Below are 72,089 nucleotides of genomic sequence, written 5' to 3'. Positions count from 1 at the left end.
AGGGATGCTGGAGCCTTTCTCAGCTGCATTCGGGCGGTAGGCGGGGTACGCCCTGGACAACTCGTATTAGTCTATTATGTTATGTTTTAAGCTGTAAGCCTTGACTTCCTGTGCACTTTTCCCAACGGCACTGTCTCCTTTTGTATTTTTTTCCTTATTTGAGGAATAAAAAACTCTTACCTGCACGCTGCTTCTGACGCTTCCTGGCTTTCCGTGTCCTGGGCACACGACCGTCGCTGTTATGCGACCCGAACGCAACATGGGGAGCACAAGTATCAGAACAATGCAGTTACCTTTCTGCCTACCTGCAATAGTTTTGACAGCAGTTTTTGACAAAAAATATATTTTAGTTTTAGTCCAATTTTTGTCATCTAAATTGATTTGGTTTTATAGTCCAGTTTTAGTCAACAAAATTACAGTTATTTTGGTCGACTAATATATGAGGTATAACATAAGGCCTCTTCTAAAGTTTGTTTGAAAGCATCCTTTTTTAGACTACCAGCAAAGCATTTGTTTAACACAAAAGTCTTATGGAAGGAATGATGTACAGGTCAATGCCAATATACACTGTGCATTTTCAGGCACTTTGTCAATTTTTTTAAGCTACGTCTCTGTCAAAGCAGATATGTACAGTATGTGTGTTGTGAAACAGAGTTACGATGCATGTCTTTGTCAATTTTTTAATGAGCCCTGGGGAACCGGAAGCAGCAAATACACAGCTTTAACTTACAGTTGAGTAGACCTTGATATCAATCAAAATAATTGAAATCAATCAATCGAATGAAATGTGTTCTCTTCACTTTCTCCCAGGTGTACACATATTACGATGCGAAACATGTTAGATGTTTACATTTTTGTTTTGGCGGTGAGTAATCAAACTTCAAACAAGAAAAAACATCCGATTGGCTCTCCTTCCTGAGTAAACCCCACCCTTCTGTTAAAGGGCTGAGATTGGATGTATTCCAAACCTGTCTCTTTCATCGACTAGACCAGTGTTTTTCAACCTTTTTTGAGCCAAGGCACATTTTTTGCGTTGAAAAAAATCCGGAGGCACACCACCAGCAGAAATCATTAAAAAATGAAACTCAGTTGACAGTAAAAAGTCGTTGTCGCAATTGTTGGATATGACTTTAAACCATAACCAAGCATGCATCAATATAGCTCTTGTCTCAAAGTAGGTGTACTGTCACGACCTGTCACATCACAAGTTTTTTGCTGTTTTCCTGTGTGTAGTGTTTTAGTTTTGGTCTTGCGCTCCTATTTTGGTGGCTTGTTCTCTTTTTTTGGTATTTTCCTGTAGCAGTTTCATGTCTTCCTTTGAGCGATATTTCCCGCATCTACTTTGTTTTAACAATCAAGAATATCTCAGTTGTTTTTATCCTCCTTTGTGGGGACATTGTTGATTGTCATGTCATGTTCGGATGTACATTGTGGACGCCGCCTTTGCTCCACAGTAAGTCTTTGCTGTCGTCCAGCATTCTGTTTTTGTTTACTGTGTAGCCAGTTCAGTGTTAGTTTCCTTCTGCATTTCCTTCTCTAAGCTTCAATGCCTTTTCTTAGGGGCACTAACCTTTTGGTTATTTTTGGTTTAAGCATTAGACACCTTTTTACCTGCACACTGCCTCCCACTGTTTCCGACATCTACAAAGCAATTAGCTACCGGCTGCCACCTGATTGAGACTTTTATTAGTAGGTTGCACAGTGAAGTACATATTCCATACAATTGACCACTAAATGGTAACGCCCGAATAAGTTTTTCAACTTGTTTAAGAGGTCCACTTAAATTGATTCATGATACAGATATATACTATCAGATATATACTATCATCATAATACAGTCATCACACAAGATAATCACATTGAATTATTTACATTATTTACAATCCGGGGCGTGGAGGGGGGGGGGGGGGGGGGGTTAGGTTTGGTTGTTCTCATCAGTCATCAACAATTGAGAACAGAGAAATGGATATTGGAACAGTGTAGGTCTGACTTGGTAGGATATGGACAGCAAGTAGTGGACATAGAGAGAGAGAGAGAGAGAGAGAGAGAGAGAGAGAGAGAGAGAGAGAGAGAGAGAGAGAGAGAGAGAGATCAGAAGGCATACGAAAAAGTATCTGCATTTGATTGTTTACATTTGATTATTAGCAATCCGGAGAGGGTGTTAGTTTAGGGTTGTAGCTGCCAGGAGGTGAACTTTTATTGAAGTTTTGAAGGAGGATAGAGATGCTCTTTCTTTTATACCTGTTGGGAGCGCATTCCACATTGATGTGGCATAGAAAGAGAATGAGATAAGACCTTTGTTAGTTCGGAATCTGGGTTTAACGTGGTTAGTGGAGCTCCCCCTGGTGTTGTGGTTATGGCGGTCATTTACGTTAAGGAAGTAGTTTGACATGTACTTCGGTATCAGGGAGGTGTAGCAGATTTTATAGACTAGGCTCAGTGCAAGTTGTTTTACTCTGTCCTCCACCCTGAGCCAGCCCACTTTGGAGAAGTGGGTAGGAGTGAGGTGGGATCTGGGGTGGAGGTCTAGAAGTAATCTGACTAGCTTGTTCTGGGATGTTTGGAGTTTAGATTTGAGGGTTTTGGAGGTGCTAGGGTACCAGGAGGTGCATGCGTAATTGAAAAAGGGTTGAATGAGAGTTCCCGCCAGAATCCTCATGGTGCTTTTGATGACCAGAGAGGAGATTCTATAGAGAAATCTCGTTCGTTGGTTGACCTTTTTGATTACTTTGGTTGCCATTTTATCACAGGAAAGATTAGCCTCTAGAATGGAACCTAGGTAGGTGACCTCATATTTCCTGGTGATAACAATGTCACCCACTTTTATAGTGAAGTCATTGACTTTCTTAAGGTTGATGTGGGACCCAAATAGGATGGATTCCGTTTTACCCAAGTGTATGGATAGCTTGTTGTCAGCGAGCCAGGTGCAAGTTCTACAGAGCTCAGCACTGAGGATTTTCTCCACCTGTGACCGAGTCATCCGCAAACAAGAACAATTCACAGTCGCATGCCGATGACAAGTCATTTATGTATATTAGGAACAGTAAAGGCCCCAATATACTGCCTTGAGGGACTCCACAGCTCACTGAGAGGGGGGGGGGCACGGTGCCGTTCACCTCTACCACCTGTTCCCTCCCCTCCAAGTAAGATTGCATTCAGCTCCATGAGGTTTTGTTAAATCCGATTGCTCTGAGCTTATCCAACAGTATAGCGTGGTTAACAGTGTCAAAGGCCTCCTGAAGGTCCAGCATGACCATGCCGCAGTATTTGCCCGCGTCCACCTCATGTTTGATGTGGTCGGTCAGATAGAAAAGGCATGTATGGAAGAGTATTACACGGTTACTCTGCCGAGCTCCAGACAGCACCGACACTCAACAACAACACATAATTTGCAGACTATAATTACTGGTTTGCTAAAAATATTTTAACCCAAATAGGTGAAATTAGCTAATCTCCCACGGCACACTAGACTGTATCTCACGGCACACTAGTGTGCACAGTGGTTGAAAAACACTGGAATAGACTAAATTAAATATGATTGGATTTGATTTCGTATCTGTCAACATTACTGTCACTTTTTTTACTTGTCAACTAAAAAGTCAGTTAATTGTGTCATTTTTTAAGTCAACTTGCCTTGTTTTGATTAGTTATGGTCTTATTTTTACCAAAAAACAAATAAGATAAACAGCTTCCAGCTCAGGGCGGGCACAGCTGACTATGTGGTATGCACCAACCAAAAACATGAACACAACTTGGGTTTTTGTCCCATTTTTCATGTTTTTTAATTAATGTCAGAACAGAATTACGTATCTTTGAATTAGTTATGACATACATGCACATACAGCACTTCAGTCTGATGGAAACTGTACAAAAATTGTAGAGGCTATAAATTAATTCAAGAGTTTCATCGTAATGTATTTGATTTTGGAGGTGAGTCACGGCATTATATAAGCCACCACACCTTCAAAACTAGGGTTTTCATGTGAAAACAAAATAAAGTAATATAATGTATACTTGTATATATTATAATATAATGTATACTTGTTTACTTGCGCTAAGTCCCGCAAGACAAACACAGAAATCATCAAATATAACAGTTTCGTTAAGCAAACGAAAGCACCAGGATGAGCGAGGCGAAAAGGCAGCACTAAATAGCTCTCTGATTAGTGCCCAGCAGCAGGTGAGTGTGCCGAACACTAATCAGAGGCAGGTGGAAACAATCAGCACCCATGATAACCAAAACACACAAACTCAAAGGGTGCTGAAAACAGAACTGAAACCACAAGTGAATCACAACCTAAATAAACGTAAACAAACTATGATCCGGGCAACGGATCATAACACTACAGTCTCCAATAATACCCAAAATAGATGCCAGATTAGTTTGTGGCCATTCTTAATAAATAAAGGAGTGACTAAAAGGATTGAAAAAACCTGTGGAAAAAAAAAATCTCAACAAAGTACATTGTACAATAGAGAAGTTAGAATTTTTCCCGAAAGTGCATGCCTGAATCCATTTTAAAGGGCGAGTGTCACCGTTCAAGATAACGCTACCTGTAATGTTTGCGAACTAGTCAGTGGAAAATAACATTGCAGCGGCTGTGATACGATGGGGAAATACTGTGAGTCATTATATAAGAAGTCCCTTTGTCGTTATAAGGAGAAAACAGCTGTAATTGGATGTGTTGTGTTTGCTCTGTTCTCGTATTATTTTTTAACCAGCCCAATGTACAGCACTTTGGCTACCCCTGTGGTAAATTTTAAATGTGCTTTATAAATAAAGTTGATTTAATTTAATATGATAAGGATTTGTACCAGATCGACAAGTCTGAGTGGAGCAGAGACCATGTGCACAACATATTCCCCGATGTCTCATATCTGGACTTTGTGGACAACCTAATTTTTCAACCCAGTCCATTTTACACCTTAAAAAATGGATACGAGTCTAGAAAGGAATGACCGTTTTGTTTGTGGATGGGTTCGTGACGTTTATGTTTATTTCTCTAAACCCAGTAAACATCATGTCATCAAGCCACTCCAGAGTAATGCACTCTCAGAAATGATCCGACCCAAGTTTGACACCCTGGATAACCAATCTAATGTCATGTCAGCACAGTGTGACTGTAAGGCAGGATTGGGAGAGTGTTGTTCTCATGTCACTTCACTTTTGTTCTTTCTGGAGGCTACAGCCAGCATAAGAGAAGAAAGTACTATTTTTATCGATACAAATAGTATCAAAGTTCTTCGATCAAACACATTAAGTTAATACAAAGTGGGGCTGTTATTTAGTTTAGATTTAGTTTTACTTACAAAATGTTCTTAATTACCTGAAATGACCTGAACAAACACAAAGTGGTCAACATGTCACATCTCGGTTGATGATTGTAGCAAAATCCATGCTCGCCTTTTTAGTCGTTTCTCCCTGTCCAGAAATAACCTTAGGAATTTGATAGAAGCGAGTTGTATTCCTTCCACCTCGATTGTGACAGTTGACAATAGCACACGTCTCACATTATGAACATTACTGATTAAGTAAACGGCGCCCTTAGTCAAGTCACTTTTGGAATGTAACTTCCGCCCTTCAATATGAATATGGGCAATGCATTGTGGGAAGTGTAAAAAAAAAAATCCGAACTCCTATATAAGCAGCAATGATTGTAAAATAGAGCAAAACAATATTATGGAAGAAAACGTACACGTTAATACTACAATTAATAATAACAGATTTGTTTTAAACGTTTGTCGGACTTTACATGTTTTTGCCTTTTTAAAGAAAATATTTGCATCATAGCAAATAATGTGATGACATTATATTGACCACACCCCCACCATCACAGGTATCTTGGCATTCTAGGAAAAACCCGGAATTCAATATTGCAAGTATACGGAAGTGGGTACCTTTCACATCTGAACTGATATGGTGCCAATTCCTGGTACCTGGCAATACATACAGATACTCAATAATACTAATTTTAGGCACTTTTGTGTGTCTTTTAATAATAAAATATTTGTATTTTCATTTGAGAGTGACCTGAAACTGTAGCGTACTGTCCAGTTGTCAATCTTCTTTTCTTACACTTCCAAGTCTCATTTGCAGGTACTATATATTATATTAAGTTATAATATAATATTATATAGTACACTTTGTGTCGAACTTATTTCACACCAGTTGTTTGATTATAACGTTCATCCTAGTTGTAATTGTCATTAACAGGTGTTGAAATCGCCATGTAAAATCGCTAACGCTAAAAAGTAGCATGTCTATAGCAAATCCATTTTAAATTAGCATCAAGCTAGCGCATTTTGAAAAGTGAAGCCTTACTGTATATTTTAGTGTTATCCATCAGGAATACTGTACTTACTTTGTTGGCATTGAAAATTGCAACATTACCTAGAGATAATTTGAATAAGGGCCTGATCTACTAAAGGTTTGCATGTATTAAAACACGTGCAAACTTGCAACTTGCAAAGCAGATCTAATAAGCTGGTGCACAGAGGATTGCGTCTATTAAATAAGCAGCACAGAGAGCGCAGTCCATTTGGTGAGTCTGTGTTCATGAGTATGCGGAATAGAGTATATAAACCTGCTCAGTGGCCTTGTGGTTAGAGTGTCCGCCCTGAGACTGGAAGGTTGTGAGTTCAAACCCCGAGTCATACCAAAGACTATAAAAATGGGACCCGTTGCCTCCCTGCTGGGCACTCAGCATCAAGGGTTGGAATTGGGGGTTGAATCACTAAAATGATTCCAGAGAGCGGCCACCGCTGCTGCTCACTGCTCCCCTCACCTCCCAGGGGGTGGAACATGGGGATGGGTCAAATGCAGAGGATAATTTCACCACACCTAGTGTGTGTGTGACTATCGTTGGGACTTTAACTTTATATGCTGATTGTAACAACAGTCACAATAATGGAAGAAGGAGATACAGATATAATCATTCAGCACTCATAATGTGCTTTATCAATACTGAATCCGGTGCACCTTCAACTGCTAAATATATATATTCTTGTCTAGATCCTACTTGTAAATGGCCCAGAAAAGGTGGTTCATATTAGAGCCGTGTGTTGCATGTTATACGAATACAGAAACAGCACTGGTTGGACCGTTGGAGCATAAAATGTCATGAATGTGAAAGGAAATGAGTGTCTCCATTTAAATAGGGTGGTCTGCACCACTTTTGCACTTGTTATTAATTGTACACGCAGTCTTAGTAGATCACCTGCTACACGCACGTTCATAGTACTCACAATGTTTTACTTGACTTGACTTTACTTTAGACCAGTTGATCTGCCGTATCTTTTCTCCTCTGCCCCCCTGTCCTGCGTGGAGAGGTTATTAGGTGACCACAGATGACGCGCTAGCTGTTTAAAGTCGGGACCCAGGGTGGACCACTCATCTGTGCATCAGTCGGGGACGTCTCTGCGTTGCTGACTTGTCTCCACTCAAGATGATCTCCTGCTGGCCCCACTATGGACTGGACTCTCACACCATTAACTAGATCCACTCGATGTCCATTGCACCGGTCGCCACATCTGCGGTCCCCTCCAAGGTTTCTCATTGTATCCCATTGGGTTGAGTTTTTTCTTGCCCAGATGTGAGATCTGAGCCGAGGATGTCGTTGTGGCTTGTGCAGCCCTTTGAGACACTTGTGATTAAGGGCTATATAAATAAACTTTGATTGATTTAATTGATTGATACTTGCGAACGCTCTTTAGCTGTTATTTGGATCTTAGTTGATAAAAAAATTACATTTTGTATGCGTTTGTCCTTAAAATATATTTTTCAAATAACACATCACAAAAAAAAATTGCCGGATGTATTTTATTCAGTCATCTTACATCCGGGTAAATATAAAAATACACAAGAACCACAACTCAAACATTTTGTTCGTATATGCTGCCAATGAACTGACATAGCATGGCGTGCCTTTTAAAAGGGTCAACACATTAATATGATTAGTGTCATTTTGCTTGGTTTCCTGATAATAAATCCCGAAAAGGTCATATTTACCCCCATGGGGCTGCGAGGCGATCATCTAGCATTAACCGTGAAAGGGTTAAAGCCATTTGCTTCCATTGCAGCAGGAGGTAATTAGTCTAAACGAATAAATGGAGGTGTTGGTGACATGCGCTGGATTCAAATAGCTGTAGAAATTAAAATGTTAACGCGGTGTCAGAGCTTAGAGTGACGGGAGGAAAGGCAGTGTGAGAGCGGCATTCTCGGCTACAAAATGGATTAAGAACTTGGCTTTGAACGGTTTTCCCCATGTGCTTCACACAACCATATCTTGCTTTTTAGCTTTTCCACAGCTTTCTAAGGGACTGTGTACACTCAGTTCAAAAAGAGGCAATCTCCCCCCTGACCTTCTGTTGCCCCACCGGTTTCTGTTGATTAACACACACACACACACACACACACACACACACACACACACACACACACACACACACACACACACACACACACACACACACACATGGCTACAATTCATGCAGCCATATAGCACATTGGCACCTGACTACATTGCAACAAGCTTCAGCACCTGGCTGATGGACTGTAGTGCAGTATAAAATAAATCCCGTCTCCTTGCCTTGGAATTGATTGAATATTCTTGCGTGACAAATGCTGTGCTGAAGTCGGCTTACTTCAATTGCATTGTCCTCACTCTGCCTCAGTTTAAATATCATCCATAACATCAGGACAGCTGAGCCCAAGATTGCTGTGCATGCACCACTCTCCTTTATCTGTCCTTCTTGAACAAACAGTTCTGCGAGAAACCTTATGAAGACATTATTGTAATTCAAGTGGGCAGGGCTCAGATGGCATTATGTGGTGTGAGAACGAATGAAATAAAGATAAAATCCACTTTTTGACTGGCCATCTGCAAGAGATGCAGACATGTTAAATTAGGGCTGGGCGATATGGCCTTTTATTAATATCTCAATATTTTTAGGCCATGTCACGATACACGATATATATCTCGATATTTTGCCTTAGCCTTGAATTAACACTTGATACATATAATCACACCAGTATGATGATTCTATGTGTCTACATTAAAACATTCTTGTTCATACTGCATTAATATATGCTCATTTTAAACTTTCATGCAGAGAAGGAAATCACAACTAAGTCAATTGACCAAAACTGTATTTATTAAACAGTTATTAAGCAGTGGCACAAACATTCATGTCATTTCAAAACAGAAAGTGCAAGATTGTCAGAGACATTTTAAAACAAGTTATTAGTGCACTTTTGTGCATGATGTGACTAAAATGACATATCAAAACAACACTAAATTAAAGTGCACTTTTTGTACAGAACGCCACTACAATATTTTAAAACAAATAAAGTGCACTTTTGTGCATGATGTCACACAAGATATTTCAATAACTGTCAATTAAAAATGAGCTGCATAATAGGAAATCAAATAGTGTATGTCCTTCGCTTTGTGGTAGGTCACTGAGGACGTTATCTCCTTCTGTTGTTGACTATTTTTTTCATACGGTGTTGATCTGGAAATGAAAGACGGCAGGCTCAATTGGGTCAGTGCTGGTTGCTTCGGCATTTTGTTGGTGTGGCACCGGCCGGAGATGTTGACATGCAGAGTTTCAAGCACTCTTCATTCTCTAGCGGGTGACTTTTCAAATGATGCTACAAATTAGCAGTAATGCTACTTTTTGTAGCAACGCTTTTGCCGCATACTTGACATATTACGGTTGTCCGTTCAACACATTCCCGCTTGAAGCCAAACTACCGCCAGACGATGGACCTTGTGCTGTTTTTCTTGGGAATTAATTCTTCTTCCTCCATTTGTTACCAGATTCGCACCTTCTCTCTCTCGTATTACCACTCGCACCGCTCCGCTTGCAACACCTGCCACAGCTAACCTTACCCATGCCGCTACCTCTCTGCTTGGCGAGGGCGTATGACGTTGCACACGTGACAGTATGTGACGTGTGTAACAAGGTGCGCTTGTTGTATCTCTCTGTGAGAAGGAGAGACAACAAAGAGTGAGACAAACCTGTAGCGTAATGCCTGCAGCTAACTTAGACTTAGACTTAGACTTCCTTTTTATTGTCATTCAAATTTGAACTTTACAGTACAGATAAGAACAACATTTCGTTGCATTAGCTCATGGTAGTGCATGATAAAAAATCAATAAGGTGCAGATATAAATAAATAGATTACTGTACAGATAAATATATTGCACTTTTGCATATGCATCCACGTTTATGGATGTATGTTTTATTGTCTTTATATTCCAGCGAGTTAATCAATTTTTGGGGGGAATTGAGGGGATTATTGTGATGCGTTCAAGAGTCTTACGGCCTGAGGGAAGAAGCTGTTACAGAACCTTGAGGTTCTGCGACGGAGGCTGCGGAACCTCTTTCAAGAGTCAAAAGCAACTGCGTGAGAACGTATACTCAGATACTCACGATATAGTAATTTTCTACATCTCACAGAGACAAACCCGCGATATATCGAGTATATTCGATATATCGCTCAGCCCTATGTTAATTGACATCACACTACGAGGCATATGGTCAGATTTTACAGAGACGGTGGGACTCCTGCAAGACTCAAACATCCTTGTCAACACAATCCATATTTTTTTTAAGTTTGAGCATTGTGTAAGATCCATGGGCTATGTTTGCGTTATCATACAGTTTTTAGCATCAATAGCTAGTGTGCTGTGCGTGCGCAGCGGTGTGTTGTTACAGCTCATCATTACAGCAGAGAAAAATTAACGAAAGCCCACAGAAAAGCCGAATTACATGCATAAGATGGGTAGGTGCAAGTTCAAAAATGTGTGGCTCCGGAACGATCAATTTAATGCATGCTTGAAGCTGGTGGGATGAAAACGTATTAAGTGTTTAGGACCTGGATGTGGAGCTCTGGCAGAGGGAAGCGTTTTTAAACATTGCGGTGAAAGTGGATGGGATAATAATGTAGAAGTCAAAATCTCAGATGTGTCAAAAGCTGCTAAAACGTTTCACTTGCACAACTATACAAGGTCCAACTTAACCCCACCCCCCAAACAAATGTTATGTGGGTAAAGTGGCGGCAATTGCCGAAGGAGATCAAGATGAGATGTTTACTAGTGAAATCATACTATTACATACAGTAAGCACACATTAATTTATCTGTGGTAGTAGTGTACTCACAGCAGTAAAACTACATATAGAAAAAGTAATTCTTATACTCTTTCGATTATTTATTCCAAAATGATCAGGGTTCTCATGCCTAAATTTCTCCAAGTTTACACAACAACTAACATTAAAAGCTTTAAAGGTTGTCTGTTTAGTGTTTACATTCAGTTCATGGTTGGGTGAGCAAAGCAAGGGAGAGTTGCGAATGTTTATGTTTGTTTGTTTGTGTTTATTTCGAACATGCATGCATACAACATGATACATCACAATTTCCAGTTTCTCTATTCAACATGTTCAAAAAGGAGTAGGAAGAAGCAGAGTTTATTTAATCCTACCCCTTTTCCTTTACATAGCAGTTGCTAAAACTTTTGTTCACTTCCTGTTCTCAATTGATTCAAAATATACTCCTGAGGTTATAACAATAAAAATAAATAAATAAATAATATTTAGCGAAGCAACTTACATTTCATATGGTGAGATAAATAAGATTATCTAGAAAATGAATGGATGTATAAAATGAATTCAGAATGTTCATCATGGTTCTTCTTCTTTGTACTTTAAGTTTGAAGAGTTTCTTGAAGTGGATTAAATTAGTACATTGTTTGATTTCTTTGCTTAATACATTCCATAATTTAATTCCACATGTTGATATACTGAAGGTCTTAAGTGTTGTACGTGCGTACAAATGTTTTAAATGACATTTTTTTCTAAGATTATATTTCTCCTCTTTTGTTGAGAAGAATTGTTGTATATTCTTGGGTCGCAGAATATAGTTTGCTTTGTGTATAATTTTAGCTGTTTGCAAATTCACTATGTCATCTTGTCACATTTAAATATAAAAACTAGTCTTTGTTTATTGACAATACGTTTTCAAAAAAGTCACAACACAGGTAAACATGTATTCATACATACCAGATACCAAATGAGCTGAGCTAATTTGAATGTGATCCTCATTATTCACATTCAAATTGTGTTTGAGGTTTGCAAGCCATAATCAGCAGCAGCTTTTCCATATTTTCATGTATGTCTACTGTTCAGATATCATTTTAACGTTATTGGTTGGCATTATACTCATTCTGTTTAAGTATGGTGCAGACTAGCATTGCTATGCTTGTATTGCTTTGTCAAATTGGCGACTTGCTTAGTCATGTTTTTGATGATTTCTTTCTTCAATTCATTGAATATCATCCATTTCGTCCTCTCAGAACTGTCGTTCACACTCAAAATGTTGCTGTTGTATTTGTACTTCAACTTACCAGCTTGACTGAGCTCTTGACTCAAAACACTTGTATCACAAAGCAATCCCTTTCACACTCACTGTCTTCCCTCCAATGGTTGGTAAACAAAGTTATGTTGATCTCTAGCTATAAGCTAATGTTAGCGAGTAAGACCAGATATTTTGATCGGATCTTACGGGGTTCACTGCAACATTCGCTACGCCAATTCATGGCGGGGATGCTTGTAACTCAAATTTTTGCTTGAAACTTAAAGCAAAACAATGATCAGAGAGACGACTCTTATTTTAAAACACTCTTAAGTTGAGGTATACCACGATTAGGCTTGGTCAAAATGCAAAGACATCTTTTTAAAAACACTGATTGAAACTTGTGGTGGGTTTGCAAACCCTAAGGATGGCAGAGATAGGGAAGAAGATGATAGATATGCAAATGCTTTGTTATAACTTTTAAAAGAGAGCAACGCAGACAGAGGACCTGAGGATAACGCAGACAGAGCACCTGAGGATAAATCTATAGAGAGAAAGGTTATTTGCAATGATTGAAACAAAGACTTTTAGAAGGAAAGTACAGCAATAATACTGGGTTCAAAACAATGCGATTAAGGTTTAGGGCAGTGATTTTCAACCTTTTTTGAGCCAAGGCACATTTTTTTCATTGAAAAAATCCCGAGGCACACCATTAGAAGAAAACATTAAAAAAATGAAATTTAGCAGTCGATATTGACAGAAAAAAGTTATTCTCGCAATTGTTGGATATAAATTCAAACCATAACCAACCATGCATCACTATAGCTTGTCTCAAAGTTGGTGTACTGTCACACCTGTCACATTACGCCTTGACTTATTTTGAGTTTTTTGGTGTTTTCCTGTGTGTAGTGTTTTAGTTATTGTCTTGCGCTCCTATTTTGTTGTTGATTGTCATGTAATGTACGGATGTACTTTGTGGACGCCGTCTGCTGCTCCACACACTGTAAGTCTTTGCTGTCGTCCATCATTCTGTTATTGTTTACTTTGCAGCCAGTTTCGTTTTAGTTTCGTTTTGCATTGCCATTCTTAAGCTTCAATGCCTTTCCTTGGCAGCACTCGCCTTTTGTTAATTTTTGGCTTAAGCATTAGATAGCTTTTTACCTTCACACTGCCTCCCGCTGTCGTCTGCATACTGTGATCACAACAAACCATGTTCCCGACATCCACAAAGCAATTAGCTACCTGCTGCCACCTACTGATATGGAAGAGTACTCTAGACAGCCCAGACACTCAACAACGGCACATTATTTGCGGATTATAATTACTGGTTTGCAAAAAATATTTTTAACCCAATTAGGTGAAATTACATGATCTCCCACGGCACACCAGACTATATCTTCCGGTACACTAGTGTACCGCGGCACACTGGTTGAAAAACACTAGTATAGGGTACACTTGTTGCCAAGTGAGTCTTCAATTCCCAGTAATCTATGTTATTCATTTATCTATGGACTAAAAACACCTTTTACATACAACAGCAATGGCCAGCGATTAGTGGGAAATGTTGAAAAGCATGTGGGAGTCAGCATGCAGTAGGCATGGGTTAGAAGGTCTTCTCTACACTATCTTTACTGAGTCCATTCCACACACAGGACAACACAAACATATGCACACAAAGGAATATACTGTTGGGTCACGTGGTGAAAGTGTATTATAGTCCCTATGTCATCCAAAGGAAGTTTTGGATCCCGCAGGTTTTCCTTCTAACTTTGGTAGGCAAGTGGAATTGCAACCATGCATCTTTTGACTGTGACACATGGATTGTGAGCCAGAGGAGCGACCAACAACTCTCTGGGCAGATTTTGCAAAAGGTAATAATAGTAAGAGCATGCAGTACCAATTGAAGTCATCTTCAAAAGGAAGATGTCTAAGAGAGGGCTTACTCCCGCACGTTCCTCAATGATACTTTGGAAAATTGGCAGCTGAACCAGCAATCTTTTAGTTGGTAGCTTCGAGCCCCTTGGCATGCAGCCTGCGTGATGATGGTGTTTTTGAACAAGGACAACAAGGACACTTGCACTGGTAAGGACGTTCCTCTTGCTTCTCCATTTCTGCTCATCAAGGTAAAGTGGACACTTATGCACCCACAGGGCTAATGAGTGTACTCCAGTATCTACTGTACGGTTGTAAAGGTGCAAAAACTAACAAAAGTCAACATTCCAAATGACGCGCTGCCAAAAAAAAAAAGTAAAACCAGTTAAGCTGTGGTAGCCAGTTTGTCATGATCCTAAATGACAGTTTGGACTTATGTTTATTATTTTCCTGTATTTGGTATTAATTCCTGTCCAGCGCTTTTGTTTTTGTTTCGACTTCTTGTGTGCTGCCCCTTATTTGTTCCTGGTTGTCACAGAACCAATTAACCTGGTAAGTTAAGTACTACTAGATTCTTATTTCCAATGTGTTGGTCTGGAGCCCCAGGATGCAGAGACAGTAGGCAACGTGCATGTCAGTGGTGGGCCGTCAGGGCCAGCAAGGCCTTCTCTGCTGGCCTAACATAACCAGAAATCATGATCATAATTAAAGATACAATTATTTTTAATGTACTTTCCCTAAATATCTAAAAGTATTCATATTCTCTTCATGTCATATTATGCTCGTTCCAGTGCTGATGTTTTTAGTTTTAGTTTGTATCCAATCAGAATTCAGCTAGCTTATGCGAGCAGGGACATACAGTTGATAGACAGTTGCGATAGCCAATCAGATCATGAGATGTTGTCAGTAAAACTTTCTAGATGGCCTCACGTTGAACGTGATGTTTACGCGTCATTTTATTGGATACTCATCGGGACTGTTAGCAGATGAATTTGAGATCAGCTAGAGTCCAGAGACAGTTGTGATAGCCAATCAGATCACAAGTTGTTGACATTAGCCTATCTAGGTAGCCTGATGTTAACGAGACTGTGATTGGATACTCACTTGTCACTCCAAAGTAAGTATCCATTCACAAGTTTCAATTTAGCAGGAAGCGGTAAGTGTTATGCCGTAGCCAGACAGGGATAGCAGAGAAGGAGAACAAAACGTTGATTAGGTGGCAGATATATATTTGCAAGGCCATTTTCAAGAAGGATATTTAAAGAGAAACTACATCTAGTGAGACGATGTCGGGCAACCCTGGAAGCTCGCTCAGCTGTTCTCGCGACAAAATGGGGAAATGCTCGCCATTTGTACTTGAATAAACCGACGACAATGGGTACCACTGGCTTATACGGCGTCGGATAGGTCCTATAAATTGTGAGTTCAAATATTTAATTTTTACATTTTTAGTATGTTTAAAATCATTTACATTTTGACAGTACAACATAAGATATGTTTTAATTGCTGATATGTTTTAATTGTTTTTTAAATACGCCAGAAAATAACCCGTTTTGTACACTGTTGATGTGATTCAAATGCAGTGTAGGGCGTTAATGTGTTTCTGTATAGTATTTCTCCAGCAATGGTCATGTGGTGACATCAATTATGATATTTTGAGAGGTAATCATTGAAGACGGACATCACTGAAGGCCTACACTGCAAAAACTGAAATATAAGTAAGATTGAATATCTCAAATAAGGGTGATATTTGCTTATTTTCTGTCTGATAAGATACTTCTTCTCATTAAGCAGATTTTTGTTAGAGTGTTTTACTTGTTTTAAGTGTTTTGGTCCTAAATTATCTCAGTAAGATATTTCAGCTTGTTGCTGAGATTTAATGACCTATATTCATATCAGAGTTGTCTTGCTGGACATCTGAAAACATCAGCTCTGGAGCCTCTTCAGCGGTATAATGCAGACTCATGGCTTCAGCACAGACAGAATTCGGGGCCCTGTGATCTGCAGCACCTTTATAATCTCTGGAAATCCACAGAAAAAGAGCTCTGCTACTGATGGACTGTAACAACTACAACATTGTAACATTCTGTGATGTATAAATAACTCTGTGACTTTGATTTCAACACTTTGTGACTCACGGGTCATTTTGACCCGAAGACCACCCTTGTAAATTTTTTTGTACAGCTTACATGGAAATGTGAATAAAAGCAACATTTCACTTTTTCTACTGTTGGTGCCAATCTAGGAAAAGTCATAAAATTTCAAGTAAAAAAAATATCGTTTAGGGGATTTTTTTTTTGGTTTTTAACACAGTGGCGTGTCAAAATGACCCGAGGACAACAGGAGGGTTAAGGAGACTTGCTTAGGAGGCTTTCTGATAGGCAACCAAAGACAGGTGAGGGAGCAAGCAGTGGCGTGTCCATACTTTTTTTTATATAACAGTGAGTCCACCCCAGAAGCAACTGTAGCTACTGTAGTAGTTAGTTACCACGGTTACCACCACCAAGTATGGAGTGAATCTTCTTGTAGGACAATTGCTGACATTAAACAATATTTATAGCGATCCTGTGGGTGCTCGGGCCCGAAGCAATGCCTAGAACCCACGTGGGATTCAGGGCAAATTCTTTCTCACCACCAAGCAAAAACCGCGCATGCTCAGGCCCCTTCTACACTAAGGTTATCCAGGGTAAATCCCACCTAACCCTTTCCTTGTCCACACACACACAATGGTCGTTTAAGACACCCTTCCCCCCACCGTCAGCCGGCGCAACGCGACCTAATACGCATGCACGGAAAATGAGCATGTCATAGTCACCTCCAGTGTTGCTTTGTGTGCAAGTTCATAAATTTAACTTATCCGAACAATATCCAGTGTTGTGGTATTTCTATTAACTAGAATCCAGTGTGCTGTGGGGCCCTATTGTAGTGAATCACACCTGAGCCATCATAAATGAATCAAATCTTTATTCAATCAATCTTTATTAGACACATGAAAGTAAACAATATGACAAAGATCATTTTATAACAATCAATCTAGGGATCGAGATATCTGGTCAGGACACTACTCACTCTTTTGCCTTCACCTTCATTGTCCATTTGTTTTTGGTGACTTTATATAATAATAATAATAATGGATTAGATTTTATATCGCGCTTTTCTATTATTAGATACTCAAAGCGCTCACAGAGAAGTGGGAACCCATCATTCTTTCACACAGGGTGGTGGTAAGCTACATTTATAGCCACAGCTGCCCTGGGGTAGACTGACGGAAGCGAGGCTGCCAGTTTGCGCCTACGGCCCCTCCGACCACCACCTATCATTCATTCATCATTCATTCACCAGTGTGAGCGGCACCGGGGGCAAGGGTGAAGTGTCCTGCCCAACGACACAACGGCAGCGATTTGGATGTCAAGAGGCGGGGAGCGAATCCGCAACCCTCAGGTTTCTGGCACGGCCGCTCTACCCACTACGCCATACCGCCCCGGTGGTATATACTCTGGACCTAGACGTTGAGTCCGCGACATACATGGCATTGACATACAATAACTGATTTTCCGTAGTTTTCCCTCCAAGGCCAGGTAATACAAAGCACACGCTCCCTTTTTTATCACATCCACGGGAGCCCGCATTCTTGTTGACTCTCCTTCGACAAAAGGACAAAGTTTTTCGGTAAGTATAATCACAGCTGACCTGGAAATTCAAAAGTTATCTTGCCGTCTGAGATGTGTTGTATCCAAAATAGCTGCAATCGCTTTCTCTAAAGGTATTCATGTGTGATTTCAACACGCGTCTGTACAGACGGAAGGAGAAACACGGGCATGTCTGGATGACTCGCTATGAACCGCTTTATTATGAAGCTGGCTGTGGCGTGTTCTTTCTGACGTCACTTCCTGTGTGGGGCGTGGTCTTTCTGACGTCACTTCCTCTCCGAACTCACTTTGTAAAGGATCAATGAGTCCATACAAAGCTAAGAGATTCAAGAAACACATGGCTGACTTACCCGTGTTAAAAATTGTCCTAGGAGGGGAACCTTAAACGATACTTTAGTGTGGCTGAATCAGGGCTTAGGCTAAACAATTATTCGTTTAAGGGGTTATCCGGCTTAGTGTAGACACAGCCTCAGAAAAATAGCGTCAGATTTACCGCCCGTCCGAGCACCCACTGGCAGAAATGTAGATCGGCGCCTATGAGCTACGCCGTGATCACGAGCTTGTGTGTAATTGAGTGGTCTGCTGTTTCAATGCTCCTTGGAAGTCTATTTTGAATAAAAAAATATGCTCTCATTTGGATAGAAGAAGGCTAAGGATGTATTCTGAGTTTGTACACTTTGACAGCCAATTTAGACTCGGAATGGCGAGAATGACAAAAAGACGTTTGGTTCCACCCCTATTTTTTCTTGCAAGGATTTTGAGTCATTCTTCATCTAAATAGAAACATAAAAAGATTCTAGCAGTCGGCATCCTAATGACAGCAGACCGTATACAGTAAGTGATGTTTTATTATGTTTTTTTGCTCTCATAAAGTCTGCAGTGAGTAATAATCAGTGATGAAGAAAAAATCTGAGCAAAAGTGATGCGTTTTTTAAATTAATTTGCAGTGTATGCTTAAAATGATCAAAATACGTAAATAATACATATTATAAATGTGCCCGTTACTACATTACATATATACATCATGTATATAAAACTTTGAGGCGTTTAGATGTTTTTGTAAGGGCTTTATAGGTGGAATAGAGTGATTCCTATAGGCTCCATTGTAAGTGGATGTTTGATCAAATGAACTTAATATTTAGAATGCATTAAAAAAAAAATCCCATCCGTCGTCATGCCTCTCATAATAATAATGAATGATAAGCAAAATTACAAAAAAAAATGCAGTTCCCCTTTAAAAGTATTTGCACAACAAATAAATTACTTAGACTGAGTAGAACTACAATCACGGTAGAATAACAAAAGATGATGGGACTGAGATAACGTTCAAAGCAGATGAATGCGTCTGTTCTTCTGTTGGCAGGCAAACACTTTAAACACGCTTGTGTAAAAAAAAAATATTGTAACTAAAGTGACTTTCGTTTAGTAAAGTTGAGAACCTGGCTGCTCATCATCAGTCATCAATCAAAAAAAGAATGCCCGCCACCTGGATATGTGCTCGCCGGGTAAGCTTGCCTGCCACTTCAATGTGAAGTAAAAACGATAAAACATTGAAAATTAGGAGTATGTGAACCATACTATACAGCGTGGCGAAGTTGGTAGAGTGGCCGTGCCAGCAATCGGAGGGTTGTTGGTTACTGGGGTTCAATCCCCACCTTCTACCATCCTAGTCACGTCCGTTGTGTCCTTGGGCAAGACACTTCACCCTTGCTCCTGATGGCTGCTGGTTAGCGCCTTGCATGGCAGCTCCCGCCATCAGTGTGTGAATGTGTGTGTGAATGGGTGAATGTGGAAATACTTTCAAAGCGCTTTGAGTACCTTGAAGGTAGAAAAGTGCTATACAAGTATAACCCATGTATCATTTATTTATCATTTATTCCTACCTTGTTTATTTACTGGCGACCTTAATGCATCAGAAATATTTAGCCATCTATCCATTTTTTAATCGATATCATGTCCCTCAAGCAACTCAAATGTGTCAAACATGTCAAAGTGAGGGGTGTTTTACATATTACCCTTCAGGCCAAGTTAATGGGTTAAATTTTAATTATGTATGGTAGTACTGGACATTTCATAATGTCCACATAGTTCAGTGGGAACGTTTTGTGTTTTTGTATCACATGTTTTAACTTTCTGTGTTGGTTTCTGATTAGACCATGAGTTGGAAAGGTTGTCCAGATTAGTACCTAAATAATGAGTCTGTGTGTATTGAACTTCTTCAGTGTATGTCATCAACTTTAAATGCTGTGGACCTCACCAGTTTGGCAGCACACAAAATTTCAGTTTCATCCAGCACATTGAATTAGAGACCGTCCATGGGGTGTAGTTTGGGGACCCCTGAATTAAGCAATTATTTGGCGTCCCACTAGATGTAGCCAGAGTGGTACGTGCACCACAATATGAAATACACTGCTGGAAATTGTACCGCTTCTGAGTGAGGTGGCACCTGGGGTGGCCTATCAGATTTGTTGTTGAGGTTTGGGGCGGGGAGCAACCAAAACACCCTCGGCCCCGGGGCCCGCCCATACGTTAAGGCATCCCTGGGTCCAGTAGAAGGGAAAGTGATCTTGTCAATAAGTATAATTTGAGTGCTATTTAGTGGAAAAGTGAATACAATTTTGTCATTTATGAGTAAAAATAGAACACAGAAAACGTGAGATTTTGGGCCAAAACAATAGTATACATCGATCATGTATTAGTGAGCCCCACAGTTGAATGATTTTAAATAGGTAACTCCTTATGGGAGCTCAATGTCATAACATTGTACCCCTGCAGGTACTATAATTAATGAGTGTTTTCCCAAGAGTTTTTTTTCTGCAGCCGAGGCAACATAAAGCATGGAGATGCTGGGCTCAACACAGCGCACTGCTAAATGCTGTGTTCGTGCACGTGTGTGCGTGTGTGCCAGGCCTGCATCACAGTTTATTTTCTATTTTAGCCTTTGCTCCGCCAAACCTCCCAGCAGGTGTCTCTCTGCAGACGAGCTCCTCCAGTACTTCAGTTCTTATCTGGGCTCAAACTCACACTGGCAGGCAGCCACCTCCACCACATATGAGCTTAGTTTATCAGTCCCAACTATTGGCTCTCAAATCACAAAGACTGCACATTGATTAGACTTTTACAGTGGATTACACCATTTGTTGGTTTGTTTGACTCTGTGAACATTTATTCACTGCAGAGGAGCTTGCAGGGCCAGAGAATGCAGATCTTTACATAGGAAAACTGCTAATTTCCACTGAGGTTTGTAGCAAGCAATTAAAATAAGGGGTTGTCACACATCACCAGGAGCAGAGACCAAGTTTGGTATTTTGCTGCTTTTGACACAGTTAACAATACTATCTTAATCAAGAGGTTACAAAACTGGGTGGGATTATCTGGTTATGTTCTTAACTGATTCAAGTCCTATCTCAATCACAGGACACACGTTGTTGAAGTTGGTAACTGTGTCTCTGACCAAATGGCTTTGACCTGTGGGATTCCTCAGGGCTCGATTCTGGGACCCCTATTGTTCAACTTGTACATGCTGCCACTAGGTCAGCTAATATGCAGTTTCAATGTGTCCTACCACAACAAAGCAGATACAACTCAGATATATCTATGTGTCACTGATGGCAGGTGAACGTTTTCAACCAATTTTCAATTAAATAGACTGCAAAGACAAGATACTTAACGTTCAAACTGGAAAACATTGTTATTTTTTGCAAATATTAGCTCATTTGAAATTTGATGCCTGCAACATGTTTCAAAAAATCTGGCACAAGTGGCAAAAAAGACTGAAAAAGTTGAGGAATGCTCATCAAACACTTATTTGGAACATCCCACAGGTGAACAGGCTAATTGGGAACAGGTGGGTCCCACAATTGGGTATAAAAGCAGCTTCCATGAAATGCTCAGTCATTCACAAACAAGGATGGGGTGAGGATCACCACTTTGTGAACAAATGCCTGAGCAAAATGTATAAGAACAACATTTCTCAACCAGCTATTGCAAGGAATTTAGGGATTTCACCGTCTACGGTCCGTGATATCATCAAAAGGTTCAGAGAATCTGGAGAAAATCACTGCACGTAAGCAGCAAGGCTGAAAACCAACATTGAATGCCCGTGACCTTCGATCCCTCAGGCGGTACTGCATCAAAAATCAGTGTGTAAAGGATATCACCACATGGGCTCAGGAACACTTCAGAAAACCACAGTCAGTAACTACAGTTTGTCGCTACATCTGTAAGTGCAAGTTAAAGGCCTACTGAAATGATTTTTTTTAATTTAAACAGGAATAGCAGATCCATTCTATGTGTCATACTTGATCATTTGGCGACATTGCCATATTTTTGCTGAAAGGATTTAGTAGAGAAAATCGACGATAAAGTTCACAACTTTTGCTCGCTGATAAAAAAAAAACCTTGCCCCTACCGGAAGTAGCGTGACGTCACAAGCGGTAGTGCTGCTCACAATTCCCCGTTGTTTACATGGAGCGAGAGATATTCGGACCGAGAAAGCGACGATTACCCCATTAATTTGAGCCAGGATGAAAGATTCGTGGATGAGGAACGTTAGAGTGACAGACTAGAGTGCAGTTCAAGAGATATCTTTTTTCGCTCTGACCGTAACTTAGGTACAAGCTGGCTCATTGGAATCCACACTCTCTCCTTTTTCTATTGTGGATCACGGATTTGTATTTTAAACCACCTCGGATACTATATCCTCTTGAAAATGAGAGTCGAGAAGGCGAAATGGACATTCACAGTGCCTTTTCTCTCCACGACAATACATCGACGAAGCTCTTTAGCAAGAGCTAACATGATAGCATCTGTCTCAAATGCAGATAGAAACAAAATAAATAAATCCCTGACTGGAAGGATAGACAGAAGATTAACAATACTACTATCAGGAGACACCGAACCAAACACTGGACATGTAAATACAAGGTTAATGCTGTGCCGCCTGTCGAAGCCTGGCAATGCTGTTGCTAATGACGCTAACTTACCAACGGGACCTCGTCAGAGCTATGATAAAAACATTAGCGCTCCACCTACGCCAGCCAGCCCTCATCTGCTCATCAACACCCGTGCTCACCTGCCTTCCAGCGATCGACGATGCGGTCGGCGGCCCGGAGACGTAGGAAGTCAAGGTGAGGTCGCCGGCGCTAGTGTCTGCTATCCAACAAAGTCCTCCTTGTTGTGTTGCTACAGCCAGCCGCTAATACACCGATCCCACCTACAACGTTCTTCTTTGCAGCCTCCATTGTTCATTAAACAAATTGCAAAAGATTCACCAACACAGATGTCCAGAATACTGTGGAATTTTGTCGAAGAAAACAGAGTGTCCAATAGGGTCCAAACACTTCCGTGGACCTCGCGACGTCACGCGCATACGTCATCCTCCAAAGGCGTTTTGAACCGGAAGTTCCCCGGGAAATTTAAAATTGCACTTTATAAGTTAACCCGGCCGTATTGGCATGTGTTGCAATGTTAAGATTTCATCATTGATATATAAACTATCAGACTGTGTGGTCGGTAGTAGTGGGTTTCAGTAGGCCTTTAAAACTCTACTATGCAAAGCGAAAGCCATTTATCAACCACACCCAGAAATGCCGCCGGCTTTGCTGGGCCCCAGGTCATCTAAGATGGACTGATGCAAAGTGTAAAAGTGTTCTGTGGTTTGACGAGTCCACATTTCAAAATGCTTTTAGAAACTGTGGACGTTTTTCCCTCCGGAACAAAGAGGAAAAGAAACATCCGGATTGTTATAGGCACAGTTCAAAATCCAGCATCTGTGATGGTATGGGGGTGTATTAGTGCCCAAGGCATGGGTAACTTACACATCTGTGAAAGCACCATTAATGCTGAAATGGACATACAGGTTTTGTAGCAACATATGTTACCATCCAAGCAACGTAATCATGGACGCCCCTGCTTATTTCAGCAAGACAATGCCAAGCCACGTGTTACAACAGCGTGGCTTCATACTAAAAGAGTGCGGGTACTAGACTGGCCTGCCTGTAGTCCAGACGTGTCTCTTATTGAAAATGTGTGGCGCAATATACAAATACCGCAACGGAGTTGTACAATTTAAGATGTACATCAAGCAAGAATGGGAAATAATTCTACCTGAAAAGCTTCAAAAATGGGTCTCCTCAGTTCCCAGTGTTGTTAAAAGGAAAGGCCATGTAACACAGTGGTAACAATTTCCCTGTGCCAACTTTTTTGCAATGTGTTGCTGCCATTAAATTCTAAGTTAATGATTATTTGAAAAAAAAAAAAAAGTTTCTCAGTTCCAACATTAAATATATTGTCTTTGCAGTCTATTCAATTGAATATAAGTTGAAAATGATTTGCAAATCATTGTATTATGTTTTTATTTACGAATTACACAACGTGCCAACTTCACTGGTTTTGGGTTTTGTACTAGTGGTTATACATCATACAAATGATTTTTTACAAATATCAATGCAGAGTAACTGAAATAAGCATAACTGCATATGAATGATTATGTTACTACACCGTCGTACGCCCGTTAGAAAAACTGCTACTACGTGATGACAATGTGTGAGACGAAGGTTGATGCTGTGACTACGCTATCATTAGCCCCTTTCTTACCTCCAAATGTGTGAACAACAAGATTGCACTTTCAGTTGATGAATGAGATAAAACGCGATTAAGGAAGGCAGGAAAGCATTGGAGGGACAGTGATGTCTAATCACCATCCTTTTCACCACCATGCTGTTTGTTTAACAGCGTACAAAAGGGGTGATCGCACGTTCTTTATTGTAGGTAAGTGTCATGTCAAGAAGAAAAAGAGCATGCAAAATTAATTGTGTTACTGTTGAACATTCACTTGTTCTGCAGACTAAATGTCCATCCCGCTGGAGCGTGTGGATGTGGTTACCAAGGTAACATCTCTAGTGGCCCGAATTTGGAGAGCACAGTGCCCTGTAATGTTAGTCCCGTGTTACCATAGCAAATGTCTCTGTTCTACATCAAACACTCTATAAGGGAGCTTTGTGGGCTAATGCTCCTCAGTGCAGCAAACACCGAGACACTTAATTAGGGATTATGGAAAAATCAATATTGTGGCTCAGAGAAGTAGATTTCACACACCGGCCTTGTTTGTGCAAATAAACATCAAGTCTGCTAAGTTGGTATTTTTGACACTGTAATTGCTTTTAATACTTTAAGACACAACAAATATTAGCACTATTAACTAGGAGTGTTTCGGATCTTATATTGTGTATCGGTTTGATATCATAAAAAAAAAAACATCGGATTAAATAGGCTTGCAGTCTGAACCCTCCCATATGAGCTCGGATAGAAGCAGTTCTACTTGTGCAATGTAAACAGCTAAATGTATGCAAAGTTGATATTTTCTTACAAAAAGGTAAACATTGTGGGCTATAGGCTATAAGGAGCTAGAAGCGATGTAACTCCTAAGCACACATTAGCAAACAAGCTCAACATATGCAATAACTGTCCTTAATTGAACAAGATTGCAGTTTAAAACACCACATGTGTTAATTAAAGATTAAGATTAAAGTACCAATGATTGTCACACACACACAAACAATTATCAAATACTGCACGGTAATTATAGTTGCACATTACTGACGGATACAAAGTCTCTAAGGCAGAAGCATATTAAAAAGTATCCAGTAACAAACGTATCCGCATCATTCAACTAGCATCATGAGCTTAACTTAATTATTCTGACTACTACTACTGAAGCAATTACCACTCCACTTCAACTCAAACACAGCATAAGTCCATTCCAAACAGTTAAAGATAAATAGGTTAGCCTACCATTGTTTTCTGAGTCATTTCACTCGATCAAACGTTTTGTAACATTCCACGCTACAAAAAAGTACAACTATGAATAATAATTCATGCTGATATTGTATCAGATCAATCGGTCTTAGCCAATACGCACGGCTTCGATCTCCTTGTATCTGAAGTGAAAAAGTTGTATTGGGACACCCTTACTGTTAACATTGTATTGCTATGGAATATGAAAAATTCAATACATGCATTCGGTGGTACTAAGTTTCCACCGTCCTAAACAAACATTTAAATCATCTTACCCCCCGCTGCTTTAAATAGAATCCCCACAGTGCAGCGCACCAACTGCACAAGAGGAGCAAAAGTAGAGCATGCATTATACATTGTGTAAAAGTGCATTGCATTTATGGCTCAGTCGACTCCTCTGCAGAGACGACTTCACAAGAAAAACGCTGCTCAATCCATACGTATTTGTGGTTTTAAAAATAAGGAAGTTGGATTTAAAATAAAGGATGGGGGATTAGAGCTGTACAATGTCATTTATACAAAGTTCATAATATGCATTTTTGTATTTTTAACAGATCATTTTTAGTGAGTAATGTCATTAAAAATGCTTTGGGCTATTATTTAATATATAAGTCATACATAATTGAGTTAAAGTGACTGTTTGCAACCTGCTTTGATGCATGGTGCTAACCTGTTATGGTTATGGTATTAGTTTATTTCAAACAGGTACAGTATGGTACACATGTTAGTGTTGTCCCGATACCAATATTTTGGTACCGGTACCAAAATGTATTTCGATAGTTTTCTAAATAAAGGGGACCACAAAAAATTGCATTATTGGCTTTATTTTAACAAAAAATCTTAGGGTACATTAAACATATGTTTTTTATTGCAAGTTTGTCCTTAAAAAAATAGTGAACATACAAGACAATTTTTATTTTACTAGTAAGTAAGCAAACAAAGGCTCCGGTACTTTTTAGAGGCGGTATAGTACCGAATATGATTCATTAGTATCGCGGTACTATACCAATACCGGTATACCGTACAACCCTAATTACAACATATTCGAAAAATAATTAATCCTGCCCCTTTTCTGTGTCATAATGTAGCAATTGCTAACATATTTGTTTGTACATACACTGCACCCCCACGTAACGCGCGCACACACTCATACAAATGCATTATCGTATTTTTCGGACTATAAGTCACAGTTTTTTTCATAGTTTGGCCGGGGGTGCGACTTATACTCAGGAGCGACTTATGTGTGAAATTATTAACACATTACCGTAAAATATCAAATAATATTATTTAGCTCATTCACGTAAGAGACTAGACGTATACGATTTCATGGGATTTAGCGATTAGGAGTGACAGATTGTTTGGTAAACGTATAGCATGTTCTATATGTTATAGTTATTTGAATGACTCTTACCATAATATGTTACGTTAACATACCAGGCATGTTCTCAGTTGGTTATTTATGCGTCATATAACGTACACTTATTCAGCCTGTTGTTCACTATTCTTTATTTATTTTAAATTGCCTTTCAGATGTCTATTCTTGGTGTTGGGTTTTATCAAATAAATTTCCCCCAAAAATGCGACTTATACTCCAGTGCGACTTATATATGTTTTTTTCCTTCTTTATTGTGCATTTTCGGCCGGTGCGACTTATACTCCGGAGCGACTTATACTCCGGAGCGACTTATAGTCCGAAAAATACGGTAGTTATGTTTGTCGTTGGCTAACGATAGCGTTTTGGCAAAGTTTAACTAACGTTAGCCATCATTAAATGCATCATTACAACAAAAATGTTACGAGTGGCAGATAGCCAGGCATAGGATCCAAAAGCAGAGCGGAGATGTCAATATACAAAAATTAGATATTCAATCAGGAACAGAGAGTATATGAGGCACAACAAAAAACACAGGTGACTAACAAGGTCACAAAGAAACGTGAACGCTCAAAGCAGAGTATTAGCAACAAAAAGACAAACCAGTAGGCTAAAAGGCTACTGCAAAACTGGAATAGACGCTGGGGCATGGCAAGCCAGCTAGACGCAGGCAAGGGTTGCAGAACAAGCCAGCGTCTAGCATGCTGCAGAGCTGTGCTTAAATGAGGCACTAATTGTCAACTAGTTGCAGGTGTGCCGCCCAGGAACCCCAAACAAGGACAACAGAAACAGAAAAAAAAGAAAAAACTGTTGCAGCAGCATATGACAAACCGCTTCTCTGGGACTGCCTTTGTGAATGTAGACGTGCGTACAAAATAGCAGTGAGTGTCCTGAATGCCAGACTATGTCATTGGGCCGACTAAAAACGTATATTCAAAATGATTTGTAGGGCTGTCTTCGACTAAGAATTGTCATATTGAAATCTGATTCGTTAGATGTTGCCCATCATCAGTCAAATTTATGGTATTTTTTAAGGGAATTAAACTCGTGATGATATGTAGTAGTGTATACTGACTGGTCACTAGGAGTCAGTGTTGTCTTATGGATGTGCTCTAACACATATATGTGAATATTTATATGTTAATTCAATCAATCAATCAATGTTTATTTATATAGCCCTAAATCACAAGTGTCTCAAAGGGCTGCACAAGCCACAACGACATCCTCGGTACAGAGCCCACATACGGGCAAGGAAAAACTCACCCCAGTGGGACGTCGATGTGAATGACTATGAGAAACCTTGGAGAGGACCGCATTTGTGGGTAACCCCCCCCCCCCCCCCCCCCCCAGGGGAGACCGAAAGCAATGGATGTCGAGTGGGTCTGACCTAATATTGTGAAAGTCCAGTCCACAGTGGATCCAACACATCAGCGAGAGTCCAGTCCATAGTGGGGCCAGCAGGAAACCATCCCGAGCGGAGACGGGTCAGCAGCGCAGAGATGTCCCCAACCGATGCACAGGCTAGCGGTCCACCCGGGGTCCCGACTCTAGACAGCAAGCACTTCATCCATGGCCTGTGCAACCCCCCCTCCAAGGAAGAGGGGAGCAGAGGAGAGAAGAAAAGAAACGGCAGATCAACTGGTCTAAAAAGGGGGTCTATTTAAAGGCTAGAGTATACAAATGAGTTTTAAGATGGGACTTAAATGCTTCTACTGAGGTAGCATCTCTAACTTTTACCGGGAGGGCATTCCATAGTACTGGAGCCCGAACAGAAAACGCTCTATAGCCCGCAGACTTTTTTTTGGCTCTGGGAATCACTAATAAACCGGAGTTCTTTGAACGCAGATTTCTTGTCGGGACATATGGTACAATACAATCGGCGAGATAGGCTGGAGCTAAACCGTGTACTATTTTATACGTAAGTAGTAAAACCTTAAAGTCGCATCTTAAGTGCACAGGAAGCCAGTGCAGGTGAGCCAGTATAGGCGTAATATGATCAAACTTTCTTGTTTTTGTCAAAAGTCTAGCAGCCGCATTTTGTACCAACTGTAATCTTTTAATGCTAGACATAGGGACACCCGAAAATAATACATTACAGTAATCGAGACGAGACGTAACGAATGCATGAATAATGATCTCAGTGTCGCTAGTGGACAAGATGGAACACATTTTAGCGATATTACGGAGATGAAAGAAGGCCGTTTTAGTCACACTCTTAATGTGTGACTCAAACGAGAGAGTAGGGTCGAAGATAATACCCAAATTCTTTACCGAGTAGCCTTGTGTAATTTTTTGGTTGTCAAATTTCCCCTAGAGGGGGGGTTACCCACATATGCGGTCCTCTCCAAGGTTTCTCAAAGTCATTCACATTGACGTCCCACTGGGGTGAGTTTTCCTTGCCCGTATGTGGGCTCTGTACCGAGGATGTCGTTGTGGCTTGTACAGCCCTTTGAGACACTTGTGATTTAGGGCTATATAAATAAACATTGATTGATTGATTGATTGATTTAGCTTTAGCTAAGGTAAGCATGCGTTTATAAGTTATTAAACTATCATTCCATGCTTGATGGAAAACCTCAAGTTTAGTCGCGCGCCATTTGCGTTCCAGCTTTCTACATGATAATTTATGAGCTCTAATTTCTTCTGTAAACCATGGAGTGCGCCTTTTAGGGGCCCTTTTTTGCTTTAGTTTACCATGAGGTCAGGATCGAGGTTAGGTCTTTTGAGTAGAGGATGAATAACCGCTTTTTTGAATGCTAGGGGAACAGTGCCGGAGGAAAGTGATAAGTTTATAATATTTAACACTGATGGACCTAATAATACAAACAGTTCCTTGATAAGTTTCCCAGGAAGTGAGTCAAGTAAACATGTTGTTTGTTTTATCCCACTTACACGCCGTAATAATTCCTCTAATGTTATTTCATCAAAAATAGAGAGACTATTTTGGAGGGCGGTATCCGTCATATATACAGTCGAATTTGTGTTAATAGAACCCAGTTGTAGCTGGGATGCATTGTCTTTAATCTCCTTTTTAATGAGTTCAATTTTCTTATTAAAGAAATTCATAAAGTCCTCTGCCGAGTGGGTGGAGCTACTGGGAGGAGTCCCTTGTTGGGTTAGCGATGCTACTGTACTAAACAGAAATTTAGGATCGTTTTTGTTGAGGCGGATGAGATTTGAGTAGTATTTAGTATACATATATTTATATATACACATATATACATATATATATATATATATATATATATATATATATATATATATATATATATATATATATATATATATATATATATATATATACATATATATAGTATACAGTAGTATACATCCATTGCTTTCGGTCTCCCCTAGAGGGGGGGGTTACCCACATATGCGGTCCTCTCCAAAGTTTCGGTCACTGCCAGAGGAGGTTCTCTGTCCTGAGCACGAGTTTCGGTCTCCATGCATCATCTACTGAGGTGATTATTTTGATGATGAGATTATGTTGTGTTGTAACCGGTTAAATCAATCAATCAATCAATGTTTATTTATATAGCCCTAAATCACAAGTGTCTCAAAGGGCTGTACAAGCCACAACGACATCCTCGGTACAGAGCCCACATACGGGCAAGGAAAAACTCACCCCAGTGGGACGTCGGTGAATGACTATGAGAAACCTTGGAGAGGACCGCATATGTGGGTAACCCTCTTGTTTTTGTCAAAAGCCTTGCAGCCGCATTTCGCACCAACTGTAATCTTTTAATGCTAGACATAGGGAGACCCGAAAATAATATGTTACAGTAATCGAGACGAGACGTGAGTCAACAAAAATGAGTTTTGTTGATTGCTAATAGATTTTGCTAAATCTGTTTTGATTATTTAATTCTTTACTTTGACATATTTGATTATTGACCTTTGATTATGAATGCATCTATTTTGTTATAATGGATGATTTACATTTTGATTATTTTGAATATGCTTATTTTTATTAATTATATAGGCCTATTTAACGCATGCAACTTTGAAATGTATTTAGAATATACATTTACTATATATAATATACTATACTAATATTGCCTCTGTTCATTACCATTACAGATTGTAGGTGCTTTGTTTTCCTGTCATTGTTCACCTTTTGACACTTTTTGGGATTTCAATAAATGTTTGTAAACTGTTACCAACTGCGTGCCTTGCCATCCTTGATTTGAAAGTCCGGTTTGCAAAGGTTACATTACCTTCACTCGAAGCGGGGTGTGACATATTGTGGCAGTGGTGGGATGGCAAGCCGCAGAGTTTAGAAACAAACCTGGCAGAGGGCAGGCCAGAACTGGTTTGAGATCCCAAGTGTCGAAGGTGGCAATGACAGAGGAGACTGATGAGATGGCTGGTCGAGGGGCCACGGCGATGAGGCTGGACCGGACGACTATGGCTGAGGAGCGTGAAGTTGGATGGAACACAGAGGAGTCTGAAGAAGACGTCAAAGGTTTTGAGAACTCTGGGGATAGGCGTAAGCAGCATAGGAAAGGGCCTGGGAAGGCTAGGTGGTCTGCTGAGCCACCAAGGACTGAAAGAGTGCTATGTGAACCTACCCTGGTTAACATGTTCCAAGACTTTTTGATTGGACAGCAACATAGGGAAGCTGTCCTAGTCCGTGAACTCCAGGAGTTAAAAACTGTCTGTAAAAGGCCTAGCCTAGATCACTCACTCACTAACCAAAATGCTAACCGTCCTGTTGATAGTCGTTATGAGCAGTCGCCCAAACCCAAACCTCGCCCACAGCCAACTCCTAGTCCTCAAGCGTCGCCGTCCAGAGGTTCCTTACCACCTGACCATCATCTCCGACAAGGCCCAAAGATGCTCCCTTTCCAGCAGGGTGAGGACATTGAAAACTTTTCTGTCCGCTTCGAGCGCATCGCTCGCACCTGGGGCTGGCCTCAGTCTGACTGGGCCTGCCGACTTGTTCCACTCTTGAACGGCAAAGCTCTGGATGCCTATTCTGCGATGGAGGAACATGCTTCCAACGTCTATACTGACCTTAAAGAAGCCCTCCTTGCTAAGTTTGATATCTCTCCTGAGACTTATAGGCTCCAGTTCCGGTCAACTTACATTCCCCCTGGTGAATCTCCCAAGGAGACTTACAACAGACTCAAAGGTCTCTACAGAAGATGGATCAAGCCAGAGCAGCGTTCTAAAGAAGCGATCGCAGAGATTTTCATTCTGGAGCAATTGCTCCGCATGCTGCCCAACGAAATGAAGACTTGGGTCAAGGAACATGAGCCAGAAGACTGACTTACTGCTGCTAAACTTGCAGGCCAGTACTTGAATGCTCGTAAAGGACTCTGAATGCCAAGGCAGCAGAACAACCATGTAGCAGCCCAAGGTGCAGCTGACCTGTCACACCAAAGAGGTGTGCAGAAAGCAGGTGGTTACAGCACCTCAGGGGACAACAGACTGTTCCCGAGTGTGCCCCTTGAAACAGAAGACCTGGTATGACCGGAAAGCACGTCACAGGGTGCTACAGCCAGGTCAAAAGGTCATGCTCTCGCTTCCAACCTCAAGTCATAAACTGCTGGCCCAATGGAAAGGTCCTTACTCCGTGGTCAGACAAGCTGGTCCAGTTACTTATGAGATTTCACATCCGGATAAAGGAAAGGCATCCCAAGTGTACCACATCAACCTTCTGAAGGAATGGAAGGAAAGGATGTCCAGGCCAGTCAAGTAACTACTCAAAGCAAGGAGTTGCAAGAGGAAAAGGTGATGCTGGCACGGGAAGTGAAAATGGAGGATGACATGGAAGAGACATATCTGTCCATGCTCACTACACCACAGAAACCTGATGTAAGTCACTTGTCTGTACAATCTGCCCTTAAACTATTGCAAGTGTGTGAAGAATTCCCAGTATTGTTCAGTGGAAAGCCCGGAAGAACTCCACCAATTGAATATGTCATTCACTTAAAAAAAACAACACCTATCCGTCAGCGCCCATACAGAGTGCCTGAGCGGATGGTGGAGCCCCTCAACCATGAAATCCAAACCATGCTGGATCTAGGGGTGAGTGAACCCTCAAACAGTGAGTGGTGTAACCCCATTGTCCTCGTTCCTAAAAAAGACAACACGATACGAGTATGTAATGACCTACGCAAAGTGAATGCCGTTTCTAAATTTGATGCTTATCCTATGCCACGTATTGATGAACTTCTTGAAAAGCTGGGCAAAGCCGTATTCATCACTACCCTTGACTTGTGTAAGGGATACTGGCAAGTGCCTTTAGAGGAGTCAATGGAGTACACTGCCTTCCGTGGACCAAAGGGTCTTTATCATTACACAGTGATGCCGTTCGGACTCCACGGAGCCCCCGCAACCTTTCAGCGGCTAATGGATCGCGCTCTGCAGGGGTGTGGTCAGTTCTCTGCTGCCTATCTCGATGATGTGGTGGTTTTCAGCACTTCCTGGAAAGACCACCTCTCTCACCTGCGTCGAGTTCTGCTCCGGATCCATTCTGCCAGGCTCACTCTTAACACCCAGAAATGTGAGTGGGCCAAACCTGAGGTGTGTTACCTAGGTTACCATCTTGGCAACGGGCAGATACGTCCTCAGGTGGACAAGGTGAAGGCTATCCAAGACAGTCCTAGACCCCGGACAAAGAAGCAGGTCCGGTCATTCTTGGGGCTTTCTGGGTGGTACAGAAGATTTGTTCCCCACTTCTCTACCATCACAGCTCCTCTTGTCGAGCTGACAACCAAAGCATCCTCTAATCCAGTCAAATGGACAGAAAAATGTGAAACTGCCTTCACAAATGTCAAGCTATTCTATGCTCATCCCCGGTCTTACAAAGTCCTGATTTCAACCAGCGATTCCTTGTAATATAAATGTACTATATATAATACTATACTAATATTGCCTCTGTTTATTACCATTACAGATTGTAGGTGCTTTTTTTTCCTGTCATTGTTCACCTTTTGACACTTTTTGGGATTTCAATAAATGTTTGTAAACTGTTACCAACTGCGTGCCTTGCCATCCTTGATTTGAAAGTCCGGTTTGCAAAGGTTACATTACCTTCACCCGAAGCGGGGTGTGACAGATTTTCTTTATCTTGATAGATTGAAAATGAACACCAATGAGTTGACTGATGAACATTATCACATAATTTATTCAGAAAGTATAAATAATGACAAAGATAGAATACTAATAACCGCAACATGTAAGTGTAAAAAACCCCAACAACATTATGATTTGTACAATTTCAGAATGTGCTTGTTCTATTTTCAAACAAACAAAACAATCTGAATTTGTCTTTATTTTTAAGTTATCGTGCCGTGATTTTACCAGTCTGGCCCACTTGGGAGTAGATTTTTCTCCATGTGGCCCCCGATCTAAAATGAGTTTGACAACCCTACACTATAGTCTGATAAAAATCACATTTTACTTGTCAAATGGAAAAAATCTGATTTAAAAAAAAAAAAAATGATTTGGGCCACTTTGGCCTGCAGTGTGAACCGGTGGGAGAAGACACCTCCGAGGCGAGGTAGTACGTCCCGGAACCCGCACCGTGTCCATTTTCCAGCAAGTTTCCCTGGGATCCACGGCGCCATTCGGCCAGCCAGAAGTGCACGATATATTGAGGTTAATTTGTGTCTTTATTATGAAAGCTTTTTGTTAACATTGAATTTTTTTTATAATTAAATTCTGCATTATTTGATGTAAAAAAATTCAGTTCACCAAATTCAAAAACAAAATAATTCAGTTACATAAATTCAGTGTAAAAAATTTAATAAATTATTGTTTATTGTTTGCAGACAAAAATATTTTAAATAATAACAGACAAGGAATGCCAAACACGCCAACTGAATTTAGAGACACAATGTCACACCAGTAAGGAGAACCTCTTCTAAGAAAGACTGAAGTGACAGTCAAAAATAAGACACTTTTCTTACTCTTTAAAAACTATTTGTCCACTGTGGAGAATGCATATATTTTTAAGTGTTCTTTCTTAATCCATAGTCATGTTTAAAGCAGCTAATATTTTACCATGTGAACACTTTGGCTTTTTTATCTTATGTCCGCTATTGTCGCATTGTAAGAGCTGGTCTCCTAAAGCTTTACTAAAACATGGCCAAGTACTATTCTGTCTCGGTGGTCCTTCTTACTCAACATATATGTCATCTAAAAGAATTTGGGATTGACCAGTGTGTTCCCTTAAAAGAAGACTGGTCGCGCATAACACCACACACAAGCATATTCGACTAATATTCAAAACAAACATGATAAGTGCAGTCAATTTGTCCTCCCAACACACATGTTATACGTGGGGGCCCCGGAAGATATTAACCTGCCTCCCTCCCACAGAAATGTGGAGGGGTGGAAGAAGGGGAGAATTTTAATGTCAGACAATTACACGGTGAGGTTAATAGTCGAATCAGAGTCCTCTGAATTGTATCATCGAATCTCCGACTATTTGAAGACAGGCCTAATAATTAGCAATGGTAAAAAATATATATATATGTAAACATTTTTAAAATGTTCTTTTACATCACAATTAATAACATAAGATAGCTGATTGTGTTGTTTCTTTATATAGTAGTTTTTGTGTTATGATTTGTCATGCCAGGTTATATTCTTTGTTTGTGCTTAGTAATATTCTCATAGTGTCCTGTCATGTTTCTCAATGCTCTTTTCCTCCCTTTACATTTTCTTGTTGCTAGATGGCTGAGCCGCACCTGCTTTCTGTTTATTGATTAACGTCTTTACCTGTTTCTGCCCCTAATCACTCCCTTTTATATCCTGGTGTCTCCCTGTCTTAGTTGCTGGTCCAATGTTTGCTACAGACGACGGTTTGTTTGTTGGTTTTGTTGTTTGTTTTCACGCTACTTATTTTTATGCTAATCTCCATGCTACGTTGAGCTAGTACCCAAGTTGTGGGTTTTTTGCCTCGTGTGTTGAAGTTCAAGTAAATATTTATCTTACCTACCTGCTGCCTGAGGTCCTCTGCATCCTTTGGAATTGCAAACACTTCACATCATGCCAGCTTACCACATTATGGTTTGACAAATGTAACGTTGAACAAGTTGCATACGGTCCCTTTAAACAAAAAAAAACACTGATTAATTATATTTGGATTTATTGCATGGGTAAAAGTTTAGGTTGCAAATCTATGTGTATGCTATACATATTACAGACAGCAGTTTTCAAGAACATTCAAGATAATCCATTTATTAATCCTTAGATTGACAGTCAGAGCTGCATCAGATGTGTAAGTGGGACAGTCAGAGTTGCTAAGAATGAAAGGTTCCTAGAACATTCCATGGTAAAGTTAAAGTAAAGTACCACTGATAGTCACACACACACTAGGTGTGGTGAAATTACCCTCTGCATTTGACCCACCCCCTTGTTCCACCCCCTGGGAGGTGAGGGGAGCAGTGAGCAGCAGCGGTGGCCACGCTCGGGAATCATACTCTTTACTCTGGTAACTCTTTGTGGTCGTTTTTTACCTCACTTGTGGAAGAGTGGGTATTAATACAAGAACTGCAATTTCTTAAAATTAATGACAAAATAAATAACAATGCGAATGGCCTCATGTCACAAACATGTTTTGTGAGAATTATGAAAATATTACAACTCTTCGTTATAAAGATTTTGAAGAATAACAACCCAGTTTATTGCAAAACGCATTGATTTTAATTGGGGTCATATTTGGTAGAAATTTCCTCGAAGGGTTTTCCGCGAGTCCGCCATTATAGTCCGACATTGTCGTCAATAAGCTCCTTCTTTTTTTCTATCCTCTTGTTGTGGGGCAAACTGGCTTGTACATGCACATGCAACCTCTGCGTTTGCCGTTTCTAATACAAACTAGGGCTGTAATGGTATTGTAAATACAGCCTGTGGGGAAAGGTGTAGTCAGCGCTGCCTGTAGGAGAAAAAGTCACCGCCGCTGTCCATGGTACTGAGGACGAGCACCAGCGGGCAGAGGCGGGGCATGTGCTGACGGCGAGACACAGCTGGCAGGTGATTAGATTTCACAGGTGGTACGTGTTAATCTAATCATCTGTTGTCGTTAACAGTAAGCGGCCGGGAGCAGAGGAGGAGAGAGGATTGGGAGTGACTGCAAAGTCACGACATGCTGAAAAACATTTTGGAAAGAACTTGTTAAAAACATTAAAACTTTGTCAACTTGGCACGCCTGTCTGTTGGGACATGTATGTCAGTGGAACCGCTAGGAAGCGACTTCCACACAGCCGTATCGCGGTATCAAAATCATCAGAATAATATCGTGATGACGTGTGACTTTTTTTTGTCTGGCACTTTTAAATTGGCCGGTCTGGAAGTAAACTACATCCCCCAAATTCCTTGCATAACGCTTGTGTGGAAGGTCCTACAGTAAAGGCGAGAGAAAGGATTGTCTTTTTTGGACATTTCCTGGTTTTCATCAAAAATCCATCCTTAACTTTGAGTTATGTTGCTAACAGACAGATAAACCCAGGCGAAAATACAGCCCCTATGGTCTGTTTACACTTTGGGATTTGCATTTACTCTGGAGCGTTTCCAAGACAACACATAAAGCTGGTTAAACATGTTTGGACCCACATTTTTTTTCAATAACCTTGAATCAATTTATGATTATATGGATTAGTTATCCATGTTTTAAGTAGGAAATGCACCAGGCGGCAGCGCAGCCAACAAAAATAGAAGTTTGATGACACCGCACCGCGGGGGAACACAAATAATATGAGAAGCTAGTTAATAAACCATCACCCGGAAAATATGTTTGATGTGGCAGCTTTGCCAACCATCAATATCAAAGTATAATTCTCAGTTAATTTGTCTGAGGATAAGCATTTTCCAAAGTGATAAAAGATGTCCCCTACAGAGGAGACTATTTCTTTGAATTTCAAAGTTAAAAGACACTAATATAAACGTGATTGTTTTACACTTGTTACACTGGATATTTCTAATGTGTCTTCAAAGGGGAACTGCACTTTTTGGGGGGAATTTTGCCTATTGTTCACAATCGTTATGAGAAACAAAAGACAAAAGGGTTTTTGTTTCCTTTTTGCATTCTAACATGTATGTGAATGTGGTGGGTTCTCTTGAGACTGACAGAACTTTCGTGAGCCCGAGATACAGGTTTGAGCCAGTCTTTATTCATATATTTTATAGCTTTCAGGGCTGTGTCGTTAGCTGCCTCTGTGCTTCCTCCTTCTCGCTCGTGTGGGGTTTTTCTGCTCTCATCAGCGCCCCCCTCATGGCCTTGGATGCTGCTGATAAAGGCGACAGGTGATTAGATAACCAGTCCCAGCTGGGCAATCTACTCACCTGTCAGCTGGGCTTCGAAGCCGGGCCATACACACTCCCTTCCCGCAGGAGGCGCGCCAACCACACCCCCATCCACAATGTAAAAATCAGTTTGTTATAGGTAGCTAGCAATGCAGCTAATGCAAGCAATCTCGTTTATCTCTAAATCACTTTAAAAATGCATTTAAAAACTGTCACCAATACTTAATTCACCTCCCATAACCTGTATAATAACCAAGCTGTAACGACGTTGTTATTGTCAGAGCAAACACTGATGAACTCTTTTTGTAGCGTCATAACTCATCGGCGTGCTTTGGTATTTTCCGTAAAAGCTATAGCTACGTAAAAAGCTAAGAGCGTGAAATCTAACTACAAGAGATAAGCTAGATTCTACGTCAACACAAAACACGTTTGAGTATGTAATGCACGAGACTGTGATAGGACACTGTAGAAACGTGATCTCCACTCTTGCTTTATAGAACTGTGTTTAATGAACACCTTCAAACATTAATCATACTCCGCTGTACGCTTTGTCGGCATCGCTACCGCTCTCAATGTTATGAACCTTTAACTTCCGGGATCACGTGAGAGACTCGTGAACTCAGTCTCTTAAAGGGGCCGTGCCCATTTTCACAACATTACATCCCTCCTTTTCTTTCAAAGTAAATGTCCTTGTTTCTGTTGAAAAAATGGACTGTATGGTGACACTTAACTTAAGTCAAACTAAAGATTTTGCCAGTTCAAACTTTCACAATGACAATACAATACAAATATTTTAAATGGATAATAAATGCCTCCTGACATTAGTATACAGGAGCAAATAGAAGTTCAAAGGTTAATTCAGTCCAAGAGTCTCCTTGGGAGTCGTCTGTCGGCTCTGACAGGGTATCTCCTCGATGTCTTGATCCGGACCTTGTTGTTGTCGTTGTTGATCCTGGTCATGAATCTGATCAACGGTACTGTCCTCCTCATCATCATCATCATCATCACTGCTGTCACTGTCACAATTCAGTGGGACAAATGGTTGGTGTTTGAGAAGCTTATACAAGGACCTGTGCCTGGTGACTCAATGTCCCTGTCTTTTTGCGGTGACCATTTTTCCTTTCACTGAGATGACCTTGTATGGCTTGGGGTTGAATGGTGTGACCATTTTCCCGGTTCTACTCTGACGTATCAGGACAACATCACCCTGTTTCAACTGTGAGTGCACGGCATTCCTCCTTTCATCCGCATATAGTTTCATTTTCGTCTTCCTTAGTGCATCAGTTTGCCTGAGGTCATTGTCATCGGTGGGGTGAGAGATGGAGGGCAGTTTTATTGACATGGGTCGACCAAAGAATAATTCTGCTGGAGATCGGTTGGTGGTGTGGTGAGGAGTGGCGCGATAGTTGCGAAGGAACTTGTACAATTCTTGCTTCCATGGCTTACCTTCAACCATGGCAGTGTGCACAGCCTTGATTAAAGGTTTGTTGAATCTTTCAACTACTGCATTGGCCTGTGGCCAGTATGGTGTGATTTTCCTGTGGAGGAAACCGAGGTAGTGAGCAAAGTCACAGAATATATTGCCTGAGAATGGGGGTCCGTTGTCACTCTTAACGACTTCTGGCGTGCCCACCAAGGAAAATATTTGATCCATGACAGGGATTATTGTGTGTGCTGAGGTTGAGGATGTGATCTCGACGAAGGGGAATCTTGAGTATTCGTCCAGCATAACAAACAGGTAATCACCGGAGGGTAGGGGACCGCAAAAGTCCACGGAGACATTTTTCCAGGGTCCAGTTGGGAGTTCAGACATTTGTAGTGGCTGGTGTTCCGTTCTCGGTACTGATGACTGACATGGGATGCACTGAGACACTAGTTCTTCTGCTTGCTTGTCTATTCCAGGGAACCAGACCTTTTCTCGGAGTAGCTGCTTGGTCTTAACTACTCATTGATGTCCTTCATGAGCGAGAGCTAGAGCTCTAGTTTGTAGCGTCTGTGGCAGTACCAGTCTGTTGCCTCTAAGGATGAGGCTGCCGTCATCCAGTACTGTGAGCTCTTCCCTGACGTTGTGGAAGGCTTTTAACATTGAGCGATCAAATTCCGAGGGGCCGTCATACAGCTGGGTCCAGGCGCCAGAGTGAATCACTTTTTTCAGGTGTAGCAGCACTGGATCCTTGACTGTCTCTCGTTGCACTTCTTGGAGAGTCATTGCTTTGGGGATTGCATGTTCTGCGATGAACCTGACATGGATCTCAGTGTCAATGTCATCAGTTGTCTTACACTTGTGGTGAGTTTGCGGGTGGCGTGACATATAGTCTGCTGGATTGGATTTCCCCGCTTTGTGGACTACTTTGAACTTGTAGGGTTGGAGTGTGAGAGCCCATCTTTCTATGCGTGCTGGGGGTTTGGACTTCAGATTGTTGAAAATTAGTTCCAGTGGTTTGTGGTCTGTGACCATGACAAAATCCGATCCATATAGGTACAGGTGGAAGTGTTCACAACTCAAGACTATTGCAAGTGCTTCCCGCTCAGTCTGGGAGTACCTTTGTTCCACTGAAGTCAGGGCTCTGCTGGCGTAGGCCACAATGTGCGTTTTGTTGTTTGATTTGTCTGTCTGTGCAAGGATGGCGCCGAGACCAACCGGGCTTGCATCCACAATGACTGTTGTCTTTCTTTCTGGATGGAAGTAGCTCATGACTGGGTGGCTGATTAGTCTGTCTTTTAGCTGAGTCAGGGCATTTGTATGTTTATCTGTCCAGTGCCAGGCCGCATCTTTCTTTGTAAGTTCACGAATCGGCTGGGTGATTGATGAGAAGTCTGGAATGAAGCGAGCACTGTAGTTGGCCATTCCTAGTAGACTGCGGACTTCACTCTGATTCTGAGGCAGCGGCATGTGTGTGGTGGCCTGGATCTTCTTAGGGTCAGGTGAGACACCATCTTTTGAAAAGACATAGCCATAAAATTCCAAAGACTGTTTGTTAAACTCACATTTTTGCTCATTGATTGTGAGGTTGTTCTCAGCAAGTCTCTTGAAGACTGCCTCCATGGAACGATCGTGATCTGCAGGTGTGGCCCCAAATATGATAATATCGTCACTGAAATTTCTGACCCCTGGTATTCCGTGCAGCACGTTTTGAATTGTGTGCTGGAAAACTTCTGCTGCCGACGATATTCCAAAGATGAGCCTCGTATATCTCCTGAGTCCCACATGTGTCGAAAATGTGGTGATGTATCTTGATTCGGGTGCTAATTCCAGTTGATGGTATCCTGCGTTGAGGTCCAGCTTTGAGAAGATAGTTGCACCGTTGAGATCGTGTATGATGTCATCCCATGTTGGTGATATGTGCCTTTCTCTCTGGACAGCTGTGTTGGGCAGGCGCATGTCAATGCAGAGACACATTTTTCTGGATTTTTGGGTTTTGGAGTCGCTACGATGGGGGACACCCATGGCGTTGGGCCATGAACTTTCTCAATAATGCCCTGGTCTTATGGGTGTTGCAGTCCCTGCTCTACTTTCTTTCGCATGTGGAAAGGAATGCGACGATGTGGTTGGACTACAGGCCGTACGCTGTCGTCGATGTGTAGCTTGACTTGGAAATTCTTTAGTTTCCCTATGCCAGTGGTGAGATTTGGATATTGCAGGAGTAGCTCTTGAGCCTTGGACATGTCAATCAATCAATCAATCAATGTTTATTTATATAGCCCTAAATCACAAGTGTCTCAAAGGGCTGTACAAGCCACAACGACATCCTCGGTACAGAGCCCACATACATATGTCCTGCTTCTTGGTCTGCGTGCAACACACTACGTGCAGTAGGCCTAATTCAGTTCCTGTTGTGTGGCCCAGTAGGCAACCATGAGCTCCTTCAGCCACATAGAAAGTTGCTTGTACAGTTTTGCCATTTGCCGAAACTGTTGTGTTTACTTTTTCTCTGAGTGGGTGTGGGGTGTTTGAACCATAGGGAAATATTTTCTTTCTAGCTTGTTCGAGCTTTACATTTGACTGTATTGTGCCGAAGGCTGTCTCATCAAGAATGTTGGCTGAAGCACCTGAATCGATCAGAACGTTCATGTTTTCACCAGCTATCACAAGCTGCCGCACTGGTGGTAGTGCGCCACCAGCTGTGCTTGTGACAAATGGGTACTCATCATCTGTGCTTGAGTCTTGTGTAGCTACATGGCTGACAGAGGTGTGAGGTAGTTTGTCTACATCAGTCTTAAGTGATCTGACTTGTTTATAGTTACATGCTGTTGTTTTGTACATGCTGTGTGTTTGTTTGGTTGTCTGTTGTGAGAGACAGCAGCGTGCATAATGATTAAGTTTCCCACATGTATTACACGAGACGCCTTTTGCCGGGCATGCTGATTGTCCTCCCTGGTGAGGAAATGTGCCCCCACAATTCCTGCATGTTGTTTTTGATTGCTGTTGTTGTTGTGCACTGTTCATCTTTGATCTTTGGGGCAGCGAGCCTGTCCATCTTTTGTTGCTTGTGCTAGCTATGGCTGCAATCTCTCATGTGTTATTTTTAGTTTCCATGCCAGAAGCTTGAAATTCAGATGTTTCGAATGCCCTGGCAAGATCCAGTAGGTCTTTGAGAGTCATCCTAGGGTCTCTTAGTGCTCTCCTCCTGAGCCGTGACAACATGCAGCTGAGTATGATTTGTGATTTTATTTCTTTATTTTCGTCATTGAATTCACAGTTTTGGGCCAGTTTCCTGAGTCTGGTATGGAATGCATCCATTGTTTCTCCCTCGTTTTGTTTTGCTTGTCTAAACGTGTAGATTTCAAACTCCACATTACGACTTGGGCTAAAGCATGCAGTGAGTTGCTCGACTGCTTTATCATAGTCCTTTGCCTCTCCTTTTTCAGTAAAAGTCTCAAAAATATCTTGCACTGGTTCTCCAGCATAATACAGTAGCATAGCCCTTTTACGTGTTGCATACGTTATGGCTGCTGCAGTGAGAAACGTTTCAAAACGCAACATCCATTTCTTCCATTTTGAGGAGAGGGAGGCGGGTTCAGTGCTGATATCGAAGTGTGGGAATTGCGGGAGCCCAGCTAATGCCGCCATCTAGCTTGTGTTCGTTGTTATTTTTATTTAATTGTATTTATTTGAATCTCTCTTTCGTTCTGTCTGTAGTGCTGGTTAGCAGTGGAGTAGCATGTATGGTTGATTCAATGGTTTTCACTTACGGCCGATCAGCGTCGTAGCGTGTCATGATACTGCTCCGTGCAGTGATCAAAATCAATGGGTTCTTTCACAGCTTGTGTTCCGTATCCTCGTCGCCAATGTAGAAACGTGATGTCCACTCTTGCTTTATAGAACTGTGTTTAATGAACACCTTCAAACATTAATCATACTCCGCTGTACCGCTCTCACTGTTATGAACCTTTAACTTCCGGGATCACGTGAGAGATTCGTGAACTCAGTCTCTTAAAGGGGCCGTGCCCATTTTCACAACATTACAGACACCAATCTGTACTGACTGAAAAACATGAACAATCATATTACAGTATCTGTAAAGTATTAACCCACATTACATGTTTTGTTTGTACACAGCTAGCCAGACAGCATATGCTGTCTGTCATGATACACGCATGACATGCTGCGTGTATCATGATCAATATAAAGGGTGACTCACTCGAAATAGCTTGTCTCCAAATTCTACATTTGAAACTTCAAGTGGCTTCCACCTCACTCTATCGGATTACGTCTGCTCCAGCGTCTCACTCTTTCTTCGTACTGGCTTCTAGAAGCAGTAGTTCATCCTCCGTTCATTCAGCTTCAAAAAGATAAGGTTGTGAATCCTCATTTGTTCAAAAATAGTCATCTTTGTTTTTTGTTACCAAGTCTGTCACGACTAGAAGACATGCAAGTGTTACATACATATTGTTATGAACATGTCTGTTACTACATTACATTACTACATTACATATAGACTTTCAGCATGTACATAAAAGAGCAAATGGAGGATTTTGAATATGTCTTAGAGGGCTTTGAAGGCTACAATGATGACTCCCATTAGTCGCATCTACCGAGCGTTTTTTAATCATCTTTAAAATCCTAATTAAAAAAGACATGCGTGTTCTTATCTTTCATAATGATTGTGAACGATAAGGGAAAATTCCCCAAAAAGTACAGTTCCCCTTTAAAGACGCTTAACTGAAAATCTATTATATATATACAGTACAGGCCAAAAGTTTGGACACACCTTTTCCTCATTCAATGCGTTTTCATTATTTTCATGACTATTTACATTGCAGATTGTCACTGAAGGCATCACAACTATGAATGAACATGTGGAGTTATGTACTTAACAAAAAAAGGTGAACTAACTGAAAACAAGTTTTAAATTCTAGTGTCTTCAAAATAGCCACCCTTTGCTCTGATTACTGCTCTGCACACTCTTGGCATTCTCTCGATGAGCTTCGAGCACACCTGTGAAGTTAAAACTATTTCAGGTGACTACCTCTTGAAGCTCATCGAGAGAATGCCAAGAGTGTGCGAAAAAGTAATCAGAGCAAAGGGTGGTTATTTTGAAGGAACTAGAATATGTTTATATTATATTTCCAGTTATTTCACCTTTTTTTGTTAAGTACATAACTCCACATGTGTTCATTCATAGTTTTGATGCCTTCAGTGACAATCTACAATGTAAATAGTCATGAAAATAAAGAAAACGCATTGAATGAGAACGTTGTGTCTAAAATTTTGACCTGTACTGTTGGTATATTTTATGTATATTTATATATTTTTTGAGACATATACCTCAATAATATCATACCGTGGCCGTAATACCGTGATAATATCATACCGTGACATTTTGATACCATTACATCCCTATATACTGTAGTTTGAACTTATATATTTCAGTAGACTCGATATGGAAGCGCTAATACAACATGGATGGCAGGGAAAATATGCTGTCAAAGTGGAGGCATGTAAATAAAACCACCCACAAAAGGGCGCATCCTGAAGAGACGGTCAGAAAGCGTCTTTAAAAAAGGTTTGTAAAATGCAAAATTTTGACCAAAAAAAACACCATTATGTGTTATGTCAGGGGTGTCAAACGTACGGCCCGCAAACATATTTGATCCGGCCCGCAGGATGAGTTTGATAAGTATAAAAATGAGCTTACATTTTTGAATGAAAGAAATTGCTCTTCTAAATGTGTGCTGAAATAATTTGTATATTCTTCTAACTGTATGTGTGATTAATGAAACGAGTCCAAATTTACTAGTTTTGTTGGAGATGATGCCCCATGTGTACATAATAAACTATATGGTGTTAGTACATCAGTTGAAGGAAATGGTAAAATTACATGAATAACATCCTGTAATTTGATTTTGACATTATGTATTCCATATTCTGATAGATTAAAAATGAACACCAATTGAAGCATTTTAAAACTCTGCCAGACTCAATTCCACCTATTCGACTGATGAATATTATCACAATGACAAATACACTACTATTAACAGCAACATGTAAGTGTAAAAATATAAATGATGATTTTTTATGTTTTCAGATTGTGCTTGTTCTATTTTTGAACAAAGAAAACAATCTGAAGTTATCTTTATTTTCAAGTTATCGTGCTATGATTTTACCAGTCCGGCCCACTTAGGAATGGATTTTCTTCCATGTGGCCCCTGAGCTAAAATGAGTTTGACACCCTTGTGTTATGTAGACCTCAAAATAGTGTTTTAAATGTAGAAAAAAAAAAATCATAATATGACCTCTTTAGGGAAATACTGCCCTTCACAAGAGTCATGTAATTGCATTCCCCTTTCTAATTACAGCAAATATGCGATGGCTTGAGTCATAGGCGCTGATCTACATTTCTGCCAGTGGGTGCTTGGTGTTTGTATATTAGTGTTGTCCCGATACCAAAATGTTGGTACCAGTAACGGTACCAAAAGTATTCCGGTACTTTTCGGTACTTTTCTAAATAAAGGGGACAACAAAAAATTTCATTTTTGGCTTTATTTTAACAAAAACATCTTACAATACATTAAACATATGATTCTTATTGCAATTTTGTCTTCAAACAAAATAGTGAACATACAAGACAACTTGTCTTTTAGTAGTAAGTAAATAAACAAAGGCTCCTAATTTAGCTGCTGATGTATGCAGTAACATTGTGTCATTTATCATTCTATTATTTTGTCAAAATTGTTAAGGTCAAGTGGTAGAAAATGAATTATTAATCTACTTGTTCATTTACTGTTAATATCTGGTTATTTTCTGTTTCAACATGTTCTATCTACACTTCTGTTAAAATGTAATAATAACTTATTCTTCTGTTGTTTGATACTTTACATTAGTTTTGAATGATACCACACATTTGGGTATCAATCTGATACCAAGTAGTTAAAGGATCATACATTGGTCATATTCAAAGTCCTCATCTGTCCTGGGACATATTTCCTGAGTTTATAAACATAATATAAATGAAAAAAAAACGAAAGGAGATTTTGTGATGTTAAAACATATATCGATGTAATCATAGTAGTATCGACTAGATACACTCCTGTACTTGGTATCATTACAGTGGATGTTAGGTGTAGATCCACCAATGGCGTTTGTTTAAAATTTTGACGCTGGTGAGCTATTTCCTGAGTTTATAAACTTAATATAAATAAATAAAAACGAAAGAAGATTTTGTGATGTTAAAAAATATCGATGTCATCATAGTATTATCACTATTGTACGTGGTATCATTACAGTGGATGCTAAGTGTAGATCCACCAATGGCATTTGTTTATATTGTAGCGTCCCGGAAGAGTTGGTGCTGCAGGGAATTTGTTCTGTAGTGTTTATGTTGTGTTGCGGTGCAAATATTCTTCCAAAATGTGTTCAAATATTCTTCCAAAATGTGCTTGTCGTTGTTGTTTAGTATGGTTTCACTATATGACACATGTTTATGACAGTGTTGGCATACTGCCACCCTTAGTGTGACATGTGTGGCTGTTGAATCAGTATGCCATTCATTCGCTTGTGTGCAGTTAGTTCAAAGTCAAGATGATTGTGTCGTTAGTTCATTATCGGGCACATTGAAATCTCGGTTAGGCTTTGTTAACTATAGACTATATGATTTGTGTCTTTTTTTAATTGTGTAAAGAGGACCGAACTCGTCACAAAATTAACAACAACAAGATTGATTTTTCAAAATTAATTTTAAAGATTGAAAATTGCCATCCATTCCACGTGGGTGCTCGTCATTGTCCGTGGGTGCTCGGGCCCCGAAGCACCCACGGCTGGAGTTGCCCGAGCACCCACGGCTGGATTTGCTGTGAACGGGGGGAGTAGATATCATTCCGGCTGTCTCTTTAATTGACACTTTGACAATTGCATATTCAAGTATGCGCTGCACTCTGCCTCCTGAGCCAATCATGAACGTTGCGTGCTGCCATTGGCTGTACCGTGAGGAGCTCTGTGTACATCGAGGGGGGCATGAGGAGAGAGGAAGGCATGAGCTGAGAGAGGGAGGGGTTATGGAGCGCTCCCCATTCAATCTCTGTAGTCAGCAGAACGAGCGGCTGAGCGCAGCATCCACCCACCACAGCATCCTGCATGATGACTGCGCGTCAACGGGGACGCAAAAGACGGACGACGCGTTAAAAGACCCTCGGTGAGCGGGAAAAGCGTGACACGGGAGGAGTGGGAGACGAGGAATCTCTGGTGTCTGTCTGAGGACCACTGCAGCAGCACTAAATCTGGGGCTGTCAGACCAACCCTCAGCAGAGCCGGAAGCGCTGAGCTCATCACTCTGCGAGGCGGCAATGGGATCCCCAGGAGCAGCTCTAACTTCACAGAGGAAAACAGGACTTCCCTTCTCGGAGGCGTGAAAAGAACACCCAAGTTTGGAAAGTCCGGTAGAGGATCTGCCGGTGCTGCACTGCGACCGAGGCGAGCAGCCCGTGCTGTCGTCCTCCCCATCCTGGTGAATGTCTTCTCCACTGCTCAGCAGTTGAACACACTCATGGTCGATGCCAAGGGAAGGAACATGAAATGTCTGACTTTCTTCTTAATGCTCCCTGAGTCCGTCAAAAGCAAGTCCAGCAAAAGCTCCAAGAAGGGGAACGCCAGCGGGAGCTCAAAGCTGCCCCCGGTCTGTTATGAGATTATCACTCTGAGGAGCAAGAAGAAGAAGAAGATGGCAGCGGACATATTTCCCACCAAAAAGCCGGAGCCCGCCGCCACGACCACCGTGCAACAGTACCAGCAGCAGAACCTGAACAACAACAACACCATACACAACTGCAACTGGCAGGGACTCTACTCCACTATCAGAGAACGGTAGGCTTTTAAACAAAACAGGCACGCTTAGAACTAGAAAATGTGTGTAATGCATCATCTTGTGTGTGAAAGTGGGTGTTTCCTGCACCCTGCCCCTTAATCTGCAGGGGTTTGTTCTAGTTGACACCCTCTTTGCTCCTACTGAAACAACAGAGGATTGATATGCACAACAGGCCCGGATTGTTCTTCACTAAAGGCAAAATATTTACTTTGGCCTGACGGCAAAAGGATCCCAGCTGTCCGGTGCAAAATGTGTGTTTTTCAACCGAGCTTTGTTGTCTCTCCAGAACATTTTGTTTAGCTTCCCCAGGGACGTGCTCCTCTACTCAATAATACATCAACACTTCACTGTGGTCTTCACAGACAGTTGTTGTCTCTTTTATGACACGGGCCACTTTGTAGAATCATCAAAATCTTTGCAGATGGGAATATTTGCATGTAATTGACGACTTGTTTTAAGGCTCTCTCAAGTCATTTTGATGTCAGTTTTGTTGTCTTTCATCTTAAAAGTTCCCTTTTTCTTCCCCTTTCCCAGTTTACCAAACGCATTCATTAAAAAAAAATATGTTTTCTCTTTGCGTTTCCAGAAATTCCGTAATGTTCAACAATGAGCTGATGGCAGATGTTCACTTTGTGGTGGGCCTGCCAGGAAGGACCAAGCGGCTGCCAGGGCACAGAGTAAGAAATGAGAATTTCAACAAACAAGCAAACAGCACATCTGCATTTTTTAAAATAATCTTCCTCATTACTTTGCGGAATTGAAATCCTTTGTGCTCGACTCTCACTTCCGCACCATGTGTCTGTCTCTTCTAGACGGTCCTCAATTATTTATGTAAATGAGACTGAAAGAAAGAAGGGACAAGGGAGAGTGGTCCTTCACAAGACGGAACATCTCTTTAGGAAGAACTCTGCAATTATTCAACTTTTATTCAACAATAGGGAAAAATCAGTTGCATCCAGATGTTGCATTTGTATAACAAGTCGCAATAATTATGATAATCAATGCAATTTCATCCTTTTTTGACACCTTTTGAAATGTGGTCGTATGACATCCGACTTCTTTGTCTTGAAGCTTTTGTCTTCCAAGATGTTCTCATTAATGATTAACCATTCTTTATACAAACGGCGTCGTCTAAGAACCCATTTTTTTATTTCTAAATAGACTGGTACTTAGGTTGTGGTTATCAATCTGTTCCAAAGGGTCTGTTAAAACCCAATTTATATGAAAACCTTTTTTTTTTTTTCCAATAGGAAACGATGTAAATCCAAGTATTCAGTTCTAAATACAAAACACATTTTTAGGTAATAATTACAGTCTTACATGCAGAAAAAAATGCATAAGAATGATGAATGACAATCGATAAATGAACATTTAAAACAGTGTTTTTCAACCAATGTATACAGTCTGGTGTGCCGTGGGAGATGATCTAATTTCACCTATTTGGGTTAAAAATATTTTTTGCAAACCAGTAATTATAGTGTGCAAAATGTGTTGTTGTTGAGTGTCTGTGTTGTCTAGAGCTCGGCAGAGTAACCGTGTAATACTCTTCCATATCAGTAGGTGGCAGCCAGTAGCTAATTGCTTTGTAGTTGTCGGAAACAGCGAGAGGCAGCAAGTGCAGGTAAAAAGGTGTCTCATGCTTAATCCAAAAATAAACAAAAAGTGAGTGCCCCTAAGGGAAGGCATTGAAGCTTAGGGATGGCTTTGCAGAACGAAACTAAAACTGAACTGGCTACAAAGTAAACAAAAACACAATGCTGGACGACAGCAAAGACTTACTGTGGAGCAAAGACGGCGTCCACAAAGTACATCCGAACATGACATGACAATCAACAATGTTCCCATAAAGAAGGATAAAAACAACTGAAATATTTTTGATTGCTAAAACAAAGTAAATATCGTTCAAAGGAAGACATGAAACTGCCACAGGAAAATACCAAAAAAAGAGAAAAAGCCACCAAAACAGGAGCGCAAGACAAAAACTAAAACACTACACACAGTAAAACAGCAAAAAACTCAAAATAAGTCACATCGTGATGTGACCGGTCGTGACAGTACACCTACTTTGAGACAAGAGCTATATTAATGGTTGGTTATGGTTTAAAGTCATATCCAACAATTACGACAACGACTTTTTACTGTCAACTGAGTTTAGTTTTTTAATGATTTCTGCTCTTCCGGATTTTTTCAACGCAAAAAATGTGCCTTGGCTCAAAAAAGGTTGAAAAACACTGATTTAACATCACTTTTTATTGAAGACTCTTGACGATGATGACAAGGAGGAGGGCAATCAAAGTGCTAGTCCTCGTGTTGTATATACATTATATATGGACAGTAGCTGTGTGCTCACAGAACTTTTACATCATGTGATTCAATCACACGCATGCGTGAGACAGCTTTACAGCACAACACGTCACACTGTCATGACTCCGCAGGCTCTGTTGCTTTGGTGCAGTCTTACGTACTCTGGCAAAGTGCCTCTCACTCCACCTCTCTTTACTTCAGCAGATAATACAAGGTGGAACTCTTTTTCAAGGCTATATGGGCTAGTCGGATACATTTAAAGTGGCGGACCACGAGTGGCGTTCTCTTGACGTGAGTTAATTACATCTCTGCCATCAAGGTGACAGTGAAAGACCGGGCTCAATACAAAACAGTCAGTAAGCGCCATATTGTCATTGATTGTTTGGCTTGACTTACCATTACAGAGTGGTGCGTTCGTTGACACTCTGGAAACACAGACTCCAAGGCACTCATTGACTTTGATTGGACTATTACTCTTTGGCAGTGCTTCGCAAACATTTTGTTTTACCAAGTATCGCCTCGGAAAACACTTGACTTAGTACCACCATAATGACCAACATTAAAATACAGTAGTGTGATACACCTAAGTATTCATTAAAAACAAGGCAGAGGTTTTATTTAACAATATATATTTAATATTTTGGCCACTGTAACATTACACAAACTTTAAGCAATAACACTGTGTTTGATGATATAGGCAAATAAAACACTGTAATTAGTTAATCAAATAAGATTAGCACTTACAAACTTTTTTAATTATTAACTCAATTTGAATCTCCTTTAATTGTCTTGTCATCGGTTGATAAGACATTTTGGATAGTATTTTATGTTTTTCAACATTTGTTTTATTTTATGTATATTATAACAAACTGTTATGTTATGTTCCACATGTATTTCATTCAATGTTTAACAGATAGTGTGGGTTCCTATGGCCTTGAAGGCATCATTGTTACATGCAACTTTCTCTGCCAGTTTTCGTCTTTGTTTACATGTGCAGAGAATGTGGAGAACATTTGGTTCCATTGCGTGTTGAGTGATAGAAATAACGGCGTAAGACGATTTTGTTTGTATGTCAATTGTTTATTTTGGCGTCGAGTCGTCGGATTGTAAAGATTTCCATTGAAGACTGTTGAAGTCTTGACAATACATTACAATACAATATTTAATTTTGTGATTCTTTGGCGTACCACTAGATGGAATCTGCATACCACCACAGTTTGAGAATCACTGCTCTATGCTACAACTTTTTTTGGCCCCATGGTGGGTTATTTTGCAGCCATATACAATAACAAAAGCACAGCGAATGAGAATCTAATCCAATTACTGGTTACTCCTTTAAAAAGTAACTTGGTTACTTTACTGATCACTGTATTTTAAAAGTAACGGAGTTAGGTTAGAAGTTATTTTATTGGTTACATTTTGTCGTCAGCGCAGCTAACAAAAAGTTTTAAAAGTGCTGCATTTTCAGCTAAAGTTAAAGTACCACTGATAGTCACACACACACTAGGTGTGATGAAATTACTTTCTGCATTTGACCCATCCCCTTGTTACACCCCCTGGGAGGTGAGGGGAGCAGTGAGCAGCAGCGGTGCCCGCGCTCGGGAATCGTTTTGGTGATTTAACCCCCAATTCCAACCCTTGATGCAGAGTGCCAAGCAGGGAGGTAATGGGTCCCATTTTTATAGTCTTTGGTATGACTCGGCCGGGGTTTGAACTCACGACCTACCGATCTCAGGGCGGACACTCTGACCACAATGCCACTGCGCAGGCAACATGCTAGAACATGCACATATCTCTCCAGCCTCCATTGTTGGATATGTTTGTGTTGCTTAATGCTTAATATGAGTTACACCAGGGGCACCGAAGGGTTTTTTGAATTAGGCAGATCTAACTGTCATCAAGCATGTTTGGGAAAAATCCAATGATACTACAACCGGAGCATATGCAACCAGAAGGTGCCACTGTATGTATATAACGTTTATTAAAATAGCCAACCAGACAGTCCTACAGCAGACTGTCAGATTCATCTGTTGCAGGTGATATTTGTTGTTATTGATACAAGTTCTAAATGTATATTCTATACTTACTGGCTGCAGTTTAGTCGTGCACTTGTGAGGAGGCTGTTATTGAAGGTTATAAGTGATGACTTGACTGCACTTAGAAGCCGAAACATTATGCCATTTGGATATGTCAGCCAGTGCAGCATTTTTTATTGTATCCATTTAGCACTCATAGCCAAAAGCCAACCGGTGAGACTAAGTCCATCGTAAGTGCTCCAATCGACCTCACTTTATGGAAAATAATATCTAATATCTGTCAACACCTGTGTTGTAGATAGGGCTTCATGTCATAATAAGGTAAAATTTATGCCACCCACCTCCCAACCTACCAGCTCTTTAACTGCACCCCTGCACTACCATCACTGCCACCCTCACAAACACAAACACAAATACACACTGACACACTGAATACATGAGTATGCGATGTCAATAATGGATTTGTGCTCATTTCTACAAAAACTGTTACATTATGTTGCAGTCAAGCTGCGAATTAGTCATTAATTTCAGGAAATTGAATTTCCGCTGTTCAGCGGTGTGATTAGGAATTCATTTTATTTCTATCAATTGCAATCTTGTTTGTTACAAACATGCCCCTTCATCCTGAGGGGAAATGCTGTGCTATCTGGCTGAACACTGCTCATTATAAGGGGAACCCGACAAACACAAACCTCCAATAATTACAACGGAGGCCTCGTTCAATAGCTGCGCTTTAAATACACAGTTGCATATTAACACTCTGTAAAAGTCAAATTACTGTTCAAGATTATGAGGTCACAACATGTTGTTTTTTTTAGTTCAGCCTGAAGATGAACTAATTTACATGCATGTATTCTTTCCCCCATTTTCCAACAGTATGTCTTGGCAGTGGGCAGCTCTGTGTTTCATGCCATGTTTTATGGAGAACTGGCTGAAAACGATGATGAGATCCTTATTCCAGATGTAGAACCACCAGCATTTCTGGCAATGTTAAAGTAAGGCTCCTCTTTTCTGTTTGACCAATCAAATTTGCTTTCTAAGTTGAATATCTGAAATATTAATGGTTTTCCACACATATATTCCCAGCATCACTATTGATATTATTTAAAATATGCCGCAATGCTAAGAGTTTATTAAAATATTTTGATTAGTTAATTTAGCTATTTGAGATACCATATTTTCCGGACTATACAGCGCACCGGTATATAAGCCGCACCCACAAAATGTTTGAAGAAAATGTATTTTTCCATATATTAGCTGCACCAGACTGTAAGCCGCAGATATATACGTTGTGCAATGCGTTATTTACTCAGAAAGATTTTGTAAATGTTTATTTAAATAGTTTTATTGTTTCCAAATGTCATCTGTAACACGGCAGTAAAACAGCTGATCAAACAAAACAGAAGTAATTGTCATGGACCCACTAACTGCGGAAGCCTGCTCTCCAATCAGCTAAACAGACTCAATAACTCCACGGTGACATTTGGATAAATTTACAAAACTGAAACAATACAAAAAGAATGCCATTGTAAGTTAATAATATTAACAAAGACAATCGTAAGCGTGTTGGCATATTAGCTTATGCTAACAACAATAGCTTCATTACGATAGCACATACAAATATGCATGAAAACACTCCTACAGACGTCACACATGGGACAGTTTAGTAAGTAAGAATTGTTTTAGTTATACTGTAAAACTTACAAACGTTGCTTGGAGTGACGAATGAAGAAACAGTATAGATGGATAGAAGATGGACAGACCTTCTACTTCCGGTTGAAAAATCAGCCTAAACAGAAGTGCAATGAAGCGCTGCAGCACCTGCAATAAGCAAACTCATCCAAAAAATGGTGCCATAGCACAAACAATAACACACTTGTGCATTGTCTTTGCTTGTTTAAAAAAAATGTAAATGCTGGTATTTGCATTATGGCCATCAGCGAAGAAAAATCCATAAATTAGTCGTACCGTTTTATAAGCCTCAATGTTCAAAGCGTGACAAAAAAGTCCGGAATTTACGGTAGGTCAAACCTCAGTGTATGATGCAGTACAGTATTAATATACATACATATTTCTATTTACACAAAAAAAATTCACTGGTATATGAACAATTATTAGTATTAGTGGCAGTGTCTATCAAATTTACCATAATTTTATTTGCACAGCTTTATCTGCAATACATTCTATTAAAATGAGTTGTTGTACCTACAGTAATGTCTGACTGTGTATCCTATTCTTTTATAATAATCGGAATTACAGTAGTTCATTATGATTGTACATTGCTTTCATAGGATGGAGCCATGGCATCAATGGTATTGCTTATAATGTTGGTATACACATACAGCGGAAACTCCAATTTTACAAACTTCATTGGTTCTTGAACAGAGTTTGTAAAGAGAAAAATTAGTATGTTGAAGTAAATCTCTCCATAAGAAACAAAGTATACATTAATTATGGGTTAAGGAACATATGTCTTACTCGTTTTCATTGAGGGCCACATGGCAGTTATTGCTGCCCTGTGAGGGACACTTGTAACAGTAGATATATATGAATATGCATGTATAATCAGTTCAAAATATTATTGCTGATGCATTTGTTTATTTTTTTTAAATGTAAAGTACAATAATATAATATTAGTTGCATTATTAGATCATATTAAACAAACTATAAAGTTTTAAAGTAATGCAATCGCATGTGGTATATGTCAAAATGGAAAGACCAAATACATTTAGTAAGAAAAGATGAGGTATTTTATTGATGCACATCTTTTCCAGAATTTCGAGGGCCACACAAAATAATGTAACCGGCCAGATCTGGCCCTCACTCTTTGAGTTTGACACCCCTTGGGTTAGAGCCTCAAGTCCATATTTTAAGAAAGGTTTGTAAACTTTGAACACGATTGAAAGCGTTGTATACAGTTCTGTATATCAAACAAACATAACGGTGATGGGTCAAATTTATATTTGTTGACAAAGTCAAAACAGCAACTAGCTAAACTGCCCAGTCACTAGCCCTGTGGTTTTTTGATTGATTGATTGAAACTTTTATTAGTAGATTGCACAGTTCAGTACATATTCCGTACAATTGACCACTAAATGGTAACACCCGAATAACTTTTTCAACTTGTTTAAGTCGGGGTCCACGTAATCAATTCATGGTAAAAGACTGCGCCCAACGTGGGGCTCGAACCCACGACCCTGAGATTAAGAGTCTCATGCTCTACCGACTGAGCTAGCCGGGCTGTGTAACTAAACTCACAGTATGAAATCACAATACTCCTTTAAGGGGAACTGCACTTTTTTTTAAAATTTTGCTCATCATCCACAATCAATATGAAAGACATGACGGATGGAATTTTAAAAAAAGCATTCTATATGTTAAATAAATAAATACGATAAAAAGTCTGCATACAATGCAATGGGGGGTGGGGGGGTTACAAACATTTTTCGTGTTGTCCTCGCCAGTTCCAGGTCCTATATGGCTCTCAAAGTGTACCAACTTGTCGGATTACCTCCTCAGACGTCTATTGTCCAGGTGAGAGTCATGATTTATGATCTTCAATAAACTTCCAAGGAACAGGGAAGCGAGGAAACAGCAAAGCACTCGATGATGTAAACATAGGGACACCCAGAAGTGATCGTGGCGTCACTATAAATAGTTTGTCTGTGTTACCGTTTATTAATATCACTAAAAGTTGGTTAATATTCAAGTCACAAAATGTAAATGAATATTGTTGGCGCTTTTTGAATGGTTATTTCTCTGATTTTATGGGCGGAATAGTGGAGCTCCTATTGGCTCCGCTGTAAGCAGACCTTTATTTATGTTTCTTTATTTTTGAAATGCATGAAGAAAAAATCCATCTGTCAATCATAATGAGGGAACGATAGGCAAAATTGAAAAAAAAAGTGTAGTTCCGCTTTAACTTCAACAGCTTGATCGCTACAATGATTAGGAATAAAAAATAAAATCCACTTTACCTTGTCGGTTAATTTTTTTTGAGTGCAACTGAAAGGGCGTGTAGGCAGTGTCGACAACGCTGTGGATACTTCCTAATTGGTTCACGTGTCTTTTGCCTTCTTAGGACTCATAATGAGCCAGAAAAACAAGAAAAAAAAACATTGTAAAAATGTTTAAAAAAAAAAATTAATACTACAAAGTAACACAGTAGCTAGCAGCAGCACTATGCTGACTGAATGATCCCACTCAAAATCGCTGTTCGTACACCAAACATATTTTTAACCGGTCTGTGGTTCGTAAATCGAAAAGTCCCTACAATGAGGCGTTCATAAATTAAGGTTCCCTTTACTAAGAAGAACGTGTACACATTAGTATTTCATATAATATATGTACCACAGAATTTAGATTGCCATCCGCATTAGGATCTTCAACATGTTTATCTCAGGTTCAATAAAGTAGAGCGCATTAGGTTAGACACTCCATGTTCGTTAAAGCTGAGAAAGCTACATGTTTGTTTCAACAGGTACATCTACTGTGATGAGATTGACCTGAGTGCCGACACAGTGCTAGCCACTCTCTACGCTGCCAAGAAGTACATCGTACCCCACCTGGCACGTGCCTGCGTAAACTTCCTGGAGACCAGCCTGAGCGCCAAGAACGCCTGCGTGCTCCTCTCCCAGAGCTGCTTGTTCGAGGAGCCCGAGCTGACTCAGCGTTGCTGGGAAGTGATCGACGCCCAAGCTGAGTTGGCGCTACGCTCTGAGGGCTTCTGCGACATCGACTCCCAGACCCTGGAGAGCATCCTCCAGCGAGAGACACTCAACGCTAAAGAGATTGTTGTCTTTGAGGCGGCACTGGGCTGGGCTGAAGCTGAGTGTCAGAGACAGGAGCTCACAATGTCCACTGACAACAAGCGTAAGGTTTTGGGCAAGGCCATGTACCTGATACGCATCCCCACCATGGCTCTGGATGACTTTGCTAATGGAGCAGCCCAGTCAGGCGTGCTGACGCTTAACGAGACCAATGACATCTTCCTTTGGTACACAGCTGCCAAGAAGCCTGAACTTCAATTTGTCAGCCAGCAGAGGAAAGGCCTGACACCCCAGCGCTGCCACAGGTTCCAGTCCTGCGCCTACCGGAGCAATCAGTGGCGTTACCGAGGCCGCTGTGACAGCATACAGTTTGCCGTGGACAAACGGGTTTTCATCGCTGGGTTCGGACTCTACGGCTCCAGCTGTGGGTCGACAGAATACAGCGCGAAAATAGAGCTCAAACGTCAAGGGGTGCTGATGGGACAGAACCTGAGCAAATACTTCTCGGACGGATCCAGCAACACTTTCCCTGTGTGGTTTGAGTACCCGGTGCAGATCGAGCCCGATACCTTCTACACCGCCAGTGTGGTTCTGGACGGGAATGAGCTGAGCTACTTCGGACAGGAAGGGATGACAGAGGTGCAGTGTGGGAAGGTGACATTTCAATTCCAGTGCTCGTCAGACAGCACTAACGGCACTGGGGTGCAAGGAGGTCAGATTCCCGAGCTTATCTTCTACGCCTGACAATTTGAGAAAAAAACATCACTTTGTGTAGCATAGCTTGTTATTTATTTTTTTGCCCATTATTGTTATCTAGTGTCTTTTTGAATGGTCCACTCGACGAGGGCCAGATGTATGTCTTAGACGTCGGCGTGTACAATAATGCAGATGGAAATATATCTTGCACTAGATGTGCATGTACATATGAATATATGTAAATTCTTAAATGTATATGTCGACACACTCGTGGCTGAGGCTGGCCACAGACAATGTCTATGCTGAATAGCTACACTTATTATTTTCGAAGTTTACATAGAATGCACATAGAGCATACAGCAGCAATAACATCACGGTATGTATTCTTTAATGAGTATTTCAGTCTGTAGTTGGCATTATAATGGATGGAAACATGAATATACACTTATAGTCAAAAGCACTGTGTTTAACTCATCAAGCTTTTGTAGTTAAGTGGTTGTGCTGCTTTTTGGTACTTTTAGTATACTAATGATGCAGGGTCTTAGAGTAGGAAGTACTATGAGACGCTTATTTCTCTCTGTAGCATGTTACTCTGCACTTACAATCATAACTCCATCACTGTATGCACATACTTTCAAAAAAGAGGAAAAATTGTGAATATAAAAAAAAAACGTACTTGAAGTGATCCCTTTTCACCTTTTATAGGTTTATCTCCTGTTTTGTTTCTTCTCCGACTGCCTCACAGTTACTTACAGCACAGGCAGAAGAGTTTGATTCACTCTGTGTGCTGCTAATTGTTCTCGCACCTTGGCTTTGTCTCACAGGACCAGGATCAATGATGGACTGTGTTGCAGAGAAAAGAAGCTACCGGTATATTATGTTAACTGAGTGTTGCAGGATGGCACTGATGTTGCTTTCTAATCAAATGTTTTACTTTGTTTAAGCGGTTCTTTTTTGTTTTTATTTTTTTTAGGATGAGAATTGAAAACTAGTAAAAGTTAAGCATTCGTGGGTTGGTTCTGCCGAAGACAATGGATGGTGTTCAAGTATTGTGTTTACATGCTTGGAGACCGTTGAATGTGTTTTGTTGTTGACGATGCAAATAAACAAAAACAAGAGGTACTCTTGTTTGTGATCTTCTGTAAAAAAAAAAAAAAAAAGATAAACAATTACAGCACATCACACATAGACCACATGCCGAACGTTAAAGTTAAGTTAAAGTCCCAACGATTGTCACAGACACACTAGGTGTGGTGAAATGTGTCCTCTGCATTTTACCCATGCCCCTGTTTACCCCCGAGGAGGTGAGGGGAGCAGTGAGCAGCAGCGTGTGCCACGCTCGAGAATCATTTTGGTGATTTAACCCCCAATTCCAACCATTGACGCTGAGTGCCAAGCAGGGAGGCAATGGGTCCAATTGTTTGTAGTCTTTGGTATGACTCGGCCGGGGTTTTAACTCACAACCTCCCAGTCTCAGGGCGGACACTCTAAACACAAGGCCACGGAGCCTTAAATAAATAAATACATATACAACACAGTAATAATATGTTACTGTGAAGGGGGGGGTGGTCTGCGGGCCTGCAGCGAAACAGGGTGTGCTAGGACTAGCCTCAATGTCAGCGACAGGTGCGTAGATGACCCACCTGAGCCTTGTCATCTAATCACCTGTCTCTCTGGATAAGCAGCAACCGGGAGGAGAGACGTTGTTGGAGCTGGAGTGAGAGCGAGAGCGAGTCTGCCAGAGAGACAAGGGACAATTGCTGAAAAGCATCCTGCAGACATTTCTACAATAAAACTGTATTGTAAACCTGAACCGGGCTCTCATGTCGGTGCTTGGTGGTCCGAAGAACCCACTGGGGGGCAACCTCCACAGTTACATACAAAAATATAAAAAAGCCTCCTAATAGTAAGAAAAATAAGATATTGAATTTAGACGTTGTGAAAAAAGAGCTGAGCCGGAAGGCAAAGCTCTCAATTTATTAGTTGATCAACATTGTTATCCTCACTGATGGTCATGAGCTTTGGGTTCTGACCGAAAGGACAAGATCTCAGGTACTAGCGACCAAAATGAGTTACCTCCGTCGGGTGGCGGGGCTCTCCCTGAGAGATATGGTGAGAGCCTCAGTCATTTGGAAGGAGCTCTTAGTAAAGCCGCTGGTTCAGGCATCTGGTCAGAATGCCCCCCACCGGACACCTCTCTGGGGAAGTGTTGAGGGCGCGTCCAACCAGTAGGAGGCCAAAGGGAAGACCCAGGAACCATTGCAGACACTATGTCTCCCAGCTGGCCGGGAAAGGTCTGAGGGTGTCTGCTTAGGCTGCTGCCCCAGCGACCCGACTTTGGATAAGTGGAAAAAGATGCATGGATGGATGGATGAATCCAGACGGTGAGCTGGAGCCAAAATCTAATCAGTTTCTTACCCCATTTCTGACATTTGCTGAAGTTGAATTCATTTCCGTCCATCTCTTTCTGAGCTACGTTGATAGCTAACTGACAAACTAACTATCGACAAAATGCAAGATATCGGATGCTAGAAATTGTTCAATATTGTATTTTTTGTTGCAAAATAACACATTTAAAGGCCTACTGAAATGATTTTTTTGTCATGTCTGTGTTAATCATGTTTTTGTTTTGCTTGGGTTTTGGGCTCTTTCTTTAGTTCCTGGTTGCACTTCCTTGTTTGGTTTGGTTTCCATGGTCACCCATTAGTTTTCACCTGTCTTGTCACGCACCTGTTTCACATCCTCATGTCACGCACCTGTCTCACGTTTTCACTAATCATGTCACCAGTATTTAAGGCCATTGTTGCCAGGCAGTCGGCCTGGCGACATCACTCTGTTCACCTCTGCGCACTTCATGCCTTGTCAAGTAAGTTTTTTCTATTCATGCCACAGTTAGCGACTTTTGTTCATGTCCTTAGTTTTTTGCCCACGTGCAAGTTTTTGTTTCATAGTCAAGTTTGTACCTCCGCCTTGTGCGCGCCTTTAGTTTGTTCTTTTTGTTATAGTAAAAAATAAATATGTCCTTACCTTCAAGCCATGTCCGCTCCAACTATTATTGCATCTCGGAAAAACAAACCCGCCATAGTCCACATCCTGACATTTTTTTTATTTAAACGGGAATAGCAGATCCATTCTATGTGTCATACTTGATCATTTTGCGATATTGCCATATTTTTGCTGAAAGGATTTAGTAGAGAAAATCGACGATAAAGTTTGCAACTTTTGCTCGCTGATAAAAAAAAAAGCCTTGCCTGTACCGGAAGTAGCGTGACGTCACAGGAGCTAGTATTCCTCACAATTCCCCATTGTTTCCAATGGAGCGAGAGAGATTCGGACCGAGAAAGTGATGATTACCCCATTAATTTGAGCGAGGATGAAAGATTCGTAGATGAGGAACGTTACAGTGAACGACTTGAGAGGCAGCGATGGACGTATCTTTTTTCGCTCTGACCGTAACTTAGGTACAAGCTGGCTCATTGGATTCCACACTCTCCTTTTTTTATTGTGGATCACGGATTTGTATTTTAAACCACCTCGGATACTATATCCTCTTGAAAATGAGAGTCGAGAACGCGAAATGGACATCCAGTGCCTTTTATCTCCACGACAATACATCGGCAAAATGCTTTAGCTACGAGCTAACGTGATAGCATCGTGCTTTAACTGCATATAGAAACAAAAAAATAAACCCCTGACTGGAAGGATAGATAGAAAATCAACAATACTATTAAACCGTAGACATGTAAATACACGGTTAATGCTTTCCAGGCTGGTGAAGGTTAACAATGCTGTGCTAACGACGCCATTGAAGCTAACTTAGCAACTTAGCAACGGGACCTCACAGAGCTATGCTAAAAACATTAGCTCTCCACCTACGCCAGCCAGCCCTCATCTACTCATCAACACCCGTGCTCACCTGCGTTCCAGCGATCGGCAGAAGGACGAAGGACTTCACCCGATGCGTTTGGCGGCCCGAAAACGTAGGAAGTCAAGGTGAGGTCGGCGGCTAGCGCGGCTAGTGCGGCTAGCGCTCCAACAAAGTCCTCCTGGTTGTGTTGCTGTAGTCCGCTGCTAATACACCGATCCCACCTACAACTGTCTTCTTTGCAGCCTTCATTGTTCATTAAACAAATTGCAAAATATGTCCAGAATACTGTGGAATTATGAAATGAAAACAGAGCTTTTTGTATAGGATTCTACGGGTACCATAACTTCCGTTACTCTGACTTCGTCACGCGCATACGTCATCATACCGCGACGTTTCAGCCGGATATTTCCCGGGAAGTTTTAAATGTCACTTTATAAGTTAACCCGGCCGTATTGGCATGTGTTGCAATGTTAAGATTTCATCATTGATATATAAACTATCAGACTGCGTGGTCGGTAGTAGTGGGTTTCAGTAGGCCTTTAAAAAGTTGCATATAATCTTAGCATATTTGCCGAGATTCAATCCCAGCACAACGCACTACAGGCCCAGCACTAACGCTAAGTGCCACCGGGGACAATAATAATGATAGGGGAAATTTGCCATTTTACTCTTATCAATGACGGAATATGTTGGCTATCAAATTTCATATCAAGCACCTTGCCATTCATTAATTGACATTGTACATGTGCTTATTAATGCACAGATCAAGGGGCCCTATAGAGACAGGGCGGCCCTGTTTATGTTTATGAATACAAACAAAAGTCTGAAGGTAGATGCCAGCTCTTGGCTCTCTTACAGTTGCCACCCCAACAGTAAAAGTCACATGACCTTAAGAAAGTAATAATCAAAGCCAACATGAGGTGCAAAGTGCATCATAATCAAAACATGCCTTCATCTTATTGTGGTTGAGGTGGTTTATACAAATAATGTGACTATGGAATAGAATAGGAACATTTAGCATATCATCTCTGCATAATAGTGTTTTCTTATTGATTACGTACAATTTATATGTTGCTGTGCAGCTGCAGGACGGTGAGATCAGATGAGTCATTTACTGAATCCCTGGACACGTTGTTTCTCTTATTTCAGGTGTTAAAAAAGAAAGATCATTACTCTTGTGATCGTATGGCAGGTCATTTATTATCAATACATCCGAGAGCCTGTCTGACAAGAGCGAGCCAGCATGAAGCCCATGATGAATTGAACTAAACATTGAGGGTGCGAGATGCTGTTTCAATGGGATTTCCTGATGATTGTGGCTCTAATGTTGTAAGTAAGGCCATTAATTACACTGGGGAGGAAGTATGTGCCAAGAGATTGAAGCAAGCATACTTTCATTTTGCTTTACAGATCTAAAAGTCTGAAAGTGATGCTTCACTAAACATTTAGAAACAAACACAGTAATTAATCAAAATTGAGACGGAGTCCCTCTTCCCAACATTTGGTTTATGCATCTATCTAAACGTATTACTGTATATGATAACACCTTTCTTGGTGAAAAATTATCTGTTTTTAATGAGAGATGACAATTATTACACGAGACTCAGATGCGGTGAAGGAAATGTAATTAAATCCCACAGGGTTACAAATAAAACACATGGTTAGGCATCTGAAATAATTAGTTTGTCAGTAGAGGAAAACCCCAAAGAGTCACAATGTGTGTACTAATGAGGAAGACCGTGCAGAAATGGTAGTCTTAAAAGTAAAAAATAAATACTTTAAATGGCCAACATCTCTTAAATTATGGTTTGAATCCTGTTTTTTTTTAGTTTGCCAATCAGTTTACGGATTAAGATCAAATTTTACTCTTCGATTGTGTTAAAATAGTCAAGGTTAAAAAATTACAATAGCAATTTTGTGAGCTCATGGGCTCCTTCTAGAGTTGATAAGTGCTATTTACATAAAATACAGGCAAAAATGTTACGTTAAATTGCTTGTATTTCGACAAGATGAGAACCAGTGGTGGTCAACCAAGCCAAGATGGCTGTTGTACAGCAAGCAGCGCGCAAACTAAGTACAAAAGAGGCTTGAATCTTTTCTGCAAAAATGAGAATTATGCAATGGAATAGATCCTTATACTTTATCCAAAAAAGATTTGTCGAGTGATATCAAGGATTATATATTGGTCACGTTCCCAGACATCATTCTACACGACAAAACAGATGGAAACTTGGAAAAGCACGGAGGTCTCCAAATGTTTTGTGTGTGGCTGGATCAAGGAAACTGGTATCAAGACTGTCCTGTATAAATATGCATCGGTTTTGTTCGGGTAAGGTTGCATGTCATGATTTAACTTTGCGTCTAATGCCATATTTGTTGCTGTTGCCTGCGCAATTTCCAAGTAGCGTGATTTTTCCCCGTCTTTATCAATTTATAACTATAGATGTCAACATTGTGTATGTGCCGAAATATTCATTTATGATCGTTGCCTTTGATATAAGCGTAACTCGTTTAAGTTTTGCTCACATTTGCTTTCTTTTATTTAGACTCACCAAGTTGGTGATTTTTGAAGCAAACATGTGTTTAAGTAATACAAATAATATCGAGATAATACTTAAATGGGAAATGATAAATGTTAAAAGTATATCAAACAAACCTTTCACGAAGTGATCACTGCAAACTCATGCATTCTTCGAGTCTGCTCCCTTGGACTGGAGTGTGAGCCGCTTTTCTCGTCGTTTCGTAAAATCTTGCACTCTTCCTCTCTTTTTTTAATTACCTCTCGAGGAACTCTGAGGAAACGTTTATCTTTTTCTCGATTTGAACGATTCGTACCGCTGAAAACAACACAAGCATAGGGCAATTTGTCTTTGAGAAAGGCTGAATAGCGCCTGGTACCCATTGAGAACAGATCTATCTTGTCCACCACGCATTTTCATTGGGCGGGACGTGAGGCGGACATGACTGTTACGGTAAAGTGGAGAAGGGAGAAAGGAGATGGCACAGATGCAGGGATGTTGTTTTAGCTCTATTTATTAAATACAATATTATGAAGTGTGAACTTAATCCAAATATGTGTATGGTGTGACTAGGTGTAGCGATTAACTGAGTGTTACCATGAGTGTCGAGCGAGAGGCGGAAGTCCAAGGGGGCAAGGCAAGCTTGGAGATCCAGGGACAGGCAGAGCGAGGTGTCAAAAGTCTGTGTCCAGGCGGGAGGTTGAGATCCAAAAGGGCAGCCAGGGAACCAGAGGGGATACGGGGAGACGAGACACACATCCCGTAATTAGGGAAATGGAGGAATGCTGTGTACGGGAACAGGTAGCTACGTTCTGGCCCAGAACGCAGGTTTGCTCTGGCTTAAGAAGCCTGGCGTCTCATCAGCTTCAGGTGTGTAGATTGCTGATTGATTGCAGCTGTGCCCCGGCGCAGCTGCTGCAGGAGAAACGTGCGCCGGTGTGTGCTTGAAGGTGTGCCTGGCGCAGCACACAGGTGACTGTGCATTGGAGTGCGCCCGGGCCGTGGCAATGACGTCAGTAACATCTCAGCAATATGCTATAACTTTCCAAGAGGTCAAGACCAATCAAGCCTCTGAACATCTCTGATCGCTGCAGTTTGGTAAAGTTTGAAAAAACACTGCCCACAATTATAAACAGTAATGTTAGCACAGTTGTAATTGCTCTAAGACTGCAAGGGAAGCTCAGCTATGTCAAAAAGAGTGTGTTTGGAGAGTAGGTGAGAATGAGCTTCCCCTACTTGGAAACCAACTAATTAGGTGTCAATGGCCCTGGCAATGACAATGATGGAATTCTCCTTATCAACAGAAGTTTATTTGAATTGTTGAAGTGTTTAAAATTATATATTAATGTTTCAACAACAATATATTATTGCTTTAAAGGTAAGGAACACTGAGCAGATCAAAGCAGTGTGTCATTAATTTACCGGTGAATCAAAAGCACACAAACTTTGATCTCATAGGTAATCCCCGTCTCCAGGCCCCCGCTGCGTGACTACGGAAATGTCACTGAAATAATAATAATACACGAACTGAGGGTAGGAACACAGCTCTGCACTTAAACAATTCATCAAGAAAAATAATCCCCAATTGTTTATCATTCATAACATCACAAAGGAAATCACTCAAAATACCTTTTCATCTTTCTAAACCGTATGTTTTGCCTAATACATCCCGTGTCAAGGACCATAAATCACGGTTGAGTAAGAACAAAGGTTTGACGTATGGCTGACAAATGATGTTAAAATGACATAGTAGACTTTTAAAACCCATAATGTAGGAACAAAGCATGGCAGATTAGTAGAAACACTACTACACACGTGCTCCAACTGCCTGAATATCCTTCACCTGCATATGTATAGGTTTAGAATGTGACTGTATAAATAATTAGGGACCCAGCAGTGCACTTGGCTTGAGAAATGCTTGGAAAGTCATTATCTTCAATAGCGTCAACACAGCAATAGCACTCTGGTCGGCCATTATTATTTTGTCTGTGACACACGTTAATTGTCCGTGCACTATTTTCATACATTCTCACTAACAAAAGGGCCAAAACAACAAAGTTATCGTCCTGTCTGTTTTAATTGAATTCTGTTTCATGTCACCCTTATTGTAGTTTGCTTGGTCAGGTTTAAACACAGCAAACAAACTCAAGTGTGGACCAAATCAACCAGACCATGTGGAACAGGGGTGTCAAACTCATTTTAGCTCAGGGACCGCATGGAGGAAAATGTTTTCCCACGTGGGTCGGACGGGTAAAACCATGGCATAAATAAAAACCCTGTTTCCATATGAGTTGGGAAATTGTGTTAGATGTAAAAATAAACGGAATACAATGATTTGCAAATCATTTTCAACCCATATTCAATTGAATGCACCACAAAGACAAGATATTGATGTTCAAACACATAAACTTTATTTTTTTTTTGCAAATAATAATTAACTTACAATTTCATGGCTGCAACACGTGCCAAAGTAGTTGGGAAAGGGCATGTTCACCACTGTGTTACATGGCCTTTCCTTTTAACAACACTCAGTAAACGTTTGGGAACTGAGGAGACACATTTTTTAAGCTTCTCAGGTGGAATTCTTTCCCATTCTTGCTTGATGTACAGCTTAAGTTGTTCAACAGTCCGGGGGTCTCCGTTGTGGTATTTTAGGCTTCATAATGCACCACACATTTTCAATGGGAGACAGGTCTGGACTACAGTCTAGTACCCACACTCTTTTACTATGAAGCCACGTTGATGTAACACGTGGCTTGGCATTGTCTTGCTAAAATAAGCAGGGGCGTCCATGGTAACGTTGCTTGGATGGCAACATATGTTGCTCCAAAACCTGTATGTACCTTTCAGCATTAATGGCGCCTTCACAGATGTGTAAGTTACCCATGTCTTGGGCGCTAATACACCCCCATACCATCACAGATGCTGGCTTTTCAACTTTGCGCCTATAACAATCCAGATGGTTCTTTTCCTCTTTGGTCCGGAGGACATGACGTCCACAGTTTCCAAAAACAATTTGAAATGTGGACTCGTCAGACCACAGAACACTTTTCCACTTTGTATCAGTCCATCTTAGATGAGCTCAGGCCCAGCGAAGCCGACGGCGTTTCTGGGTGTTGTTGATAAACGGTTTTCGCCTTGCATAGGAGAGTTTTAACTTGCACTTACAGATGTAGCAACCAACTGTAGTTACTGACAGTGGGTTTCTGAAGTGTTCCCGAGCCCTTGTGGTGATATCCTTTACACACTGATGTCGCTTGTTGATGCAGTACAGCCTGAGGGATCGAAGTTCACAGACTTAGCTGCTTACGTGCAGTGATTTCTCCAGATTCTCTGAACCCTTTGATGATATTACGGACCGTAGATGGTGAAATCCCTAAATTCCTTGCAATAGCTGGTTGAGAAAGGTTTTTCTAAAACTGTTCAACAATTTGCTCACGCATTTGTTGACAAAGTGGTGACCCTCGCCCCATCCTTGTTTGGGAATGACTGAGCATTTCATGGAATCTACTTATATACCCAATCATGGCACCCACCTGTTCCCAATTTGCCTGTTCACCTGTGGGATGTTCCAAATAAGTGTTTGATGAGCATTCCTCAACTTTATCAGTATTTATTGCCACCTTTCCCAACTTCTTTGTCACGTGTTGCTGGCATCAAATTCTAAAGTTAATGATTATTTGCAAAAAAAAAATGTTTATCAGTTTGAACATCAAATATGTTGTCGTAGTAGCATATTCAACTAAATATGGGTTGAAAATGATTTGCAAATCATTGTATTCCGTTTATATTTACATGTAACACAATTTCCCAACTCATATGGAAACTGTGTTTGTATTAAAAATACCAATACGACAACTTCAGATTGTTTCCTTTGTTTTACTTCGACCCAAAGTAGAACAATGTACATATCACAAACAATCCTGTTGACAAAACACTTCAAGTTAGTTGGAAATTCTGAGGTAAAAATTGGTGCAGTTTCAAACACACTATAAAGAATGCAATGAATTTAGAATTAATCTCAATGTATCTACAAAGCAATTAAACTTTAAGTCACAGCCCATCTTGGGTTGAACAAAAAACAAAATAAAGCATAAATAATAACTAGTGTAGGTATCACCTACCTCATTTGTCATTTCCACTGTACACTTTCTTTAAATTTGCACAGAAGACAATCATTTTTACAGAACTATATCAATGTGCAGTGTCTCGTGCAACATTTTTAGTGGGGTGACCATTTGTTTATTTTACTCCTGTTTGTTTTACGTGGGGTCGAGGGGGAGGAGTTGCAGCCCCGCTTTACCGACCTCTTGCTTGGTATACTTGCTTGCCCCGGTATGAACTATTTGCTTGCCTAGCAGAATTGCTATTGCGACATCCAGTGGACACATTCAGAACAGCAGTTTCTTTAAAAATGCAGCTCAACTTTACACTGAGAAAACTCGACTTGCGGGCCGGATTGAACCTGTTCCCCGGCCTGATTCGGCCCGTGGGCCGCATGTTTGACATCACTGATGTAGAAGAAGTGGTCTTCAAGATGAATTTGGCCTCAAATTGTTGTATGAAATGCAGCCCGTCTTCGATATGCTTCAACTGGCAAATGAAGCAAATAAATTGAGACCCTAAACTAAAAGGCGTAATGTTGACGTAATTTAGCCAGAAAACAAACAAAATCTGTAACTGAGCCTGTTGGGGTACGCGGTGCGCTTGCGTTCAAGCAGCACATCTTTTCGGTGTGGGAAAGAGGATAATCTGTATGTCCTCTTGAAATGTACTGTTGACTATGTGGAGCTAAATTATAGAATGGCTCAAGCAAAGAAGTCAAACAACACACTGATATGATCCAGTTCAAACTCAACCTCATTGATAAATAAGACAATCTTATTAATCTCATTATGTGAATCACAACTTTTAAACAACTATTTATTCATAAGAACTTTTTATTATTTATTTACCCTAATTTGTGTTAAAAATTGAGCATAGGAAGTGATTTTTTTTTCGAAACAAACTAATATCATTACTGTATACTTTTCTATTTCCTTATATACTGGAGCCATTTCAATATTTAAGGTGTTACTACACACATTGATCTGTGTCAAATGTATTAGTGCTGCTTCTTGTTTATATTGTTAGCTCATGTTTGACCAATTGGAAAACAGAGCCTTAACTCGCTTTTTAACGCTAGTGTTCAGATGATAGTTACTCGATCGATATGACAGTTTATTTTAACTAGTGATGCACAACAATTATCGGAATGATAATTATCACTGTCGCTGCGCCCAAAAAGTGCAAAACTCTGCAATTTCCTTACAGAAATTAAACATACATAGCCAGCTTTGGGGGACGCACGGCAGCGCTTTCATTTGAGTTTGAGTTTGAGTTTGTAGGTCCAAGCCAGCTTAACTGTCAATCATGGATGCCAAGACGTGGCAAAAAAAAGCACTCGGGTTTGCTTCCCCCAGCAGCAAGACGCCAATGAGAGCAGGCAACAGATAAAACAACATGGTCGAATCCATGATACACCTGACAGCTGCGATATAAGATATGCAGAAGATTAAGTTCCTCACCATCACGGAAGACACGGCACCCCATCGGCCAGTAGACCACCTGAACACACGGTTTGTACCGCTCAGTCACCGCTATTTTTTGGATTGCTAGCATAATACGACATGATCGCCACACTCTAACTCGGTAGTCATGTCATATTTGGTCCGGACAAATCTACAGGTATATTTTGTCTTTCTGACCTCCAGGTGTGCACAAACTACAGTCAAATTCATTTAAAAATAAATAATAAAAATAAATAAAAATAAATACATATATATATATATATATATATATATATATATATATATATATATATATATATATATATATATATATATATATATATATATATATATATATATATATATATATATATATATAAATCAGTTTTTTCGGAATCAGGCTTGCAAAGCAGAAAGTTAATGGACAAAAAATTCATAACGTGCCTCCTTGCAAGACCTGCTCAGTGGCCTTGTGGTTAGAGTGTCCGCCTTGAGATCGGCAGGTTGTGAGTTCAAACCCCGGCCGAGTCATACCAAAGACTATAACAATGGGACCCATTACCTCCCTGCTTGGCACTCAGCATCAAGGGTTGGAATTGGGGGTTAAATCACCAAAATGATTCCCGAGCACGGCCACCGCTGCTGCTCACTGCTCCCCTCACCTCCCAGGGGGTGGAACAAGGAGATGGGTCAAATGCAGAGGGTATTTGACCCATGCAGATGGGTCAAAAATGCGGTCAAAAATGCGGTCAAAAATTGCGGTTAAAAATGTGTTGTTGGGAAACTATGAAAAACATGAGTTGTTGTTTGGACTATATCAACTGTGGGACACAGATGCAAAATAACTCACTGTGAAATAAGGGACATAACACACCAGACAAGGCTTCAGAAGACGAAAGATACCCAGGCAATATAGAGCTAATCTCATGGTCGCTCAATGCTATTGACAAAAAAAACAACAAAACAACTTGTCATTATCATCCATTATCATATGTTATACTTGTTCTGAAATTGTCATGTATCCATCAAATCTGCTGTTGAAACTTGGACTACATAACCAACATATATAACCAGTAGGGCTGTGAATTTTTGGGTGTCCAACGATTCGATTCAATATCGATTCTTGGGGTCACGATTCGATTCAAAATTGATTTTTTTTCAATTCAACACGATTCTAGATTCAAAAACAAGTTTTTCCCGATTCAAAAGGATTCTCTATTCATTCAATACATAGGATTTCAGCAGGATGTACCCCAGTCTGCTGACATGCAAGCAGAGTAGTAGATTTTTGTAAAAAGCTTTTATAATTGTAAAGGGCAATGTTTTATCAACTGATTGCAATAATGTAAATTTGTTTTAACTATTAAATTAACCAAAAATGTGACTTATTTTATCTTTGTGAAAATATTGGACACAGTGTGTTGTCAAGCTTATGAGATGTGATGCAAGTGTAAGCCACTGTGACACTATTGTTCTTTTTTTTTTTTTTTTTTACAAATGTCTAATGATAATGTCAATGAGGGATTTTTAATCACTGCTATGTTGAAATTGTAACTAATATTGCTACTGTTGTTGATAATATTCATTTTTGTTTCACTGCTTTTGGTTTGTTCTGTGTCGTGTTTGTGTCTCCTCTCAATTGCTCTGTTTATTGCAGTTCTGAGTGTTGCTGGGTCGGGTTTGGTTTTGGAATTGGATTGCATTGTTATGGTATTGCTGTGTATTGTTTTGTTGGATTGATTCAT

General features: G+C 40.5%; 1 protein-coding gene and 1 non-coding gene across 2 annotated transcripts; one reads left to right on the top strand and one right to left on the bottom strand.

The window, feature by feature from the left end:
* The first annotated feature begins 47,842 nt into the window (after positions 1–47,842).
* On the top strand, positions 47,843–59,585 carry btbd3b (BTB (POZ) domain containing 3b). Its single transcript, XM_062057669.1, has 4 exons — positions 47,843–48,602; positions 49,190–49,280; positions 53,820–53,938; positions 57,424–59,585. The coding sequence occupies exons 1-4, from the start codon at positions 48,286–48,288 to the stop codon at positions 58,454–58,456; spliced, it is 1,560 nt and encodes a 519-aa protein (XP_061913653.1). The 5' UTR covers positions 47,843–48,285; the 3' UTR covers positions 58,457–59,585.
* On the bottom strand, positions 56,112–56,184 carry trnak-cuu (transfer RNA lysine (anticodon CUU)). The gene has a single exon. It is a non-coding gene; the product is annotated as a tRNA-Lys (tRNA).
* Positions 59,586–72,089: the final 12,504 nt, after the last annotated feature.

This window comes from Entelurus aequoreus, linkage group LG09 (genome assembly GCF_033978785.1).
Source record: "Entelurus aequoreus isolate RoL-2023_Sb linkage group LG09, RoL_Eaeq_v1.1, whole genome shotgun sequence".
NCBI lineage: Eukaryota > Metazoa > Chordata > Actinopteri > Syngnathiformes > Syngnathidae > Entelurus > Entelurus aequoreus.
This window is presented reverse-complemented; position numbering and strand designations above follow the sequence as displayed.

What these genes read in the sequence shown, in the direction of transcription:
- btbd3b (XM_062057669.1), top strand. Translation starts at nt 48,286, where the DNA reads ATGGTCGATGCCAAGGGAAGGAACATGAAATGTCTGACTTTCTTCTTA. An exon ending in AGCGGCTGCCAGGGCACAGA is followed by an intron (nt 49,281 to 53,819) that starts GTAAGAAATGAG and finishes ATTTTCCAACAG; the next exon opens with TATGTCTTGGCAGTGGGCAG. An exon ending in GCATTTCTGGCAATGTTAAA is followed by an intron (nt 53,939 to 57,423) that starts GTAAGGCTCCTC and finishes TTGTTTCAACAG; the next exon opens with GTACATCTACTGTGATGAGA.